General features: G+C 46.7%; 10 non-coding genes across 10 annotated transcripts; all 10 read left to right on the plus strand.

The window, feature by feature from the left end:
* The first annotated feature begins 37,923 nt into the window (after positions 1–37,923).
* TRNAR-UCU (transfer RNA arginine (anticodon UCU)) lies at positions 37,924–37,996 on the plus strand. The gene has a single exon. It is a non-coding gene; the product is annotated as a tRNA-Arg (tRNA).
* A 542-nt stretch (positions 37,997–38,538) lies between these two features.
* On the plus strand, positions 38,539–38,611 carry TRNAR-UCU (transfer RNA arginine (anticodon UCU)). The gene has a single exon. It is a non-coding gene; the product is annotated as a tRNA-Arg (tRNA).
* A 542-nt stretch (positions 38,612–39,153) lies between these two features.
* On the plus strand, positions 39,154–39,226 carry TRNAR-UCU (transfer RNA arginine (anticodon UCU)). Its single transcript has one exon. It is a non-coding gene; the product is annotated as a tRNA-Arg (tRNA).
* A 543-nt stretch (positions 39,227–39,769) lies between these two features.
* Positions 39,770–39,842, plus strand: TRNAR-UCU (transfer RNA arginine (anticodon UCU)). Its single transcript has one exon. It is a non-coding gene; the product is annotated as a tRNA-Arg (tRNA).
* A 541-nt stretch (positions 39,843–40,383) lies between these two features.
* On the plus strand, positions 40,384–40,456 carry TRNAR-UCU (transfer RNA arginine (anticodon UCU)). The gene has a single exon. It is a non-coding gene; the product is annotated as a tRNA-Arg (tRNA).
* A 541-nt stretch (positions 40,457–40,997) lies between these two features.
* TRNAR-UCU (transfer RNA arginine (anticodon UCU)) lies at positions 40,998–41,070 on the plus strand. Its single transcript has one exon. It is a non-coding gene; the product is annotated as a tRNA-Arg (tRNA).
* Positions 41,071–41,611: 541 nt separating this feature from the next.
* On the plus strand, positions 41,612–41,684 carry TRNAR-UCU (transfer RNA arginine (anticodon UCU)). The gene has a single exon. It is a non-coding gene; the product is annotated as a tRNA-Arg (tRNA).
* A 543-nt stretch (positions 41,685–42,227) lies between these two features.
* Positions 42,228–42,300, plus strand: TRNAR-UCU (transfer RNA arginine (anticodon UCU)). The gene has a single exon. It is a non-coding gene; the product is annotated as a tRNA-Arg (tRNA).
* A 5,483-nt stretch (positions 42,301–47,783) lies between these two features.
* TRNAR-UCU (transfer RNA arginine (anticodon UCU)) lies at positions 47,784–47,857 on the plus strand. Its single transcript has one exon. It is a non-coding gene; the product is annotated as a tRNA-Arg (tRNA).
* Positions 47,858–48,374: 517 nt separating this feature from the next.
* Positions 48,375–48,447, plus strand: TRNAR-UCU (transfer RNA arginine (anticodon UCU)). The gene has a single exon. It is a non-coding gene; the product is annotated as a tRNA-Arg (tRNA).
* The last annotated feature ends 23,450 nt before the right edge of the window (positions 48,448–71,897 follow it).

Raw genomic sequence — 71,897 nt, forward strand, 5'->3', positions numbered from 1 at the left:
TGCTATGTGTTCGCTTCCCCCCTTCCTCTCTGCTGCCATGATTATAAAGTGCGCATTAACATCTACAAGCCCTTAGATTTGCGTTTTGCTTTTTGTGGTAGTAAATGACTGACGCACACATTTTTTTTTAATCACAGAGTTTATTGCTACTCGCCGAACGTTGCAGTGTGTGAGGCCCACCATAAATAAACGTTTTTTTTTTGTGTATGCATGGTTCATATAGGCTCTTTGTGCTTGTATCCTCTTTACCTTCCTTATCGAGAAGGTATTGCGTTTCTGAGCACCTGAGCCTTTCATTTCATGAGTAATATTAAATAAGGCGAATAATAATGGGTCCTAAGGGCAAGTGTTTGGCTAGTAAAATAATGTTTTAACACCTTGGCGATGGGCAATGGAAATATACGCAACATACCTTATCTTTTTTCAATTTTGAAGGCTTTCACAAAATAAATGACTCTAATTTGAAGCTCTGCGTATTTTTCAGTTTCATTTGTTGCGCCAAGACTCAGAAAGCGAGTTCCTCAGAAGTAATAAATTAAATGCAGTGGTGTGTCGGTAAGGTCGCAGAGCATGCCCTGCTCAACCGGCTCAAGGTGCACATCGAGACCAATGCCATGTACACCCACAATATGATTGGTTTCAGAGTCGGCTCTCGACACAGGACGCCACGAAACTGATAAAGCATCAGATCATCGACCGGACCGCGGGAGATACCAGAGTCATCCTTGGATAAGACCTGCAGAAGGGCTTCGACAATATCTCACACGAATTCATTCTCCAGTCTATTGCCGGCCTCGGGCTCGGGAAGAGGGCTTACGACTTCGTCCGATCCTTCCTTAGCCAGAGAACTGCCAAGCTCAAGATCGAAGGATAGCTCTCGCAAGAGATCGCCCTGGGTTCACGCGGCACGCCTCAGGGCTCAGTCATCCCTCCAACATTATTTAACATCGCAATGATCGGACTTTCCAAAGAGCTTGCGAAGATTCAAGGAATCAGCCATACCATCTACGCAGATGACACCCCCATCTGGTGCATCGGCTGGAGCGACGGCCGAGTTGAGGCCGCCATTGCAGAGCGCGATCGATGCGACCGAGCGCTTCCTCCGCCCCACTGGGTTCAGATGTTCTCCATCCAAATCTGAACTACTACTCGACAAGAAAACACCCAGAGACGGCGGCCATCGTGATTGGAAACTGGCGTCCGAAAGCGAAATACGGCTTTTCACTGGTGATTGGTCCCCATTGCCCAGAGTGGACTCGCTCCTAATATTGGCAATGTAGATCGAGTCTCAAGGTGCCAATGGAACCGCACTCAGAAAGATCACCGCCAAGACGGAGAGTGCTCTCGCCCTCATCCGGAGGATCGCCAACAGGCACCGGGGAATCAAGGAAGACAATCTCATCCGCATTATATATGCTTTTGTTCTCTGCAACCTTTCATACTAGGCGGCCATGCATAATTGGCATGTTGCAGAGAGGAACAAGCTCAATTCCCTCATCAGAAAGGTCTTTAAGCTTGCCCTCCGCTTACATGCAAGCACCCACACCGAAAACCTGCTCAAGCTCGGAGTCCACAACACGCTGGAAGCGATTATCGAGGCACAAGAGCGCTCACAGCTGCTCAGGCTAACCGGCACCCCATACTTGAGGAGATGTGTCTCAACCCTGTCAACCAGTGCCCCGACGCCGTGCTGATTTCCAGTGACATCAGGTCTGAACTGCACATCGCGCCCCTTCCCCCCAATATGCACACCGCTAACAACATCGGCAGACGTCGGGCCAGGGTTACAGCTCTACTCGAGGATGTCCGCAACAACCACATTGAGGCAAGCTTCGGGGATACCGCGGCATATGTCCAACAAGAGGCATTCGCCGTCTCCATCGTCCACTCCAATTTCAGGCACATTTGCTGCGCTGCGGAACGCACTTCGATGCCCATGGTAACCAACCAGGTTGCAATCGCGCTGACTGTGCTCGATGGTCGCAGAGAGGCAACATATAGCGATTCCAAGGCAGCCATTAAGGCCCAGCAAACCGGGATGGTCTTCCCTCAGGTCCTCCGGATTCTCCAAAGCGCCAAAGTATCACACCACATTCTCTCACTTGCTTTCCAGCTCAGTTGGGGTCGACCGAGGGCTGTCCCCCTAACCTTAAGCAGGCGTGCACGAGGCCGCGCGAGGGCTCACTGACCGCGCCGCCTCTGCGGTCCCCCTGCCCTGCGGGGAACCCTTGCTCACGTTCAATGAGGTTAAGAAACACTACTATCTCTCAAGACGGGTATTCCCCCTCCCGCACCTCGCCTTATGCAGGGCGCGGGCGGTGACCCACCCATTTTTAAAAGCCCATGCGTATCCTAACCTTGCGGTTCTTCATGCAATATACGATGAAAAGTATCCAAGCACCTGCCATGCCTGTGGACGAAGGGCAACATTAGATCATGTGTTGTGGGAGTGCGAAGCCATCGGCTCCTCATTCAGCGAGGATAGGTGGGCTGTGCTCTTGGGCAGCCCCGAACTCAACGACGAGACCCTGGCCGTCCAGAGTGCCCGCGATCGGGCCGTCAAGCTCGGCTTGGCGGTGCCTACGTGGGACTAGCCGGGTGGCACGGAGTCTCCCCTGCGTCTTCTCTGGACCTATTAAAGTTATTTCACTCACTCACTCACTCACTCACTCACTCACTCACTCACTCACTCACTCACTCACTCACTCACTCACTCACTCACTCACTCACTCACTCACTCACTCACTCACTCACTCACTCACTCACTCACTCACTCACTCAGAAGTTTTTGGCACCTATTGCGTGTTCTGGCCATCGTTGTCTGACATCTTGTCTTTTCTGTGGCTAATGTACAGCTCTATACTGCGTTGTCTTTTTATTTCTTCGTGAACTAGTGAATTGAGTGGGGTTGTGAAAATCTATGCGCGCAGTATACAAAAAAAAGGTAGCCAATCAGTCAAGGTGATCGCGATGCCGTCACTGTACCGGCTATTATAGCGTGCTCGCCCGAGGCACCATAAATTTTACGGGGAGTGAAATTCCGAGAGTCGTATGCGACGTGACAGCACTTCAAAACTGTACCCTATTGTAAATGTTCACACGGCCGCGCTGCCTTTATCTCTCGCATAAATAAAAGGGAGGTGTGCCTTGCCGTTGTTTAACCCTTCCTTATATTCAATTCATCTGAGATTGAAAGCATTTTTTGGAGTGGTTATTGCTTTAAATCTGATGCCACCAGCCGTGTGGCACCATGGCGTGAATGCGGGTCGTGATTATACAGAAGCATGTTATATAACCTAAGTGCATTGGTGGCGTGCGTGCAGACAGTTGTGCGATGAGTGATTAGAGACAGTCCCGAATGTAGTCATAAATCTCTTGACTGTACACAGCCGAGTAAAGGCGATTTCGCGCGTACGAAATCACTTCGATGGCAATTAACAGTAAGTTACAATAAAGCTATTGGATATGATCGACGTATAGCAATGTTATTTCTTTTCTGAGCCTTCGGAAATGTGTACAGGAATAAGGCTACAGTATCGCTGCTGGCTGTGTCTCGTTGCATCATAAATTTTTGAATGAGATTCTGAATTTCTTTATGTGAACGATTTACTCGGCCTTGTGCGTTTCTTCTCAATACGCGAACAGCGCAAAAGGCGGACAAAGACGTAACCAGGATGAAAATGAGGGCCAACTTCGTATTGAGGTTTTCTTATTACGAAGAGCAATCGCGGAAACGTTTGAAGTGAGAAAGTATTAATCGGCGATTGTAGAAAAAAGAAGAAAAAGAAGCTAACATGAATAACTCACTAGCCAAATCGCCTACCATGCCTGCGACTGTCCTTTGAGAAAGCATGTTGTTAATTTTATAGAACTACAGCGGCTTTGCTAACACATGTGTCTTTTTATGGAGCCATTTATCCTGTCTGTATGGTTATCCAAATGGCGACTCACATGTGTGCTCCGTCGTCGTCATTGTCTGTCTCACGCTATAATTTTTAGTTCCACATCGGTTCACCCTTTTGTTGAAGTTACCATGGTTAACAAGATATTTTTCATATTTTTCAGGTTATACCTTAAAGCGCTTAAAGGTTGCATGACAAAAGTGTGTCGTGTTGCAGATTAGTTCAGTGCTCTGCTGATGTCAGATGGCCCCGGTATATACATCACTGAACGCCCGTAATCAAGTACACCAAATGCAAATCTGTTGGTGCACTAATTTTCTGGAAATGTTGATTAAGTCATTCATTAGAGAAAGAAGAAATACAGTTCATGCTGTTTATGCTTATGCATACAGGGTGTCTCAACTATCATGCACCAGTATTTAAAGATATGAAAATGCCACGTAGGTGGACAGAACCAAGATAATGTTGTTTGCCGTCACTTGGAAATTTTAAGAGTGTGTTTTTTTCATTCCGACTAATTGCATATTTAGTCTAAAATAATTTATCAACATATGATATTTCAGAAGTTCATAAATTAATCAGGAAAATATTCCAGCGATGGCAAACACTACCTTGGTTCAGTCCTGCAGCTACGTGGCATTTGGATATTTTAAATCTTGGTGCATGATAGTTGGGAGACGCTCTATACAAAATATGCATCTAGCATAGTGTTGTTGGGACGCTTTAAGAGAGTGAAGCCTAAAGCATGGTACAAAGCAATTTTCTTTTAATTCTTAGCATAACCTTTCTTTTACACGTAGGCTTCATTTTCTGGGCAATTATAGCCTAGTTCATCAACTTTCCAAGACGCCTTCTTTGTACTATAGATTGGACACTTCAGAAGCGCAGTATTATGAGCAGAATTATTCTTAACACAAGGTATACCGGATACAGCAAGGGAAAAACAAACATTTCACTGCGTGAGAGTAGCATTTCTTCAACAATGCTAAAGAAAAACGAATTTTTTTATGGTACTACAGGTAAATGTACTAAAAAAATGATTCGCCGCGCACCTTACTAGCGGATCAAGCCACAGTAGCCATGTGAGGTTAATCATGTCATCACTAACAATGCGTTTAGCACTAGAGGGAGAGTCTCGATCCTCCCATGAGGCATCTGCCAGGCGCGTGAATTTTAATTTGCGGCTGGCGCAAGGAAAAAGCAAGGTCAAATACCGTGCGAGCCTTTTTTATTTAGTTCTAACAATGTTCCTTTTTTTGTCAGTTGAATGGACCACGGATTGCTTATGTAGATTAGCTGAATAACGTTTACGTTAATGCTTTCGCGGGAATTCGTAATGACCTGTTCGCTAATTGAAACGATTCACTAATTACACTTTGATATATAACTTTGGCTCACGTATTCCAAATGCGAAATCGAAGCCAGTGATTGTGATAGTGCGGGCGTTTGGGAAACCATTTGGCTAGACGGCAAATGTAACTTGTGACACACTTCAGGGACAGAAATCTAAAAAAGGGTTCTGGTCTTACAATTCCTGCTAAGGAAACATACCTTCGTGGCTTATCAGGCTCAATTTGGCACTTAACACATGTTTTAATGTGACTCATTAAGAAAATTTAAAATTTAAGTAATTTTAAATTAGCGGAACCGAAGCATGTACTCTCTTAATCACGAAACGTGAGCAAGCGTGAATTGGGCACACTTTTTGCACGCTTCTACTACGCATCAGTTTACGTAACGCATAGCAACCACGCTTCCTAGGCATGGCCTGTTGTACATTTTGTTTTGGCGCGTTGTTTAGAACGTGAAAGAAGGGAAGAGCAGAAAAATTTCGAGGACGCTTAAGTTTCGCCTTTAGAGTGGAACGCGATGGCATTCAGAGACCCCTGACTGCTTCTCACGCTTTCCGGCAACTGCAGCTTATGTAACCGTAACTATATTGGGAAACCTCGGTGGCCAAAGCTACGCACTAAGACGAGCTTCCTGGTTGAAAGGTGGCATTTGTGTGGGTCGCGATGCGGCGGAGGCGAGATTTTCAACATCTGGATCTGGAGATGTTGCAAGGAACCGGGCGCGCCGTTTTATGGCCTTCGAGAGTTGCGCGCGCCGGTGCTCGCTAATATCGGACGCCATGGCCGCTCTATGAATGGTGGAAACGCTGGAAAAGTGGACGGTGTTTTGAGTTTCCGCATAACAGAATTATCTTTTCTTGTATATTCAAATTACGATCAGGCGCTCTCATGTCTGTACGTTGAGTGTAAGTCGTAGGTTACTATTTTTCTCGCGTATTTTACCTTGAGAAATTTAATTAGCTCAGTAACTTTTTTGCGCTACACGGAGGGCATGCGTGGATGGGTATGCGTGGTGAGAAATAATTTTTGCCGAAACGACGGTCGAAGCTGGATGCGGGGCGCCGAAGCCAGATTTTCGGCGACATGGGACCCTAAACGCTCTCGTGTTAACAGTTGGTAGTTGATTAAACAGTTGGTGGTTGGCTTCTTCACTAACTCTCCTCAGTGCTTTTTTGTTCAGATTCTAAATCACGCGCGAAAACACCAATGTACAGCAAGCCTACACCAACTTGCAAGTAGTTCTTTGGGAACATCTTCCTATAGGCGTGAATTTAGCTTCCTCTAGAGCTTGGAAAGCGCGACTTGCAGACACTTTTTGCGTGCTTACTTTATGCGTTTGTTTTGCTCGATCAGTTTCATCCCGCTTCCCAAGCGTGAACAGCGTGTCAGGTTACACCTTGAAAAGAACGCAACGAAGGGGACATAACTGCCCTCTCCGCACCGACCGTCTCTTTCTTTTCTTCTTCATTTAGCTGCTCGGACGCGCTCTGATTGGAAACATTCCAAACGACAAACGCGGCATTTTACTTCTTTCACTGCACTCCCCGCAGGGTGTAGTGCCTTTCATATTATTCGGCAGCGTTGTCCTCTCTGCCGGATTCCTGACCCGCGGCGGAGGTGCAGTTTGCCATTAAGGGGCCCACATACACAGCTTCTCTGGTCATCCTTCTTCACAGAGTGAAAGGGCACTGAGTTTTTTTTTTTGCATTTTGTTAGGCGTTTCACCTGAGCGCCTGGCCCTCTTCCTGAATTTCTGTCGGGGAAATCAGAAAGATTTCTTCCTCCGGCTTAACCACGTCTCTGGAGCTAGCTGTTTCATCCTCCTTTTTTTGTGTGTGTTTTGTTGCCACCGAAGGCCGGATTGTGGCCGCGGGGAAGGCTTTTGATAGTATACTAGGTGCTACTGCTCTGTGGCCTCAAGCCACCGATTGCCACATACTCATCTGGTAGGTGTGCTTCACTCTTTAAAGACATACCTTCCTGCCTGTTCTTAACCGTGAGGCTCAGATTATCCGTCAGGGTCTCGTAAAACTACCTTATGCGCATTAAAGCTGCCGGTTGAGTGACGTTATCAGCCCCTGCTTCCCTGACCCACTATGCAAAATTATCTTTCAGGCGACACGCAAACTAGACAAAGCTTTCATTAAGCTTCTTCCTTTCTTCTCGAAATCTCCTCCGAAATTCCTCTGGGGAGAGCCTGCATTTTGGGAGCAAAGTTGACTTCACTGAACTGTACACGCCTGCCTCGGCTAGCGCAGTCGGGCTACGATTCGCAAGACTCCTCCCGGCAGCAACTCAAACAACCACTCCGGCCATGTGGCCTGGTGAAATGATCGCGTCTAACAAATCCGTTCAGAATTAATCAGGTAGAGACCGATATCACCGCCAGTTTCGTATGGCTGAAGCAAACTCATCATTTTCACGCTTTCGGTTTGTGGTGGCACCGCATCCGATCCGCGCGCTAATGTCGCTTGCTCTAGTTTTATTCACGTGAGCTCAATTTCTGCCTGCCTTTGTTCCCTTTCGCGCTCCTTTCATTCCGCTGTTTCTTTCCTCTCGCGACGTATCTTTTTCCAGGCATCCGTGATCTTGTCCTCATCGAAACCCACTACGTGGAAAGAGAGGGCGAGCCAGGCAGGCTCCACATGGCACTTCTGCTTACCACTACTTTGTCACACTAGCAAGAAGAAATACTATTCTATAGTTATTTTTTGCAGTGACCAAGGAAGCCACTTGTAATGTCATGACCGTACGAATAAATATGGATTTAGCTATGTGCTGCAGACGTCCATAGTATACAAAGGGGGCGGATGGCCGCAGTAACTACCAGCCGTTCTGACAAGCACCGGCGGCACTTTTAGATATAATCCACGCACGTCTCGCATAAGTTCGACGCAGTCTCAATGAGTGTACTATTGCACTAACCACGCGATAAACCGCACACATCTGCAGACAAAAACGTAGTCCTGTCTTCATTTCGGACTGACTGTTCACCAGGAAATGCTATTTTATTGTTTATTCTCTTGTTAAAATCATCAAAAAGAGAACACAAAATACTCCCGCGCGTATCACCTGGATTTTCCCCGTCAAAAAATGAGGCACCCTCTATACATCAGCTGAAGAAGGAACCGCGACCTTGAAGACTGCACTCACGTTCCCTTGATCGGCGCTAGCTGTTATCATGCGTGATCAAGAGTGGCGGACGCCGACGCCCAAGCACGAGTTTCGCGATCCACACGCACACTTCTGTAAACCCCGCTAAAGGAAATTTATTGCGGAAACCATATGGAATTTCAAAGCTGAGGTTTGGTCTAATCAACGGCCCTATAACATAAAACTATTCCAAATTGTTTTTATTCCAATATCCTGACGTCAAATTTTCGCAACCGCCGACGCAAGCATGGGGCGGTCACCCGCAAGGTTGTCTGAACATACCAATCAAATGCTCTCCTCGTTCATAGGAGGTCACTTTTGTTTGCTTGAAAAAGGAAGAACATTGGCTACACAGAACGGCTTGTATCATATAATTGGCTGACAAGAGGCGAGGAGCAGGCTCAAGTGGAGAGGGATTCGATGGGGCCGAGCCAGTGCACTGAAAATCGATAACCAGATGAAGAGGGTGGTGCCTGCGTCTGCGATTGATCCTCTTCCCCTTACATGGCTTGTGCGGGCTCGTCGACAATCGCGGCCTCATGCAACAGTAGCTTAAGAACGGATCCTCAGCAAAGAAGAGTTGGCAAAACGAAGTCGTTAGCGTGCCAAAAGAGCTCGAAAATGTTACAGAGCCACGGAAAAATTTTATTATAGCAAATAAACCCATGCTTTCCGGCAGGTGCGAGTAACCAGTGCCTCAGCGGTCGGCAGCATCCATCTTTTATTTCTTTCGGAACGGGGCAGCCTGCGGCTATTTAAAAGAAAATTAAGTTTTTTTCGGCATATTAATGCATCTTTAACACGTACACGCCACTTTGACGCAAGGAGCTTTTCCGGTTTTTGTGACGTCGCGTGACAGGCAGGTGAAGTGGGCGCAGCCCAAAAATTTTGACCAATAGTCGAGGGCTAAGGACGAAAAGGTGTTGAATCAGAAACGACAATTTTTCTTTTGTTCGGCCAAATCATGCATAATCAGTGTATACACGTGATATCATATGCGGAGCTATCGCGGTTTTCGTGACGTCGCGTGAATAGAATAGAATAGAAAAGGTAGAAATAGTTTTGCGTTAGAGCGCTCCAGGGTTATTTTCAAGAAAACACGAACAAATATGTCTATTGCACGTAGATAGAGAGTGTTCTGTGCCTAAATGATGTTTAGGCATTAGTCTAAGCATGACAAAATAAAGGGTGTACCTTTGGTTCTGGAGAGCAAGCGACATTGTATACGGCTCCACGCTACGTAGCAAAAAGGGTACGGCCATTTTCATTTCCCTTCCCGGACCAGCAGTTGCAACCATTGTATATGAACACTACAGTGCATCGTTGTATGTTCCAGCACTCAAAGTAAGCTCCCTCAACTGTCATGATTTCTTTAGGAAGGGCAACAATCACTTCAGAAATGGGAAATGACCAGACCGTGATCATTCGTTGGCTATTTTGTACGTCACCTTTCGGTGACAGTCAAAAAGTGTCTTCATTGATGTCTGGAAAATGTTTAGTTGCTATGTTTTACTTTCTTTTTTCTATGACATAAATAAATAGATTTGGCAACCTGAAAAATGTACTCGTCAAAGTTCAAAGGCGCGCGCGACGGCCGACGTATTAAGTTGTCGAACTCTCACTAATTCCATCTTGCAGAAGAGATTTCAGAGACACGAAAGGAATAGCCCTGTAGAAATTTCAGTCTAATCGGCACAAAACATTATATCAGCGTGCAGGGGCAAGAACCATGACACGCAAAGTATATGTTTACATATAAATAAAGCGTAGACAGTGCAGGTGCACATAGAAAAACAAAAACAAACATTGAACAAAAAATTTATGCGTCAGCCGGCGTCCGGCATTGATATATGCACGATTCGCACGGAAAAAAACCTACAGTCACTGCGTCCTTTATTTAGCTGCTGAAAACATGGCAGTATGTGTCATCAGGAGGAGGCTAAGTAAGGCTAGTGCTGCACACAGAATTCCAGGGATCATCTCGAATGACCTCTTCTAGAGTCACATGAGCCCAGCTCGTATCCGTAATTTCCCAAATTTCGTCACTCCCTCTAATTATCTGCCGTTATTGACTCAACTTGACCTGCCTTGGGTGTCATTTTGTTCCAGTAACAGGACACCCACCATCCTGTCCTTTTTATGGCGACCATTATTTTGTTCACAACGGTTCGTGTACAATGTATCCCTAATTGGAATTGGATGCCGAGCTATCCCTGAGAGAATTCACACCGTATTAATAAAAACTTAGAGCGCTAAAAACACGAAACACGTAGAGAAGCAAACACACACCACACGCGCTTTCTTTCTCTACGTCTATCGTCTTTTTAGCGCTCTAAATTTTTATTAATATGGGTTACGAACTAGCCCACCCATCCATCCTTTTGCAATCCACACCGGTTCTTGTTGTTTTCTTCATGCATGTGAAGTGAACAGGCGACGAAGCCACGCAAAGCATAGATCATACTTTTGATCAAATTTACATGAAGCTATAAATATGAGAAGGTCATATTTGTGTTCAGCTTTTTGTTCCTACTAAGGGAAATAGAAAACCGTGTTTTTCGAGCCACGTTGTTTTTGAAATCCCATCGCGGTTGATCAAAAAGAAAGAACACACACTGCACTGAACTAAAGAATTATCTGTACGTTTATTTTGTGCACCATGTAAAACCAGAACTGTTGTTAAAGTAATGTGGATGACATCAAATTTCTTCAAGTAAATAATTTAAATCATATGTTACTTCAACATATACACCGCAGAAGGCCCTCTATGGCACATGCATAACAAATATCTTGCAGAAGTTAGTAGATTCTGTAAGTAGATTCTCTATTATAGCACAAATCTGAACGGTGTCATTTTCCTGAGGCAGAACGCTGCTCTGTGCAGCTTCTTACGTTGTGACACTTATTATGCGCTTCTCCCTGACCTAAGGGCGAATTCGGAGATTTTTGTTGGCAGGTCCTTTCGTCCATTTGCCGGCAGGCTTCACTAGTAGTATCCGCAACATCGCCATTGGATCATATGTGCTTTTGCATGCGGTTTCAGCATACAGACGTTTTAGCAACTACGGCACTGGATATGACTATCCTGTACTTCATTCTGCTGCATAATGTATTATGCAGTTTCTTGAATCGTCAGTAGTCACTAGCAGGGCGCCTCATTTGTTCCTGGGGTTTCTCAGTGAGAATTAAGAAGCTTTAGCTCGGGGCTAACCCCGATGCAAATTATACAAATACTTGTAAAACGCAAAAACGCTTTTCTAAGATAACTCCTGGTAAGATTTTAATACAATTTGTTGCACTTGAAACATAAAGGTAAATTCTGGTGACTGTTGCAAGCGGAATTTCGATTTAGGGCATAAATTCTGTTGAAAGAATTTTCAAAAATTCGGAAGTTCCAAGAAAATGCAGGTGTGATGTTTACAATCTAATATCTCTCCGTCAAGAACACATATCGCGGTTCGGTAAACGGCATCCATTAGATCATTCAAAGCGAACAGATTCGATATGTCAGATTATATATTACGTGAATTTGTTACGTTGTTTACAAGGGTTCTGCGAAAGCTGTATTTACCCATTAGCAAATTTCTAGGTTTATGTGTAACATATCAATTTTGTCCGCTTTAGGTGTACTATGAGATGCAATTCACAGAATTGTAATATCATTTTTTATTGCTGAGTTGCGGAGTTGTGAAATTGATAGTTTCGTTTGCTGAATATTTGGGATTTTCGCCAATTCTTGCTAAAAATGCACGACCTAAATCAGATATTGGAAACCAACAGTCACTAGATTATAAGTGCTTTCTTTAAATGCAACAAACCTCGTCAAGTTTGGTGCAGTGGTTGACGAGAAAAACGAATTCTCCTTTTACATGTATTAAAGCGAAAATTTTACTAACCGCGTCGAGCCGAATGTCGCCGTCGCCGTCAATTTGACCTTCATGTGACCGCAGCTGCGCCGTAGCCTTGGAAACGCATCACACCGAAGGCGCATGCGCTCTCCGTAGCTGGGTCGCCGCTTGACCACGTGACTTGCCGCGCGCCTGGCTAAGAGGAGCATCGCTTGCTTGCTTGAAAGCCTTTATTCAAAACAAAAAGAGAGGTGGAGTGCTTAAGGGGCTCCGCAATGGGTGGAGTGCCTATTCCGGGACCCCATTGGTACGAGCCGCCAGCTTAGCCTTCTTGACCAAGGCCTTCTGGCCCTGAAGGTCCCAGCAACCGAGCAGCGTCGCCTCCCACTCCTCACGGGTTGGGTTGTTAGCGTCGAGGGAAAGAGCTGAATTTAGCTAACAAGCGCAAATCAGGTGGTAGGTGTCAGCCGCTTCCCCACAGTATTGGCACTTGCCAGTGAAGGAACAATCGAAATGTTTCAAGAGTTCAATAAAGTGTTACTAAAAAGTCGGATCAAGATCGTTCATTAGCCTTGCCAAGCCCTTTTGCAGCAGTTGGATATTGGCGATGCCTATCTTTGTAAAAGGTCGTGATATCTTTGAATGTAACAAGATAGCTGCCTTCGGATTCCAGGTACTCATGGTCTCACTGGGACGCCCGGTAGATGAGTGCTCGGACCGCCGTGTTCGCGGCTTCATTCCCTGCTAGGCCCTGGTGGCTCGCAGTCCAGACCAGGCAATGGGGGGTAGGATCAATTCTCCCGTTGCTATAGTTCTCCAATATTCGTTCCGCTAGTGGGGTGACGCAACCAGCTTCATAATTTCGACAAGCCCCGCTCGAGTCGGTTATGATATATTGAGACCGGGGGTCAGAGGCAGCTAGAGCAATAGCGACTTCTTCTGCATGTGTTGGGCCCGAGGCTTTTAAAGTGAGCCCATCTACTTGCTTTTCCTCGTGGATTACCGCTGCCGTATGCCACCCCCCGCGGCATGGACCGGCCACATCCACGTAGAAGACGCCGCGTTTGTTGTCATAGTGGTGTTACAAGGCGTCCGCCCTCGCCTGGCGACCACCACTCTGGTCTTCCCTATGCATCTTTGTGGGGAGGGGTTGAGCGTGATGGCGCGCCTCCACAGTTCGGGCACTCGGACCCGCTCCTGAATGCGAAAGCTGTGTTTCAAGTGTAGCCGGTCCAGCAAATGCCATCCCGATTTTGTCTGATCTAGACGTGTGTATTGGCTGGTAAGGTGGGCTTCTTTGAGCTCCTGAAAGGTGTTCACTACTCCCAAAGCGAGAAGTCTTGAGTTCGAAGTTGCAACTGGGAGGTCAAGGGCCTTCTTAATCACTTTGCGGAGAATGATCTCGAGTTTGGCTTCATCATGTTACCGCAGATGGAGATAGGGGACCGAATATAGAATTCGGTTCGTTACGAAACCATGAGCTAGCCGCACAGCGTCCCTCCTTCGTAATCCCTCTCTCTTGTTCGAGACACGCCGGACCATTCGGCCCACTTCATCCCCAAGCTTGGGGAGCTTTTTTGGTGTTGTTTCTATTCATCTTTGATTGTGGATAAAGAGTCCGAGAATTCGGAGCTCCTTGGCCTCATGTATGGGACCACTAGCCAAAGAGAGACGTATTTGTGTAGTGTCCTTAGGTGTTGGTCTAAGGTGCACAAATTCTGATTTGTTTGGTTCACACTGGAGTCCACAACGCTCTGCGTAGCGATCCACTACGTGGGCGGCTCCTTGCAGGTTTTCCTCCATATGCCCTATGTTTTCCTCTGTCGCCCAGATGGTGATATCTTCGGCGTACAGCACGTACCGCATGCCTTTAATACCATTTAGGTCGGCCGGGAGATGCACCATCGCAAGGTTAAATAGCAGCGGGGAATGCACAGCGCCTTGTGGCGTCCCCCTCGTACCCATATTGTAAGGTCCATATTCAGTGTCTTGAATTTTGACGAGTGCGGCTTGATCCGTCAAGAAATCCTTGATGTACTTAAATGTGTTTTTGCCACAGTGGGTCTCACTGAGGTGTACTAAGACAGTGCTGTGCTTAACGTTGTCGAAAACTCCCTTTAGATCTAAGGCCAGGACAACTTTGTCGTTGTGAGGGGGCTCCGTTGGCTGTAGTATGTCGTGATTGAGTTGTAATAATATGGCTTGTGTCGACTTGTGTGGGCGGAAGCCGAACATGGTGTCTGCAAAAGTGTTACAATTTTCTAAATATTCTGAGAGCCTATCTCGTACAATCGTCTCCATCAGTTTGCCTACACAGGATGGGAGCGAGATAGGTCTCAGGTTGTCCGTGTTAATTTCGTTTCCTGCTTTAGGAATGAAAGTGACAAGGGATGTTTTCGAATCGAGAAGTATGGGAGTATCCCCTTTCCAAATGGCGGTAATGAAGTCAAGAAGGGCTTTATACGCACGATCCGGGAGGTTGGTCACCAGTTTCACTGTAACCTTGTCCCGACGGGGCTCAGTGCCTGTCTTCATTTTGGCTAAGGCTGCTTTGAGGTCGTAAAGTTTGAACGACTGATCCATCTCTGGATTATCTCTGCCTGCATAGAGATATTCCTGACCTCGAGGGTCCTGTTTGGTGCAAAGATACTTGTCCCTTAAGGTCTCTGCCAGTTGTGGTGTTGTGCCCTGGAAATTGTCTAAAGCACGTTGTAAGTGTTTCTGTGTTTCTCCTCGCGATTGAGCGGGATCAGTCAAGCTGCGGAAGAACTTCCATGTATTCTTCCCTAACGTCTGTTCGGCTGCCGTGTTGCAGCGATCAACCCAGTTGGAATCAGCTAATTGAGAGGCATACTCGGCAGGCTGCTGGGTCAGGTCTGTTATATGTCTTTTCAGCCTTTTGCTGTGTATTTGTCGTTTCTCTTTTCGTGAGACTGTGGCGAGCTTCCCAGAGATGGAGTAAATGATTATCCACCGCTGGACAGTCCTCCGCAATCTTTATGCATATCACATGTTTCTTGAGCGTTGTCTAGAAATTTTGAGTCCACGAGCTGTACCCTTCTTCGAGAAGACTGGCCTGTGGCAGGCACTTACGGAAAGCAGTCCAGTCTGGCAATTTTGCCTGAGTTATTGGCCTTTTTAGGGGCCGGGTATGAATGAAAGTGTTAAGGATGCAGTGATCGCTTCCTAGCGTGTCTTCGGTGTTGTACTACTCAACGTGTCATATATGTTTGGAAAGTGTAAGATCGGGACAAGTGTCCCGAGTCACGAAGTTTCCAACACATGTTGGTTGGGCTGGGTCAGTCTGAAGGGTTATGCCTAGTGTGGAGACGAGCTTCGCTAGCTTCCTACCGCGCACCTCCTCCTTCTTGTAACCCCACACCTTACTGGGAGCATTGAAGCCGCCCACAATAAGTAAGGGGTCCCGAGCCGCTATCTTCAGTGCCTGTGTGAAGATGTCTGCAAAAGTGATTCGTTTTAGCTTGGGCGGACAATATATGTTAAGGATAAGTATTTGCGGGTCAGAGCGTCGCAGACGTAACACTGTGACCATGGTGTACGAATAAGTTGTCTGTAGGTCCAGGTCTACCTCTTGTGCGGTGTACGCTTTGTGTACAAGGATGCAAGTAGATGGAGCAAGGGACGAACGCCCATCGAAATCCACAGGGAAATGCAGCACACGTATGGGGAAAAGTGCCTCATTTTGAGCAGCGTGAGGTGGTGGTGTTGTGAGTTCGCAAAAGGCCGTGATGACTTGCATGGCAATAAGCATTCGGGGAGGCCGCGTACGTCCCTGACTGACGACAGTGGCATGTCAAATTTGGTACTGCGATGGGACAAATTTCTGAACCGGTGTGGGGACTATATGGAAAATTATTGTCAGGAGGGCAGAATAGTACGTATATTTGTAATTACCTCTCTGTACCTTATTGTGGCTAATAAAAACATAGAGGCAAATACTTTCTCATTCGCCCTCCACATATTTACTTCTAGTACCGCTACAAGTATAGCGCTTAACTTCTTTCTTCCCTTCTTAATTACGCAATGAAAGAAGAGATGCTGCATAAGCATTGTAATTGTAACAAATATTTGCACTTAAGCTCATTATTACTATGATAAAGCAAATAGGTTTCTAGAAGCACTCGGTTATCCGCTTACATTGACGATTATCGTCGATGGTTTCTGTATATCTTTTCAGGTGCCCAGAATCTCTTTTCCCTTGTCAAAGGATCCATCACTGCTCGCAAAATACACATTGGCGAGACTTACAGATTTTATATCAAGGACGTTCTTTAGCTATATACTCGCGTTAATTCTGCCATGATTGAATCGGACAGAGTTTGGAGTTGTAGCCTTCCAAACACGCTCATCATAAAGAAATTGGCTACCATCAGTGATATCATCGCTACGTGTCTGCATTTTCATAAAGTCAAATTCATAGAAAGAATTCCTTTTGCAAAAGTCGTTCTATGGCTGATCCAAAGCTCCGTGTGATGATGAATCGGACCATTCTAGGTGAAAAGCTAGTCTATTGACTTCTTATTACCCCTGCTTTCCCCTACTCAAACTTCTGGTGCCTTCTTGAGTGACCTGATCATGGAAGTGTTTGCGTTGGCGTTCATGACTCACACTTTGTATGTGTTGTCTGTCTCGACTCAATGAGTGTTGACTTCGAAGTAAAGTTGACGCCGTTGACAAAGCGACTGACGTGCCGCACGTTTGCTGCTGCTGTCTTTGTGATCAACGATGCGTTCAAAAGCGCACCGAGGTCAGCGACTGCAGACACGAGTGGTAAAGGATGAGCCTGCCTGTTTGGCAAAGGCTCTACGCAGTGGCAATGCGGACAGTATATAGCTAATACTAATCTCTTTTCCTTTTTTTTTTCGCGTGTGTCTATGCTCACGTACAAATCCCGAATTAAAAGCTCAGTCTACCAAAGGAATCCGATGAAAATACTCCTCCTCAAGATTTAAATTCCGCGTGACATTAAAATACGAATTAACTACTTACGCAGTCCATAAAAAAGCACGTTTCACCTCCCATAAAGAGTAACGGAGTTCGACCGGTGACTGCAAATATGTGGCGTAGTTGCATAGGCAAAGACATCGCAGCTGCTGAACTTCGCTGTGTCAACAGTGGTGCAAGAATGTCGCTGCGCTATGGTCAGAGCTCGCCGGTAGACCTTAAGCTCCAATATATTATTCTATCGCATTGATGGCCTCGAATGGCATGGTGAAATTAGAATGCGTATAACGCTTATTTATTTGTAGCAACTGCCATATGACATGAAGAGAACGGTAGACCACGTCTATAGGATAGTTCTTCGTTTCTCGATAGCGAGGACAGAAGCTTAGTCAAGTGAGAGCTTTACGCGTGAACTGCGTTCAGCGAACACTTATGCTGTACAATCGTTTCAAATAGCAATTCTCAAGCATGCACGCTTTATTCGGCGCATTGGGCTCTGGCTGATTGATTTTATAGACCTCTATGTTGCTCTTTTAGCGTCGGGCAGCCTACCGCGACGAAGTTATCACCCTTTGTGTCTTTCGCTTTTAACAGGACGTTTCAGTGTCATCAGGGAAAGACGCAGAAAAATTGTTTTGAGTGTAAATAAAGCCACCTCCACCGAGGAAACTTTCAAAGGAGCGCAAGTGAAAGCGCCATCTATATATGTGCCGATAAAAAAATAAAAACAAGGAAGCCTCGAATGACGTCTTGGAAGTGGCATGAGCAAAACAATACAACCTAGTGCCGATTCGTTTCGATGTGGAAGAGAAACAAGAGGGATCGCAAAAAATCCTGCTGAATGTTTTTTTATAGATCCTGTTCAATAGGACGACGAAAAATATTGTTCTAAGTGCAAAGGCGCACTTGTGTGGAAGGAGATATTCGCTCCCTGTGGACGACGAAGTATACGCCAGTTTAGGCTGGGTTTTATAGCTCTCTTTCTGCAGGATATCACTTACTGGTTTTCGTTGTGCGGGCAGCGAAACATTGAGGGCACCTGGCGCACAGTGAATGCAGTGGTATTTTTGCCTAGAACGCATGGTATTTTCGTATAAAAAGGCGCGCTCTAAATGTAACAGTTCAAGAAGTGGTTTCTCTCGGGTGTTTTACCTTTATTAATGCTACTCAAAGACATTCACACTGTTTCGATTCCGTAAGCTAGCTTGAGTAGAATGATAAACTGTTGACGAAGGCTGGCCATGAGGAGCATGTAATGTAGAAAGACGCTACGGCTACGTTTCAACAGCTATGGTTTTCTCAAGGGAAACAGCATGCTTATATGCGCAAAGACAGTTGAAGTTGGCAAGTCAAATGCGCCGACGCCTTCCAATAAGGAGGCCATGAAAATGGCACAATATTATTAATATTACCTGACGCGCTACTCTATCGATATTTGCTTTGGTGCGATGCATACAACCAACCACTGGCCTCGTCAATGCACGTTGCGAGGAGCGAATGCTCTCTTGCGATAACATGCCCTTGCCTATTGAGGTCAGAAGTTGGATACATGTGCCTGAATGGCAAGGTTAAATTTTCTGACACGAAATCGCAACATGTGCTGCTCCCTCGCTAGGGTGTGTGTTACATACGCCGCTGCTCGCAACCGAAGTTTCACCGCAGGTGGACTGTAGTGTTATTGTACGTAAGAACTTGTAGATGAGGTCACTTGTCCCTTGATTGTATTATCTATCATGTAGTCATAATGTTACCTTACCAACAAGAGCCACATTTCTGCCATCTTAGTGAAGCTACTAGCGAAAGAAGCTGATTTTACAGCGGAGCTGCTATACGCTAGGTTCTGGCGGTGTGTGTGCATGGCAAAAAATATGGCAACCAACCCAGAGCTAACAGAGCTAAAGCATAAAGCAAAAGTGCATCGTCAGGCATACCCCAGCTGCGTTTAATCGCGAGGAGTCTCAAAACGTATTGTGATAAAAATAGCGTAATAAAAAAGTAAAACTGGAATAGACACTGTTTAGTTTGGATTTCGGTTTGACGTTATGGGCTCTACAGGCAAACCACGTAATCTTATCTCAATTCCCTTCCACCCGTGCAGCGGGTAGGCCGCCTGCGGTAAGGATTGCAGAACAGCGCGCCACCGATGAACAACGTCGTGACCAGAAGCGGGAATGTGCGCGGCGACGGCGGGCGGCACGTAATGCGGACAAAGATTGCGACGCAAACGTCAAGCGTATGCACCTTTGGTTGGTTAACCCTCACCAAATCCACTCCCATGGTAATTGTGGGTGACTTCAACATAGACATGTAACGGTAAGACTAAAAGCGGTTCGTGACGTTTCTCTTGGAAAGGTTCGCCATTCAGTGTGACACAAATATCAGTGTGCCCACGACGCGTCATCGGTCGTGTACAGACCTCACATTAGCCAAGAAACTTCCCAATGTCACCACACCTGCCATCGTTGCTTAGCGACTATGATGTTGGGCTGCTAAGCACGGCTTTGCAGCCCAACGGCCACGGCGGCCGCATTTCAATCGGAGCGAAATGTGAAAACACCCGTGTACTTAGATTTACGTCTAGGTTAAAAAACCCCAGCTGATCCAAATTTCCGGAGTATGTCACTACAATGTGCCTCATACTTATAAAGCTGTTTTGGCGTGTAAGAGCGCATAATTTTTCACACTTCCGCCACAGAGCCACTGACAGCATATCATAGCGATCACAAAGCGATCGTCACCTTGGTAACCAAATAATAAATCCAAAAATGCAAACAAAAGAAGGTTAGAAAAAAAAAGTCTTGCCCGAAAGGCGAAACTGCGACATTTTTTTTTAACATCACTACGTGTGAAGGAGTGACAATAGCACGTGCTCAGACGCCAAATACGTTTATTACCTCCTTCATAGAAACCATCGATCCCTCCCGCAATGCCGGGAATGTGCCGTCGCAAGGTCTTCGCAAGTGGCGTTCGGTATAACGTTCGGTGAGAACAATGCACCGCAATTATCACGTAGGGAGAGTTCCACTGCTTCAGTTCCTTGCCGCTGAAAATTTCCGTTATCCATAAGATAAGGCTTCCGAAAGCTGAAGAAAAACGCCTTCTCATTCGTAAGCAGCCTGAATGAGTGATAATATGTATCTGTGTGGTCACAATTTACAGTCCTGAACCTAATTTACCGTGGCTACAAGAACGACGTTCCTATGGCTACAGTTCCGCATCGTAATGACCTTGCTTATATTATTTGCGTGTTTGAGTCGGCAAAAGTTTATATGTGAGCTAACACTAAAAATAAAAGCACCACCGCAATCTACAAACGTTTGCAATGTTTACGGAACCATTAGCAGCCTTCCGTGTTACATTATATTTTGTTCCCTGTCATGAATGTTCAAGACATGCTGTTTCGAAGCACTGTGATTTCCGGACTACTTTACGAATGCGATCTCTGGGGCGAAGTCCACAAAGCGTTCAGCGTGTCAGAAAAAATTATCATTGCTCGTTCCCATAATTGAATTTAATATAAAACATAACTGCAGTGCAAGTGTATAATCGCCGACAACGTTGACAAAATATTGCCGCCAACTGATAATTTGATAATATTTAGAATCCGGTCACTCGCGAAAAGAAAAACAACGCACTATCAGCATAATTGAAACCAAAACAGTAAATAACTGATCGGACCACTTATAACACGGGATAACATGAATTGGAGACCTGAAATCGCTCTGCTAGTGTGTTTCTTAGCATAAAGGAGTTCCAATCGTGCATGGAAGAGTCTCTTTTAATCAACTCGCACGTGAAGTGAATAGTGTTGTACACACTTGAGCGTACCAGTGGTTCGGTAACGCCGCCAGTAATCGCTCTAGAATGTACAATGGTACAGGTGTAAATAGCGAGCGGACTAGATCAACTAGACAGTTCAGCGGACTAGTCAGTTCCGATTTCGACAACCGACGGCTGTGCTCGGCCTTATCGTGCTTCGAGTGTTGTTTCTTAATCTGGGCAAACGTTAGAACAAAAAGGGTTGGACCTTTAGCTCTCAGTATCCCAGCCTTGGATTCTACGTATGTTGACAACACAGCCTGACAATATGTCTGAAATTGAAATCGGTCGCCTTTCGACTTGACGAGCACGCGTGTGGAGCAGGCGTTCAGTACCGCTCGTACAGGGCACATTCCGAATAGAGGTCTTGAACTGCAATTTTACCATTTGCACGCTTTTCAAAAACTACGCCATACATTTACCTCTCTCTCTCTTTTTATTGATTTCGCTCCGGCTACGGACATTGCGTATTGCCCCACCTCAGTCCCTCGAACTCTTTTGGCAATACTGATTGCTGACTATGACCCGTCACTCATCCATTGTTCACTGATGACTAAACAGTGGGTGAGTGCTATTGCTTAGTGCTTAGAAAAAGGTCACACATAGGAGAACATGAGCTAATTTCAGCAATTTCTCGCGCAGTTGACTGATTCACTGCACTGAAATATTATTTAGCATGAAATACTCCATTTCAAAAATATGTTGCTGACGAACCGAATACTTAACCTTTCCTGTGACAAGAAGAAGAGCAGAGCACTACTGAGGGATCACGTAATTACTATAATACACAAAACTTTCTTTTGCTCACCGTCATATATGCAGAAATATAATGGTTCCACTTCAAAATTTGAAATGATCTTCAGAGACATGTTCATTTAAGGTGAGATATGCGAGATGGTGGATGCTGTTGCAGTAAACGACATTGCTCTCTTAAGAGAATGAATAGGCTGATTCTTCTTTTTTCTTGTTCTGTTCCTCGAGCTTATATGTGGATAATTATCGGAGCTAGGTACCCTTTGCGCAGAAGCATGACAATCCCTTTGGACCTAAATGCACGTTCATGAAGTACATCTCTCCCTGTCATGCTGGCATTCACAACACTACTCCCCTACCCTAACCCCCCTCCCCACTCCTTAAACATAAAAAAGCCGTCGTCTTGAATGCAGAGCAATCTGGGGGATTTAAGAGCACCTGTTGATCAATGGGAGTACTGCAACTGCTGAAAACTGTATATTTGCGTTATACAGGTTATTTTTTGAGCATCTGTATGCAATTATTCTGCGCTGCATTTATCGAACATTTTTCGAGCATGCAAGAAGCGTATCCAAATTATGTCTAAATTTCCTTGCTTATTAAAAAAAATTCAACACAGTTCAAAATACCTACAAAAAATTAATTTTCTGTGCCTTTGCTAAAAGAACCTCCACCGAAACAAAAGAAAAAGTGATTTTCATGTCAGAAGGCCTATGAGTCATCAAATTTTCAACGTGCTCTATATTTTTTATTCCCTCAATTCAAGGGCTGAATGAGAAAAATGACAACTATAACCTTGCTGTATAAGGAAGAAAAAGTATGCCTCATGGAACGAAAAGCAAGGACCAGGTGAAAAGGTTCTGGGTGCAAAGATTACTGCTTATGCCAGCTCCAACCCTGTGGTCGTTTAAACGAAAACATAGGCTTTACCCACCCGCATGTGTTTTGTGCGTGTGCAAAGGCTTTTACCAAAGGAAGCACCTCCTTTGGGAAGGGAACAAAAAATGAGGGCGTCTTGTTCGCGAAAAAGAAAACCACAGTTTTTTGTAAAAGGGCTTGAAACTTGCGATGTAGCGAACAAAGCTTTTAAAAAATCAGTAGATGAAACTTGGAAGTCACAATCAATTATGAGCATAGGATTGGGCGTTTTCCTTTCTTTTCTTTTTGGACATAGTCTAAGTAGTTGCTGAGCGACGTGACTGGGCGAAAATTAAATAAGGAGAACTGTGGGAGCATTTCTCCCTGTGATCGGACGATTCTCTCCTCGTGATTTGGCAAACCGCCAATTCCCGCTTCTATATTACATTGTAGTAAGAGTTAAAGCCAAACCGCTCAGCATCGCAGCCACGTACCTGAGAACCTTTTTAATATGACGAATATAGGCTGATATTTATATCATTACACTTATATATCGAAGGCCTTACGGCATCCTTCTTTTCGTTTGTGCAGATCCGTTACTTGCTTACGTATGACAGTGTCGTCACTGTTGCAGTGACACTGACAAAACTTATTAGCGATTATGCGCCGAGACTCAGTGGGCTGCAATAAAGAGTGCGCCGTACGAACAGCTCAAACATCTGATAGTACCAGAAACAAAACAAGTTTCAGTCCGCTTTTTTATATATAATTTTTGTTCCCGGAGCGTTCGAGGAACGCGCTTTTGAGGAGAACGGTAATAGTGGCGCCAATGTACTTCGCAGCGGACTTCGTTGACAGGAATATCTCTATACTCGTTGTATACTCATAGAACTTCTGCTTAACAGGAATAATGTAATCCTCACGTGTCTTCGACTCAGCGGTTTCAGCATGCGCTCTATAACGTAAAAGTGTTATTCGGCTGATTTTTTGCTTAGATAGCTGCTTGAACATTGGGTTCTGGTTATACCTTTGAAATTAAGCCAGCAGAAAAAGCGGCATTACACAATGTAGCCCACTTGCAAAAAAAAAATGTGAACAAATTTTTCAAGTAATTAAACGAGGTATATACCCATCGCCAACACAAAGCTACTGATATTTATTTATTTGTTTATGAAGCGTGTGCGAGGAGGTGGCGCTTCGTGGAGACGCCGGCCACTCGTTTGCTTCAACGGCCGAAGAAAAGAAAAGTAATTTGCGAGAAACAGAGCACTAGCAATACCGAAAATGCCGAAGGGCGAGTTCCATCCAAGCAGTTCGCAAGTCACGACGGAGATGTCGCGTCAATGCACAAGTGCAATGTAGTGTTCGTGAAAATAAAAGAAAAATGGAAAAGCAACAACCTAGAGACGACCACAATAGATCCACACGCAACATGCACTGCATCATGCAGTTCCTAACAATGCTCCAAAATTCACCTTTGATGAAAAATTCTACAATTGCGTGCACTGCCCGTGTGCGTAGTTAGTTACGCTATTGGCCACGCACACAAGAGAGAGAGAGAGAGCAAGGAGAGGAAAGGCAGATAGGTCAACCAGAAGAGTGTCCGGTTTGCTACCCTACATTTTAGATAAGGGAAAGGGGTATACAAACAGAATAAGAGGAAGGGAGTGATTACTGAGTGCACGTGGGAGAATGCACAGGAGCACTAGGAAGTAAGCAGCGCCGGAGCAGAGGAGGAAGTAAGCATTCGTAAAACACCACTCACAGCCACAAGCGCCGCAGCAAGGTCGCTTCGCCGCTGGAAAGCATAGACCGCAGTTGTAGACCTAGCAAGGGGTCAAGCTTACGCAGTCGGCAATTTAAGAAACTTGGGGAACTCCAGGAAGCTTGGGGCTTTTTGCCTGCAAGCAAAGTTCCCTGGCAGCGTTCGTCCTCGTCAAATGTTTTGGACGCCTTTAGTGTTTTTCAGAGACAGTGGTTTTCAATCAAGAATCTGCAGTAGTCGGCACAGTTGTCGGCGGTAGGCATTTGTTACCCTGTGTTACAAACTGTTTTATGAGAGAAGAGTCGTTTATTGGGCTATTTCAGGCATATTGACAATGTGATGGATCCAGCAGGTAGTTACATGAGCGCTTGGAAAAAAGAAATGCGCACGATTTATTGGATTCTTCGGGGGAACAAAGTGGACTATTAGCTTGTGCTATCCTGTGTAGCAAGTATTTTGTTTGTCACCGTATGATTGTTTTTGTAGTGTGGCTGAGCATGATCGACATTTAATTAGGTCTATTGTAACTAATGGTAAAGATTGAGCCCCATTTATAAACGAAGTGCCTGTCGAAATTCGGGCGCAGATTTTGTTAAGAGCGCAGCGGGGTATCCATCTTTAACAAAAAAGTGCATAGAGAAGACCCGTCTTTCTATGTGCCTCACTTGCCAAGGCATCCAAAGTATTATTTGTTGTGATCACACAATTACCACGCTGCCACTAGGGCACTATTCCATTATGCTGTTATTTCACTATGGTGTAGGTTTTCGTACCCCGAATACTTAAGCGTCCTGCACTGTTCAATGTGAAACTTTTCTTTAATAAGATGTACTTATTTCGGTAAACTTCTTATCTAGTTTTTCCTGCCTCCAGAATTTCAATGAGAATTCCTGCATCCTCCTGATCCTGATCCTGATTCCTGCATCCTGATTCCTGCATCCAGAATTTCAATGAGAATTCAATTTTTTTCAAATCCGCGATCTTTTGATTAATGGATTGATTCGAGGTCGGAAATAAAAAGAAAATAATGAAATTATATCGTTTATTTTTTTTCCTTTCTTTGTACCTCAAGAGCTTGAAGAAATAGAGGCGCTTTTCGGAATCCGGCAACGCATACTTTCGCCCATGTTTAAGTAAGACGACCGCGACAGTGCTCTCAGCACCAGCTCCTCTGCTTTATTTCGCCTACGTATATGTAAATAAAATCACCTACAATGCATAGTAAAGAGCGCAATCCAACGCCACCAGTGGAAATTATTAAACAAGAGCTAAGGGACTCATTCAGCTCTGATCGAGATTCTTGTACTGAGTGTAGAAAACACGCAAGGTGAAATTACACCAGCCACACCACCCGCGAGCTGCCATTCTATCCCATCTATTTCGTACGTGGCTTGCCAAGTGAGAAAAGTAACACTGAGCAGCAGAGTCAGGTGTAAAAAGAGCCGCTAGCGAAGCTCTTCATTCTTTCACTGACTACTTTCACGCTCCGTTCTCCGGTCTCATCGGCATTCTTGGCTCGCCTGGCATCGACACACGAGACTGGCGCTTTTCGTGCCGTACACAAATAGCATTTCTTTTCTTTCATACTTTTCCTCCTGCTGTTGTCCTTTGACCCGCGCCCCGTAGTCTCGGAGATGAAGGAAAAGGATGCTTGATTTCCTAGTCACGCTCGACTGCGAACTGCGTGACTGCTTGCAAAACTGGCCCCCTTTGTTCCAAGGCCGAGTTTTAAGCGGGCTTGGCTTTGACCACTGTACTCACGCACTGTCGGTGACAGAGTTTTTAGGTAGAGAATTCAACAATGCATCGCACCGTTCATAATAAATCGGGAATTTGCCACAAATCTGAATCCTCGCGTTCCTACCTGTTTTTTTGCTTTCTTAATACGGGACATCGGGGAGAGAAGGTAGCAAACAGAGTGGAACTCTCGTTAGTTGATGAAATCGCACCAGCTCAATGAAGGCTCAGAATGGCCTTGTGGTGAAATAAAGCCGTCGAACAGCGCAAGAGCAATACAAACTCTGTTTTCGCCTGTAACCCTATATGATTCGAATTATAAAGGACATCTTCACGTGGTTGATTGCCCGCTATCGTCGAAAATAAACCGTTTCACCCTCAACTTGTTGTGCATTACTTGCGGCTACTAAATGAACCACCTATTCTTATATCATGGCAAGATATATATATATATATATATATATATATATATATATATATATATATATATATATATATATATATATATGTGTGTGTGTGGTCATGAGTATGAAAGTTTACACGATGTATCTACAACAGATAAATAGACCGCACCTGAGGATCCCGACAGGCTTTTGCCACTTCGTCTTCACCGTCGCCGATGTTGTCCTCTGTTCCCACCGTGCCACGACCTCTGGCGGAAAAAGAACCGTCGCGGTGCTTCAGACGGGGCCATCGGTAAGGGAATAGTATGGTTTATTAAGCCGTGAGACAGGTACGACGGCAGGTGATGTGGAACCAGGTGGTATGACGAAGGTCATGGGGATCATCTCGTAAGTAACATTGGTCACTTGACGTAGAACGCGGTAAGGGCCTTTGTAGTACGGAAGGAGTTCCTCGGAGAGCCCCACTAGGCGGCAAGGGGACAAAAGTAGTACGAGAGAGCCTGGCGAAAAGTATGTGTCTACGATGGCGGTGATTGTAACCGTGTCATTGAGTTTCCTGCAAGGCCAACAAACGAGTAAGGGAAAACTGGTGTGCATGGACATCGTGAGCTGTCCATGCACGGTCCTCGAATCCCGTACCAAGGGCAGTGAAGTGTCCAAGGATAATAGAGCGTCACGACCGAAGAGCAAGTGAAAGGGGGAATACCCAGCAGTATGGTGGCGTGATGAATTATAGGAGAACATGACATAAGACAGCGCCACATCCCAATTCTTGTGGTCGGCGTAAACGTACTTCGATAGCATGTCAGCAATGGTCCGATTAAGTCGCTCAGTAATGCCGTGGATCTGGGGATGATAGGAGGTAGCCAGTCCGTGCTTGGTAGAACATGAGCTTAGCATATCGGCGATGACTTGGGAGAGGAAAGTGCGGCCCCGGTTGGTAAGGAGCTGTCGCGGGCGCTATGTACTAAAATGATACCCCGGAGTAGGAAATCTGAGACGTCGGTTTCGCAGCTTGCGGCAAGTACCCGAGTGATGGCGCAGTGCGTTGCGTAACCAGTAGCGACAGCGATCTACCTGTTGCCGGAGCTAGACTCGGGGAAATGGCCAAGGAGATCCAAACCTACGCGAATGAATGGCTCAGGCGGAATGTCGATCGGCTGTAAGTACGCGGCAAGAAGCATTGCTGCTTTTTCCGATGTTGACAGGGCTTGCAAGCAGCTACATAGCATCTCGGAGAGGGCTGTGCCTACACAAGGGCCCTCAGGAACGGAGGAAGCCTAATACCAGTCAAGAAGAAAGTAGGAATACGCAAGACTCAATCAAGAATCGGCAAGATGTATGCGTTAAGAGACAAAGCCGGTAATATCATTAGTGATATGGATGAGATAGTTCAAGGGGCCGCGGAGTTCTATATAGATTTTTACAGTACGAGTATCACCCATGACGATAATGGAAGAGAGAATAGTCTAGAGGAATTTGAAATCCCAAAAGTTACGCCGGAAGAATTAAAGAAAGCCTTGGGAGCTATGCAAAAGGGGAAGGCAGCTGGGGAGGATCAGGTAACAGCAGATTTGTTGAAGGATGGCGGGCAGATTGTTCTAGAAAAACTGGCCACCCTGTATACGCAATGCCTCATGACCTGAAGTGCACCGGAATATTGAAAAAACGCTAAAATAATCCTAATCCATAAGAAAGGGGGCGTCAATGGCGTGAAAAATTATAGACCGATCAGCTTACTGTCAGTTGCCTACAAAGTATGTACTAAGGTAATCACAAATAGAATCTGGAACACCTTAGACTTCTGCCAACCAAAGGACAAGGCAGGATTCCGTAAAGGCTACCCAAAAATAGACCATATTCAAACTATCAATCATGTGATAGAGAAATGTGTGGTTTATAATCAACCCATATATATAGCTTTCTTTGATTACGAGAAAGCGTTAGATTCAGCCAAAACCTCAGCAGTCATGCAGCCATTACGTAATCAGGATGTAGACGAACCATATGTAAAAATACTGAAAGATATCTATAGCGGCTCCACAGCTACCATAGTCGTCCGTAAAGAAAGCAACAAAATTCCTATAAGAAAGGCGGCAGGCAGGGAGATACTATCTCTCCAATGCTATTCACAGCGTGTTTACAGGAGGTATTCAGAGACACCTGGATTGGGAAGAATTGGGGATGAGAGTTAATGGAGAGTACCTTATGAACTTGAGATTCGCCAATCATATTGCCTTGCTTAGTAACTCAGGAGACCAATTGCAATCCATGCTCACTGTCCTGGAGAGGGAAAGCAGAAGCGTGGGTCTAAAAATTAATCTGCAGAAAACTAAAGTAATGTTGAACAGTCTCGGAAGAGAGCAGCAGTTTACGATAGGTAGCAGGGCACTGGAAGTGGTAAGGGAATACATTTACTTAGGGCAGATAGTGACCGCGGATCCGGATCATGCGACTGAAATAATTAGAAGAATTAGAATGACCTGGGGTGTGCTTGGCAGGCATTCTGAGATCTTGAGCAGCAGGTTGCCATTATCCCTCAAGAGAAAAGTGTATAACCACCTGTATCTTACTAGTACTCACGTACGCGGCAGAAACCTGGAGGCTTACGAAAAGGCTTCTACTTAAATTGAGGACGACGCAATGAGCTACAGAAAGAAGAATGATGGGTGTGAAGTTAAGGGATAAGAAAATAGCAGATTGGGTAAGGGAACAAACGCGAGTTAATGACATCTAAGTTGAAATCAAGAAAAAGAAATGGGCATGGGCAGGACATGTAATGAGGAAGGAAGATAACCGATGGTCATGGAGGGTTACAGATTGGATTTCGAGGGAAAGGAAGCGTAGCTGGGGCGGCAGAGAGTTAGGCGAGCGGATGAGATTAAGATGTTTGCAGGGACATCATGGCGACAATTAGCACATGACCAGGGTAGTTGGACAAGCATGGGAGATGCCTTTGCCCTGCAGAGGGCGTAACCAGGATGATGATGATGATGATGATGATGATGATGATGATGATGATGATGATGATGACATAGCACCGTGCGGAGCGTGCGAGGCCGGGCCAGCCGAAGCGGCAGCACACGCGGTCCTAGGTGCGAGCAACCCCCAGGTGTCCGGCAACTGGGACGTCATGAAGTTCCTGAAGCGCGGAACGACAAAGAGAAAGGAAGGACCATCAGGATAAAATTGCCCCAGTACAATATACCGTAGTTGACGATGAACCACCGTAACGATGGGTCAGTAGGAGCAGATTCAATTTGGTCAATGAAGTTCCTCAAAGTAGCGTCATGCCGTTGCTCCTTGGGCTTGTCCAAAAGCAGGGAAATGGAAAGAACACTTGCGGAAGCGTCCGTGTCGGTGTTGGCGGGTGTGTGTACAGGGCAACTGGGCAAGCAGTCGGAGTCCTTGTGTAGGCGACCAGAACACCGAATAGGAATATTCTTGGAGCCGCAAAACCCATCATCCAAGCCTCCCTGTGGGCTCTTTTAAGGATGAAAGCCAACAGAGGACGTGGTGGTCTGATAGAATAGAAAAAGGCCTGCATTATAAATAGGGGCGGAAGATCGCTACTGGCCACACAAGGGCCAAACATTCGCTCCCGGTAATAGAGTAATTCCGCTCCGCAGATGACAAAAGACGGCTAGCGTACGCGATGACACGTTCATGGCCATGTTGAACTTGTGCCAAGACAGCACTGATTCCGTGGTCAATGTAATCGGTGCGCAACTCTGTAGGGGCTGAAGCAGCGAAGTGTCCTAGAACCGGTGGAGTGGTGAGCATGGTGGTAAGGTGAATAAAGGCGGCGGCCTCAGAGGCTCCCCTTGAAAACGGCACACATTTCTTCAGGGAATCTCTTAGACGGCGTGCTATGGTGCAAAAATCTTTAACACAGAGGCGGAAGTAAAAGCAAAGGCCCATGAAACTGAAGACATATTTCGCGGACTGTGGAACAGGAAACGCTCATGGCGCGAATTTTCTCCGTGTCTGGTCGGATGCCAGTCGCATTGACAACATGTCCAAGAACAGTAATCGCATGGTGGACGAAGTTGCATTTCTTGAAGTTGAAGTGTGGACTGGCCTTGCGGAAAACGCTGAAAGTACCGCTGAAAGGCGCTCAATGTCTGTGCTGAATATGGGCGAGAACACAATAACATAATCTAGGTAGCATAGACAAGTCGACCACTTCAGTCCTTGGAGTAATGAGTCCATCAAATGGAGTGTTAAGGACCATCAGGCGTTGTAGAGGCGGTCTTTCAATAATCGAGATAATCCAGAGCGATTTGGCAATATCCGGACCGTAGGTCAATTGACGAAAAATACTGTTCCTTGTACAGAAAATCGAGGGCATCATTGATACGAGGTAGTAGGTAGATCTCCTTCTTCGAGATGTGGTTGAGGTGGCAGTAATCGCCGCAGAATCCCCATGCACCGTCCTTTTTTTGACCAGCACGACAGGTGATGCCCAGTGACTTAACGATGGCTCAATGATGTCTTTCGCTAGCCCCTTCTCTACTTCCGTTTTGAGGACGTGGAACTCCGAAGCTGAAGCTAGGTAGAGTCGCCGATGCATGGGTGGATTATCGCTTGTATGTATAGGACATTTGACAAGTGACCTCTGGTCTAAGGGTCGGTTGTTCAGGTCGAATATGTCCTTGTACGAAATCAATAAACTCCACAGCTGTTCAGTCGTCGCAGGTGTGAGATTCGGAGCGATCATTTTCTAAATGTGGTTGTAAGTACAATTGGGAGACCGGAAAGGCTCACAGGAAGCATTGATGGTAAAAATGTCAACGCAGCTAACTTTTAAGGCAGCGATCGTAGCCAGGTTAATATATTTAGGCTGAATTTGCTTAGTGAGCACGAAATTCGCCGCAGGGAGATACGTGCGATGGTGTGTGACCCTCAGTATTTTATGCAGGACAGAAACGTTGTAGGTGAGAACGATTGCAGTTATAGGAGCGGAGATGTAATCACCATCGGAGACTGGCGTAGAATGGGACATATCGAAGTATATTAAGACCTGTGGTGGAACTTAAAGAAAATCAATCGGTCTTAGGCGAATATCGAGTGGTGTCAGGTCAACGTCCAGCAGAGCCAGGTCAAGACGCACAGTACTGAGGAACAATCTACGAGTTTTGAATGGGCAGAGAGGAAGTCTAGGCCTAGTATGACATCATGGGGGCATTGGTCAAGCACAGTGAAAAGGCCGACAGTATATCAGCCGGAAATGCTCACACGTGCAGTACACATTCCGACCACGGTCACCATACTGCCGTCGGCGATTCGCACGAGCCGAGTAAAGGCAGACGTAATAATATTCCTTAAATGGCAGCGTAGACAGCTGGTCATGATCGATATGTGTGCTCCGGTATTTACGGGTGCTGTGACGGGTGTGTCATCAACTTGAATGTCAAAAAGGATGTCTTAGATGTCTCGTAAACAGCGGCAAAGGAGGATTTTGCGGCGAATCCGACATTGCAGCACCACCTCGAGGTGCTGAATTGCCTTGTTTCCTGCTGGGACCGTCCTCTGCAGGTCGGCGAGGGCGAGCAGTGAAGCTGGGGCGGACGCGGCTGGCGACGTTAAGGTAATGGCGACCGAACATAGCAGCGAGTCGAAGTAGTGGCATCGGAAGCATCGTAGAAATGACGACATGAAGAACTTGGGGCGAACTTGAATTCCTGGTGTTTCGAGGTGGGGACGGCCAATGACTCCAGCTGGGATTGAAAACATGTACTTACAAGAGATAGATAAACGGCAACTGAGAATGCGGCGAGGCTGTTGTCAATTTGTCGTCTTCACCGTCGACGACATTGTCCTCTTTTCCTACCGTAACAATCCGTAACAATATGTATATGTGTAAGACCTCGCACTTCCGCCTAAATTTAAAGATATGCAAGAGCCACGTAGCTGCTTAGAACCAATGTAGTGGTGTTAGCCTTCAATTGGAGCAAGTGACGCAATTTTTGGTATTTGCTGTAGCTGTGCACTACAATAATCAAATTCACAAATATTATATTGAGAGCAAAAGTGACAATGAGAAAACTGCGGGCCATATTGAACAATTTCCAATAAAGCTGTCAGTTACTCAATATGTGATAAGTAAAAAATTTTGCCAAACCTAAAAGAAGCGCATTAAGGTTCAAAAACAATACTACGCAACTACTCGCGGCGCAGCACTATTTCCTGTTCAGCCGGCTTTTTTTCAATTGGACACAAGATATATAGATGTAACAAGCACGAATATTCTCACAGATGCCGTAACCGTAATGGCTTGGAAAGCAATAAGGTACGCAAGGAAGGCGGCGAGGGGGGGGGGGCGCTCAGGCACCAAGTAATGGGTACTGGCGGGTGTTGTCTTCCATAGTGTGCAAGCTCCAACTCTCTGTACGCGTACGTATTTCAAATTTCACTGTGAGCCTAAGAACGGGACAGTCGCCCGCATGACTGCGTACGTGCGGTCCCTGTAGCGCAGTCATTCTGCTTCCGGCTCCCGAGCTGAACGGATCGCGGGATCATGGGCTCCAATGGAGCGGCATATGCGGCTGTTAGCCGCGGCAACAGGCTTTCGACGGAAGAAGATAAAGATTACCAAATAATTTTGCCTCGCCTACCTACAGGACGTATTGTTTTGAACACAGTTTTTTTGCACGGCGACGCTCGTGTTCGCCCGTTTCGTGTAGAAGATTTTCGAGACGCGCTTCAAGCTGTTGGTATGCTCTCTGGCGTCGTCGCCCTTGGAGCATACCAAATAAACCATGTATGGGCGGTGACGATGAAGACAGCCGAGGCTGCCGAAAAGGTGGCGGCCCTAAAGGAGCTGCAGGTGAAGGGGCGTCGCTGCCTGGTCATCGACCCCAAGGAACAACAGGTGAAGCTTCGTATCCACTGGCTTCTGCATGGGGTGGACGACGAAGACGTCAAGACCGCGCTGGCCTCCTTCGGCAAGGTGACGGAAGTGACCCGGGAGCGCTGGCGAGTGGATGGCGTTTCCGACAAGGGCTCGACGACCCGAGCAGTGCTGCTGCAGCTGAAGGCAGGAATGAAAGTCGACGACCTGCCCCACCAGATCCGCGTCGCCGGCGAGCTTGCGCTGGTGGTAGCCCCAGGACGTCCCATGCAGTGCCTGCGCTGCCGGGGCTCTGGCCACGTTCGTCGTGAATGCAAGGTTCCCCGTTGCTCGCGGTGCAGGCGTTTTGGACACAACGACGCGGACTGTGTGCGTTCATACGCAGTAGCCGCGGGTTCGGCGGAGAGCGAGCCGTCCACGTTAGACCATGTAATGGACGTGACCGAGGCGGAGGAAGCGGCCACGGGAGCTGGAAACGGCAAAGTGGCGGCAGAAACCGGCGCGACGACCAAGCAAGCCGAAGGAGGAAGGAATATCCCTCCCCCCAAAGAACCAGCAGCTACAGTCGAGAGCGTGAAGACGGCCCCGCAAGAAAATGAGAGCCACCAGCCAGCTACGGATGCAACGCAGGCAGAGGCGGACGACAACGCGACCCCTGCTAGCGCCCGCGTCGAATCCGTCTCGGCACCGGTCAAGAGATCCCTGCAGCACGAGGAGAAAGTCGACGGAAAGGCCGGCGGTGACTCCGAGGCACCACCCGCTAAGACGCTACCTGGAAGGCGCTCCACCCTCAAGCCTAAGCCGAACCTGGAGACTGACCGTAGGCTTACCCCGAAGCCGACCAAAGAGGAACCCGGGCGACGGCCGCCGGATGGCCACGGAGGCGTCTAGCGGTCAGCTAGACGTTAAGGTGAGCACCATGCTCCGGGCCTTCTCCCCTCCGGTTTTCACCAATAATGGCTACCAACCCGTCGCTTAGCCTCGGCACGCTAAACGTTCGAGGTCTGGCCGCCAAAAGGAAACAGAGTCAGGTTTACAGACTACTAGTGGACCACGACCTCGACGTTTTAGCCGTGCAAGAAACCAAGGTAGACGGCGAGGAGGAGACCGGGAGCATGGTGCAAAGGTTCACGTATAACTACTATACGGTAGTGAGCCACGCCTTAGGGACTTCGGCAGGGTGTGTGCTGTTCGTGAGGAAGCTCCCTGGTCTTGTTATAGATGGTTACTTCTCCTGTACTTCTGGTCGACTTGTCTTTTGTGACTTCAGCTATTGTAATGTCCAATGGCGCGTGTTTTGCATTTATGCGCCTAATACTGTGCAAGAGAGGGCAAATTTCTTTTTGAGTTTAAAGCATCATTTACATGTGCAAAAAATGATAGCCTGTGTAGGCGACTTCAACTGCGTATTGAAAGCTGAGGATAGGTCTACGCGTCGCGTGGTTTGTGACAAAAGTAGTGATATCCTGGCGCAGATCACACACGAATTCGAATTAGAAGATATCGCAGAATGTTTTCGCGGTCACGGAGACGTAAGCTACACTCACTTTCAGGGCACAAGTCACGCACGCTTAGACCGTATCTATCTTTCATATGATTTAGTTGAAAAATGCCAGTGCTACACAGTTACGGCCATATCATATTCTGACCACTGCCTGGTAAAATGCACGGTGGGCAGGAAGAAAGAACGAAACAAGTTCGTCTGGGAACTGTGGAAATTGAATGCAGAGCTGTTACGGGATGAAACTTTTAACGAAAATGTAGTGGATGCTCTGAATTCTTTTGGAACAGACAGTTCTACGAAATTTGGTGAGGAATGGGAGTTGCTGAAGCAAAGCATTAAATTGAAGGCAATCGAAAGAAGTAGCGTACTGCGATATGAACAAAAGGCCAGAGAAAAGGATTTAACAACATTGCTAGAAAAATTTGCGAAGCTTGAATGCATGCAACCTGGCGCCTATCAACAAGATATGCGCGCCGTTAAGAAGAAGCTCGAGGTATTCGACGAAGATCGCTTCCGAGGTGCGCTAGTGCGCGCCAGAGCAGAAAGGCTATCATGCGGGGAAACGCCAACGAAAAGAGCACTGGGGTTAGAAAAAAAGCACTCGAGACGTAAGCAGATTGAGGCTATCGAATATGAAGGGGTGGTATTAACGGATAACAATAATATAGGGCGTGCTTTCTTTGAGCATTACAAAGAACTTTTTACATTCAGGCCTGTCAACATGCACGATTTCAAGAAATTATTTTTGCAACGAATCCCACAGCTGTCGAGTGAGGTTAAAGAAACCTTAGAACGACCATTAACAGAACATGAAGTGATGAAAGCCATCGAAGACCTGAATCCTGGGAAGTCGCCAGGTCCAGACGGTCTTTGTGCCGCATGGTACAAATCGTTCAAAAGCCACCTAGCTCCTATCTTAACAGCAGTTTTCAATGAAGCATATGAACTGAATATACTTCCACCATCCTTTGGCCAGTCCCATACAGTACTAATACCGAAAACAGAAGAGACCGAAAAGCTCAAGCAACTTTCCTCCTACAGACCCATAGCGCTTACTAACTGTGACTACAAAATATTGATGAAGGTGTTGGCACGACGTGTCCAGTCAGTTATTCAGGAAGTAGTCGGCCCACACCAGACGTGTGGTATTCGTGGAAGAACCATTTTCACTAACATCCATAAAATGAAGTGTGTGCTGGAGTGTTGTGACGCCATGTGCGATGCAGTAGCCATCCTCCAGCTAGACTTGGAGAAGGCGTTTGATTGTGTTTCTCACGACATATTGCTTACCATCCTTGAACACGTTAATTTTGGCCACATAATCACTGAAGGGGTGACCATGGCGTACCGGAGCTGCTATACCAGACTTATAATTAATCAGATGTTGGGGGCCCCCATTAACGTGAAGCGCTCCGTTCGCCAGGGTTGTCCACTCAGTCCACTCCTGTTTTGTGTCTACATAGAAACGCTATGTCTGGCCATCATTGAAAATGAATGTATTAAGGGGTTTAGTCTTCAATCAGCAGAAGTGAAGCTACTGGCATACGCTGACGATGTGGCTGTGTGCTGTAAGGACAAACAAAGTGTATTGAATACTGTTAATATCGTCAAAAAGTTTGGTAACGTCACTAACAGCTACGTTAACTGGCAGAAATGTTTGGGGTTTTGGCATGGAAGATGGGCGTCTACACCAGACCACTTTTCGAACGTAAACTGGGTCACGACGCCAGTTAAGTACCTTGGAGCACCCCTTGATGCCTACAAGGACAGTAGCGAGTACTGGAAGGAGCGGACAAAACAACTAAAAGAAAAAGCCGACCGATGGAACGCCTGTTACTTGTCAATATTCGCGAGAGCTACAGCGTGCAACATGTTTCTCGTGACAAAGATCTGGTACGTAATGCAGGTACTACAGTGCTCTCGTATTAATGTGCAGAAACTGCACCGCGTGTTCGCTGTATTCGTGTGGGCATCAAGCTGGGAGCGATGTAGCCGAGATAATCTCTTCCGGCGTGTGAAGGATGGTGGTCTGGGGTTGGCGCACCTCTTCTTGCGTCAACTGGTGAATAGATTCTCATTCTTTCGAGATACAAACGACCCATTTCTGCGCACGGTGATCCAAATGAGGCTGTCAAGATCACTTCCCGAATTCGTTGTAGGTACGGAAATAATGCCAGGACCAGTCCGTGGTTTCTTTCGGGAAATAGTTCAGAGTGTTTCCTTTTTGCGTGTTCGTTTTTCAAGTACATATTTGTGGAGTGTAGAACGGAAAAAGTTATATCGTGATTTATGTGACAGTGTTTTGCTGGTACCTATGTACAGAGCCCCGTACAGTGGAGGCCCAGGCCTAGATGTATTGAAAAGGGTGAAGAAGATGCCAGTTCAACCAGCCACTAAATCGTTCTTTTTTAAATTACACACTGGTACTGTACCTGTTAAAATCTTCCTTGAACAACGTGGGTTCTACATGCCATGGGGAACCCACTGCCTTATATGTAAAAAAAAAGAAAGCATAGATCACGTCTTCATCCACTGTTGGGAAGGGGTCTTTTTCTGGGACGTGCTACAAAGGACTCTAAAAAAGGAGCTACCTATAGATCCCCACGGAATCAGGTTTCTGCCAGTATATGACGACGAAGGTTTCCCGTACGACCTGATCATGCTTACGGGCCTCCACAGTTTATGGCGCGCAAGAATGGCGGGTTACCATTGTGACCCGGATGCCCGACCGGCGCGTCTGTACTTTTGTGAATCCATGCAACGGTATGTGGAAGTGATCAAGATGCAACAGCCTGTTCCTGAGTGGCTGTCGAGGGTTGAACCCCTTACAGCACTAAAGGAATTTTAATCCGACAACGTCGTGCCACAGTAGCGGACGGCAGCGAATGTAAATATTACTGTTCCTTGTTCCGTTTGTGTATTCATCCCTTTTCGCTTCTTTGGTCTTTGTTTATATCATTTAGGAATTTGTGTTGTGTTATGTCGAGGACTGGCAATAAAGAAAAAAAAAGTCCCTGTAGCGCAGTGGATAGCGCGTTGGACTTCTAATCCAAAGGTCCCGGGTTCGAACCCCGGCAGGGATGCTGTCTATTTCGTGCAGCGTGAATTTATTCTGTTTTGTAGCTCTGTGTGCCACCAACTGTACAGAGGACTGCATTAGGATGTACTTTTATTATGCGGGGCTTAGCCTGAAGGCGTGTGATGAAACCCCGTCCACGTTGGCCGTGTTTCTATGAGAGCGAGATGCAAGAACGCCCATGTACCCTGCATCAGGTGCACATTAAAGAACATCAGGTAGTCAAAATATAGATGGAGTGTCTAACTACGGTCTATCTAAAGATTATATCATGTTTATGGCGCAGAAGACCACAGAGCAGAAGTGTAACTTTTGCTATGCATTGAATGCAAGGTAAAAGCATAACTTATTATATATCCAGCAAGGTAACCGCATAATAAAAGTACGTAATGAAGAAGGCAGGGCAGGGGGCGCAGTTGCCAAGTAGTTGGTACTGGTGGGTATTGTCTTCTATAGTATGCAAGCAGCAACTCTCTGTACGCGTACGTATTTCAGATTTCACTGTGAGCCTAAGAACGGGACACTCGCCCGCATGACTGCGTACGTGTGGTCCCTGTAGCGCAGTGGATAGCGCGTTGGACTTCTAATCCAAAGGTCCCGGGTTCGAACCCCGGCAGGGATGCTGTCTCTTTCGTGCAGCGTGAATTTGTTCTGTTTTGTAGCTCTGTGTGCCACCACTGTACAGAGGGCTGCATTGGAATGCACTTTTATTTTTTGTGCTGAGCCTGAGGGCTTGAGATCAAACTCCGGCCACGTCAGCCGCTTTTCTATGAGAGCGAAATGCAAGAACGCCTATGTACTCTTTACCGGGTGCAAGATAAAGAACATCAGGTAGTCAAAATCAACATGAATTGCCCAACTACGGTCTATCTAAATATCATATGTTTATGGCTTAGAAGATCACAGAACGGAACTGTAACTTTTACTTTGTATTCAATGCAAGGTAACAGCATAAGTTATTATGTATCCAGCAAGGTAACAGCATAATAAAGGCACGTAAAGAAGGAAGCGGGGGGGGGGGGGTTCCTCAGGTACCAAGTAATTGGTACTGGTGGGTGTTGTCTTCTATAGTTTGCAAGCTGCAGCTCTCTGTACGCGTACGTATTTCAGATTTCGCTGTGAGCCATAGAACGGGAGAGTCGCCTGCATGACTGCGTACGTGTGGTCCCTGCAGCGCAGTGGATAGCGCGTTGGACTTCTAATCCAAAGGTCACGGGTTCGAACCCCGGCAGGGATGCTGCCTCTTTCGTGCAGCGTGAATTTCTTTCTGTTTTGTAGCTCTGTGCACCACCAACTGTACAGAGGGCTGCATTAGAATGTACTTTTATTATGCGGGGCTTAGCCTGAAGGCATGTGATGAAACCCCGTCCACGTTGGCCGTGTTTCTATGAGAGCGAAATGCAAGAACGCCCATGTACCCTGCATCAGGTGCACATTAAAGAACATCAGGTAGTCAAAATATAGATGGAGTGTCTAACTACGGTCTATCTAAAGATTATATCATGTTTATGGCGCAGAGGACCACAGAACAGAATTGTAACTTTTGCTATGCATTGAATGCAAGGTAACAGCATAACTTATTATATATCCAGCAAGGTAACCGCATAATAAAAGTACGTAATGAAGAAGGCAGGGAAGGGGGCGCAGTTGCCAAGTAGTTGGTACTGGTGGGTGTTGTCTTCTATAGTATGCAAGCAGCAACTCTCTGTACGTGTACGTATTTCAGATTTCACTGTGAGTCAAAGAACGGGACACTCGCCCGCATAACTGCGCACGTGTGGTCCCTGTAGCGCAGTGGATAGCGCGTTGCACTTCTAATCCAAAGGTCCCGGATTCGAACCCCGGCAGGGATGCTGTCTCTTTCGTGCAGCGTGAATTTATTCTGTTTTGTAGCTCTGTGTGCCACCACTGTACAGAGGGCTGCATTGGAATGCACTTTTATTTTTTGTGCTGAGCCTGAGGGCGTGAGATCAAACTCCGGCCACGTCAGCCGCTTTTCGATGAGAGCGAAATGGAAGAACGCCTATGTACTCTTTACCGGGTGCAAGATAAAGAACATCAGGTAGTCAAAATTAGCATGAATTGCCCAACTACGGTCTATCTAAATATCATATGTTTATGGCTTAGAAGATCACAGAACAGAACTGTAATTTTTACTTTGTATTCAATTCAAGGTAACAGCATAAGTTAATATGTATCCTGAAAGGTAACACCATAATAAAGGCACGTAAAGTGGGAAGCGGGGGGGGGGGGTTCCTCAGGTGCCAAGTAATTGGTACTGGTGGGTGTTGTCTTCTATAGTGTGCAAGCTGCAGCTCTCTGTACGCGTACGTATTTCACATTTCACTGTGAGCCATAGAACGGGAGAGTCGCCTGCAGGACTGCGTACGTGTGGTCCCTGTAGCGCAGTGGATAGCGCGTTGGACTTCTAATCCAAAGGTCCCGGGTTCGAACCCCGGCAGGGATGCTGCCTCTTTCGTGCAGCATGGATTTCTTTCTGTTTTGTAGCTCTGTGCGCCACCACTGTACACAGGGCTGCATTAGAATACAGTTTTATTACGTGTGCCGAGCCTGAGGGCGTGGGATCAAACCCCGGCCACGTCAGCGGCATTTCAATGAGTGCGAAATGCAAGAACACCCACGTGCCTTGCATCGGGGTGCACGTTAAAGAACATCAGGTAATCAAAATTAACATAGAGTCCAACTGTGGTCTATCTAAAGATCATATCATGTTTATGGCGCAGGAGACCACAGCACGGAATTGTAATTTTTACTTTGCATTGAATTCAACGTAACAGCATAACTTATTATATACCCAGCAAGGTAACACCATAATAAAGGCACGTAAAGAAGGAAGCGGGGGGGGGGTCCTCAGGTGCCAAGTAATTGGTACTTGTGGGTGTTGTCTTCTATAGTGTGCCATGTGCAGCTCTCTGTACGCGTACGTATTTCAGATTTCGCTGTCAGCCATAGAACGGGAGAGTCGCCTGCATGACAGTGTACGTGTGGTCCCTGTAGCGCAGTGGATAGCGCGTTGGACTTCTAATCCAAAAGTCCCGGGTTTGAACCCCGGCAGGGATGCTGTCTCTTTCGTGCAGCGTGAATTTATTCTGTTTTGTAGCTCTGTGTGCCACCACTGTACAGAAGGCTGCATTGGAATGCACTTTTACTTTTTGTGCTGAGCCTGAGGGTGTGAGATCAAACTCCGGCCACGTCATCCGCGTTTCGTTGAGAGCGAAATGCAAGAACGCCTATGTACAGTTTACCGGGTGCAAGATAAAGAACATCAGGTAGCCAAAATTAACATGAATTGCCCAACTACGATCTATCTAAATATCATATGTTTATGGCTTAGAAGATCACAGAACGGAATTGTAACTTTTACTTTGTATTCAATGCAAGGTAACAGCATAAGTTATTATGTATCCATCAAGGTAACACCATAATAAAGGCACACAAAGAAGGAAGCGGGGAGGGGGGGGTCCTCAGGTGCAAAGTAATTGGTACTGTTGGGTGTTGTCTTCTATAGTGTGTGAGCTGCAACTCTCTGTACGCGTACGTATTTCAGATTTCACTGTGATCCTTAGAATGGGACAGTCGCCTGCATGTCGGCGTGCGTGTGGTCCCTGTAGCGCAGTGGATAGCGCGTTGGCCTTCTAATCGAAAGGTGCCGGGTTCGAACCCCGGCAGGGATGCTGCCTCTTTCGTGCAGCGTGGATTTCTTTCTGTTTTGTAGCTCTGTGCACCACCAACTGTACAGAGGGCTGCATTAGAATGTACTTTTATTATGCGGGGCTTAGCCTGAAGGCCTGTGATGAAACCCCGTCCACGTCGGCCGTGTTTCTATGAGAGCGAAATGCAAGAACGCCCGTGTACCCTGCATCAGGTGCACATTAAAGAACATCAGGTAGTCAAAATATAGATGGAGTGTCTAACTATGGTCTATCTAAAGATCATATCATGTTTATGGCGCAGGAGACCACAGAACGGAATTGTAATTTTTACTTTGCATTGAATTCAATGTAACAGCATAACTTATTATATATCCAGCAAGGTAACCGCATAATAAAGGTACGTAATGAAGAAGGCAGGGAAGGGGGCTCAGTTGCCAAGTAGTTGGTACTGGTGGGTGTTGTCTTCTATAGTATGCAAGCAGCAACTCTCTGTACGTGTACGTATTTCAGATTTCACTGTGAGCCTAAGAACGGGACACTCGCCCGCATGACTGCGTACGTGTGGTCCCTGTAGCGCAGTGGATAGCGCGTTGGACTTCTAATCCAAAGGTCCCGCGTTCGAACCCCGGCAGGGATGCTGTCTCTTTCGTGCAGCGTGAATTTATTCTGTTTTGTAGCTCTGTGTGCCACCACTGTACAGAGGGCTGCATTAGAATGCACTTTTATTATTTGTGCTGAGGCTAAGGGCATGGGATCAAACGCCGGCCATGTCGGCCGCGTTTCGATGAGAGCGAAAGTCAAGAGCGCGCATGTACCCTGCATCGGGTGGAAGATAAAAAACATTAGGTAGTCAAAATTTGGATGGAGTGTCGAACTACGGTCTATCTAAATATTACATCATGTTTATGGCGCAGAGGACCACAGAACGGTATTGTAATTTCTACTTTGTATTGAATGCAAGGTAACAGTATAACTTATTATGTACCCGGCAAGGTACCAGCATAATAAAGGTACGTAATGAAGGAGGCAGGGGAGGGGGCACAGTTGCCGAGTAATTGATACCGGTGGGTGTAGTCTTCTGAGTGTGCAAGCTGCAAGTTTCTGTGCGCATGCGTTTTTCAGATTTCACGATGAGTCTAAGAACGGGAAAGTCACCCGCAAGACTGCGTACGTGTGGTCCCTGTAGCGCAGTGACATTCCAGTTTCGGCCACCGAGCGTGATGGACGTGCGCATCATTTGCTCCAACAGAGAGGTATCAGCGGCCCAGTTTGGCCGTGGAAACAGGTTAGCTGTGTCGATTAACCAGGATTATGAAGTTATTTTGCCGCGGCTACCAACAGGTCGAATTACTTTAAATACGCTGTTTTTGCACGCCGACGTCAAAGCAAGGCCCTACAAGGTTGAGGATTTTCGCGATGCGCTGGTTCGTTTGGCACTCCTCCACGAGGTTGTCGCCTTGGGGGCGTGCCAAATGAACCACATCTGGACTATCACGTTCAAGAGTGTTGAAGGAATGAAGAAGCTGCTTTCAGCCCGTGAAGTGACTGGGAAGGAACGATGGTGCAGTGTTATTGATACCGACAACCAGGACGTGAGGATGAAAATCCCGTCGATTTAGTAGAATGTGCAGGACGAAGATGTGCGGACAGCCTTTGCACCCTACGGAACCGTGACCGAGGTCGCCAAGGAACGCTGGCACATTTAGGGAGTTATGGACAAAGGTTCGTCAACGCGTTGTGTGTCTTTAACGTTGAAGCCTGGTGTTACAATTGATGACCTGCCTCACCAGCTAGGCATTACTGGAGAACAGGCCCTCGCTGTGGTTCCTGGAAGATCCCCACTTTGCCTAACGTGCCATACCTCAGGGCGCGTCCGACGTGAATGCGAAGTCCCCCGTTGCAGTCAGTGCTGTCGCTTTGGCCATGACCAACCGCAGCGCATCAAAACGTACGCAAATGTCACAGGGCACAGGAGAGGAGAAGATGACTCCGAACTTATCATGGATGCGGATGAATCCGAGGAGGCAGCTAGAACAGCTGAAAAGAATATGCCGCAGGCAGTGCCTAACGCCGTCAAGGGGGGCGTAGCAGCGACACAGCCTGAAGATCAGACCACTGCGTCGACGCAGGTCACCCTAAGGATGATGCAGCCGAACTAGCAGGAAGGCCGAGTACGGCTACTGAAGATGGAAAACCTAAAGAGGAGGGAGAAGGCATGGACGTCATCCAACCAAGCATGAGTAGTGCTCCAGCAAAGAGGACACACGACAAGGCCTGTGCCGAAGAGGTTCAACATCCTTCTGCAAGTACCGACGAACCACCCCCGAAATCGGAAGGACAGCGCCGGCCGACGTTTTGCCCGAAGCCCAACATCCCGCCGGACAAAAAGCCGGCGAAGACTACACCGACGTAGCAACCATGGCTCCCTTCTGGCTTGACAAAGTACGAGAGGCGACCGACAACGGCACTGCGACGAGCAGCGCGATGAGGCTGCGCCAATGTGCTGCAGACAGCGCCCACGCCTCTTGGGTGTGCTCGAGAACTCTTGAGAAGGGAAAATTGCTGTGCTTGACTTCTCGGTGTATTAAGGCTGAAGGTGAGCCCGAAGCCTTTCGGTCTATTTAATTTGTCGCGCTCATGGCAGGCAGAACAGAATCAGCACTTAAATTTGCCACGTTTAATGTAAGGGGACTGGCAGCGAGGCGGCGTCATTATCGATTAAGTCGTCTCCTGCTTGAAAACGATGTGGACGTAGTGGGAGTGCAAGAGACTAAGGCAGCAAGTGAAGCTCAGATGAGCCGTATGGTTGAGCCTTTTAGAAGCCGGTACAATGTATGGGTGTGTCATTCGGTTCATTCATCGGGAGAGTGTGCCATTTTATTTCGGAAATATTTAGGTGTTATTGAAGAATCTGTTGCCGGTTTCAACACCGGGCGTATTATGACGCGTGATTGTTCATATCTTGATTTACAGTGGAGCATAATGTGTGTGTATGCCTCAATTAAGGAAAATGAGCACAAAGCTTTCTGCGAATTGGTCCTGCCCTATCTGAAGCCTCTTAGATATATTATTTTTATGGGTGACTTCAACTGCGTGTGCATGCCCAAATATAGTGTAACTAACATGACCATTCGAGACCAAAGCCTGTTACTTTGTATGCAATTGTCTCGGAGCCCAATTTGGAAGATGTCGGGAGTGCTCTGTCTGAAGGTGCCCGTCTGCAGTTCACACATTCATACCAGCAAGTGATGTAAGACTTGACAGAGTTTATGTCTGCAGGCGTGATTCCAATGTGCAGTCACTAATTGGTTAAAAACGTTGTGTTCAGCGATCATTGCATGGTAATGTTTACAATAGGAACGAAGACCAAAAGCTGAAAGTTCAACTGGGAACTATGACAATTTAATGTATAGCTTCTTGAGGATTAACGTTTTGTGCTTACAGTAAAAGAAAAAAATGGACTATTTGCAAACGGTTGACCAGGGGGACGTTATTGGAAACTGGGAACATTTTAAAGGAGAAATAAAAATGTTCGCTATAGAAAGAGCGAGTGCTTTGCATCAAAGCGACAAGGCAGACGAAAAAGAATTTCAGAGCCGCTTAGATTTGCTGGCGAGGTTGAAAAGTGCACAGCCAGGCCAGTACGAAAAAGAAATAAAAGGAACAAAAATAGGTTAGAACTGACGGATAAAGAGAAGTATAAAGAAGCGGTCGTACGCGCACGTGCAGAACGGTTGTGGTTTGGCGAGACACCGACAAAACGATCCCTGTGCGACGAAAAATCGATATGCAGTAAAGAACGACATAGAAGAGATAGAGTATAAGGGCGAAGTTGCTCGTGACTGTAACACTATTCACCGTGCGTTTGTTGTTTATTACGAAGGACTACTTGGTCACGAGTCACGTGTAGAAGAAGGACTCGCGCCAGAGTTTTTGGCAGTGATGCCTATCTTAGAGGATGAAGTCAAGCTTGGGCTCGAGGCACCGATTAGTGCAGCAAAGTAAAGCGCACAATTGACGAGTTAAGCTCCGGCAATACACCTGGACCGGACGGGCTAGTCGCAGCTTTTTACAAAGCGCTCAAGTCTGACAGGGCGCCCATTCTACAAAGCGTAATTCAAGAAACATACGAAAACCAGGTGTAGCCTCCGTCCTTCCGATGAAGTCACATCGTGCTGGTTCCGAAGAGTGATGACCCGGTTAAGAGATTGTCTGTCAGAGGGCATCGGCCCATAAGTCTCACGAGTGTGGACTATAAGATATCCATGAAGGTTCTGGGCAGAAGGCTGCAGAATGTAATAAAAACTATCGTAGGCCAGCTCTAAACGTGCGGGATTAAAGGAGGTACGATAACGATAAATATTCACGTAGCACGGAGCATATTAGAATGCTGCGATGCATTTGATAAACGTGTAGCCATGTTGCAACTGGACGTGGAAAAGGCCTTTGACCGCATCAACCACCATGTTCTGTTTTGTATCCTCGAACACGCGAATGTTGGCCGAGTGCTCTTAGAAAGTGACAAAATGGCATATGCTGGTTGTACGGAAAACATTATTATTAATAAGCAACTGAGTGAAAGTATCGCAGTTCATTCTTCCGTGATGTAAGGGTGCACATTGTCTCCATTGTTGTTTGCACTGTATTTCGAACTCTTTTCCCTGAAAATTATATCAAACGAAAAAGTGCTTGGTTTCACGATGTTGTCCACTGAAGCTAAAGTACTTTCGTACACGGATGATATCGCGATTTCTTGCGAAGATAGGGAAAGTCTAACTGAAGCAGTGAAGGACGCGGCTAGGTTTTGCAAAGCCTCCGGAAGTGTGATAAACTGGGAAAGGTGTTTTGGCTTCTGGCACGGCAAATCGGATTATGCGCCTATAATGTTCGAGAGCTTTCAGTGGGCAACGTCACCTCTCAAATACTTGGGAGTACCACTAGACCACTATCGAGAACCTAACAAATATTGAGAAGCGGAAACTTAGCGCACACGGAAATGTACGCACAAATGGGGTGGCCGTGAACTTTCAATTTTTGCTCGGGCCACAGTATGCAGCTATATATAGGTCAAGGTATGGTGTGTGCTCCAGGCACTGTGTATATCACGGACCAGTGTCCAGAGATTGCAGCGAGTTTTCGCAGTGTTCATTAGGGGGTCGAGTTGAGAGAGGACAAGTCGCACAAATCTCTTTCTGTCCGTGGGAAAGGGTCACCTAGGTTTCGCACATTTGTTTCTTAGGCGACTTGTGGCAAGATTAGTGCTTCTCTGTGACTAAAAAGATGCATTCCTGCGTGCGGTAATGCAAATTTGGCTGAAAGAGGCACTGCTGAATACGTTGTATCAGCCAGCACGGTGAAACACGTGCGAGTGAGGGGCTTTCTTTGGGAGGTTGCGCGCGCTTCTCAGTGTTTGAAAGTTCACTTTTCTGCGCAATATCTTACTGATGTTACAAGGAAACAACATTGAAAAAGACCTCATTGACACTTGTAGCCTATAGCTTTGTACCGTTCCATATACTGTGGTTGCTCTGAAAGGAATGTACTGAAGAGAGTGAAAAAGATGTCGGTGCGGCCCTCAGTGAAATCATTTTTTTTTCAGCTGCACACTGGCGCACTGCCCGCGAAGCCATGATTTCAAGAGAAAGGAATATTTGTCCCATGGTCCACAAACTGTCCAATCTGTAAGAAACCTGAGACACTAGATCACATGTTCCTTCTCTGCACAGACGCTGTATTTCACAGGAACGTCTTGGAACAAACTTTTAAAAAGCAGCTTCCAATATCACCTTACGGCATATGATTTCTATCGGTAGATAGCGGAGACGAAGTGCCGTGGACATGTTTATGCTTATCAGCTTACACAGTACATGGAAAAATAGAATGGCATTTAGCCATGCAGGTGAAAGTATTCTCTCTATACGAGAGTATTTATTGAACGCGTGTCTTATATAAGAGATGTGTTTAAGGCTCAAGAAAAACAGCCAGAGTGGCTCTTGCTCAACTGAAACGCTTTTAGTCTTTTGGTGTGAGCTGGCCACTGCACCACTCGCATCTTTTACTTGTAAAGTGATATAAGTGTTTCATTGTGGTATGTGCCAAGAGGGTATTAAGAAAGAAAATGTCCCTGTAGCGCAGTGGATAGCGCGTTGGATTTCTGATTGCAAAGGTCGCGGGTTCGAACCCCGGCAGAGATGCTGCCTCTTTCGTGCAGTGTGAATTTCTTCTGTTTTGTAGCCCTGTGCGGTACCATTGTACAGAGGGCTGCATAGAATGTACATTTCTCATGTGTGCTGAGCCTGAGGGCGTGGTATGACACCCCAGCCACGTCAGCCGCATTTCGATGAGACCGAAATGCAAGAACGCCCATGTACCGTGCACCAAGTAGTCAAAATTACCTTTGAGTTTCCAACTACGGTGTGTCTAAAGATTATATCGTGTTTTTGGCGCAGAAGACCACGGAACGGAATTGTAATTTTTATTATGTATTCAATACAATGTAACAGTATAATTTATTATGTATCCAGTAAGGCAACAGCATAATAAAGGTACGTAATGAAGGAGGCAGGGGAGAGGGCGCAGTTGCCAAGTAGTTGGTACCGGTGGGTGTAGTCTTCTGTAGTGTGCAAGCTGCAAGTCTCTGTGCGCATGCGTTTTTCAGATTTCAGATGAGCCTAAAAACGGGACAGTCCCCCACAAGACTGCGTACGTGTGGTCCCTGTAGCGCAGTGGATAGCGCGTTGGACTTCTAATCCAAAGGTCCCGGGTTCGAACCCCGGCAGGGATGCTGCCTCTTTTGTGCAGCGTGAATTTATTCTGTTTTGTAGCTCTGTGCGGTACCATTGTACAGAGGGCTGCATAGAATGTACATTTATTATGTGTGCTGAACCTGAGGGCGTCGGATGACACCCCAGCCACGTAGGCCGCCTTTTTATGAGAGTGAAATGCAAGAACGCCCTTGTACTGTGCATCGCATGCACGTTAAAGAACATCAGGTAGTCAAACTTAACTTGGAGTCTCCAACTACGTTGTACCTAAAAATCTTATCGTGTTTTTTGGCGCAGTAGGCCACAGAACGTAATTGTAATTTTTAATATGGATTCAATGCAAGGTAACAGCATAATAAAGGCACGTAAGGAAGGAGGCAGGATGTGGGGCGTCTGTGCCAAGTAATTGGTACTGGTGGATGTTCTCTCCTATAGCGTGCAAGCTGCATCTCCATGTATGCTTACGTTTTTCAGATTTCACTGTGAGCCTAAGAACAGGATCGTGTGCCGCATGTCATCGTACGTGTGGTCACTGTAGTGCACGATTCCACTGCCGGCCACCGCAGTGAACGGTCGCGGAATGTCTTACTTCTCAGGAGCAGTTACAGCGGCCCTTGGCCATGGTTCCCGGTCAACGGAAAATTCTTCTCCGGTCTACCAGATGGTTCTACCACAACTGCCTTCATGTGCTAGTGTTTTGAACACTATTTTTATCCATGTTGAAGCTAAAGCGCGGCCTTACCGTGTTGAGCACTTCACAGACGCGCTTTCAAGACTGATGCTGCTGCCGGAAGTGAAGGCCCTCGGGGCTTATCAGATGAATCATGTGTGGGCCGTAACTTTCTCGAACGAGGCGGGAAAGAAGATGACACTTGACGCTGAAGCATATTTTGTGAAAGAACATCGATGAGTGGTCATTGACCCTTGCAATTAGGGTGTCAGACTCAAACTCTTCTGGCTGCTGCACGGTTTTCTTGACGAAGACGTCTGAACAGTGTTGGCACCGTTAGGGAGAGGGACCAAACTGACGAGGGAGAAGGGGAAAGTACAGGGCTGCAACAAAAAAGAAACCACGACAAGGTCTGTATTCCTGAAACTCAAACCCGGAATGACAGCGGACGACCTACCACATCAGCTTCGGTTCCCGGAAGACCTGGCTCTGGTTATTGTCCCCGGCAGAGCACCCTTCTGTCTCCGGTGCCGTGGCACGGGACACATTAGACGAGAATGCCGGGTTTTCACGCTGTGGGCTGTGTCTTCTCTTCGGCCATGACGAGAACCAGTGCGTGAGAACGTCCGCCAACGGTGCTGGTCCTGGAAGAAGGGAGGACGCATAGGAGCTCCTTATGGATCAAGAGAATCCAGAGGAGGCTGCTAAAGAAGCCGCTGAAGGGGCGGATGCTCAGCATCTCTGGAAAGAAAGACTGTATATGTGAACTTGAAGGGGACTGATAGGGGCAACGTGGCTGATTCTGCGCCTCCACCCACCAAGGTTCAAGTCGAGGAAAGAGGTGTTAAGGCGACGTGTGCGTCTTCAACTATCAAGGCACCTTGAAGCACCGCGGTTGATGAGACAGTCAGCATCTGTGAGAGCATGGGCATGACTTCCGACGCTAAGTGCGCTGGAAAGCGGTAGGGCGACGATGTTGAGGACCACATTCGAGACACCGATGGCGCGGATACCGAAAGACCGGCACAGAAAACCCAGACAGACCGACGATTGACGTTGAAAGCGAAACCCAACGTGCCGCCAAATAGGCGGCCGTCACACGCGCCACCTCCACCTTAGCGGAGGTAGTGTCCCGCAAAGAAGTTACAACACCCGATCTTTGATTGGGAATGGGCCTGCGAGGACGTGGGTTGGAAGACGTCGCTTACCATCACTGCATACCAGAGTCCGTATGTTTGCTAAGAAATATTGTGCGTGGTCGTACCTTAATTATAACTAAAACAATGGTAAACACTAATAACCTCACCATTCAGCTTCGTTGGCGACATTAAATGTCAGAGGGTTGTCGCAGAGGCGAAGACAGTGTCAGATAAGTCGCACGTTACAAGAAAAAGTCATTCATTTGATGGCTGTCGAAGAAACGAAAATTGAATCTGAAGAAAACATGGCTTGATTGGTTGAAATTTTCAGAAATACTTACAACGTATGCTTTTCCCAAGCGAGTGGTACTTCTCGTGGCCGCCTTTTGTTTATTAGAAACAGTATTGGGATAACGGAGTAACAAGTTACATCATGTGAGAGAGGGGGGGGGGGCGTTTTGCTTATTCGTGATTTTTCTTTTTCTGAATTACTTTGGCCTGCGGTTTGTGTATACGCTCCTAATAACGCTCGCCAACGTTAACCATTTTTTGTTTATCTGAGATCTTTCTTGCGGTGTGAAACACATGTTCTAATGTTTGGCGAATTTTGTGTGTACCGGCCGATAGATCGATCGAAAAAGCCATTGAGCCAAGATAAAAGTGCAGCAGCGCTGCACAAGATTTTGTGTGAAGTTGATGTAGAGGATGTTGGGAGTGCTCTTGGTTCTTACAGTGATGTGCAATATACGCATTTTCAAGGAGACAGGCACTCGAGGTTAGACCGCATCTATGTTCCTATTCACTTAGTTCCGCTACTTTCTGACTACGGTGTAGAATGTATCAGTTTCAGTGATCATTGTTTGGTAATGGTTACGATAGGTATGAAACAGAAAAGGCAGAAATTTTATTGGCACTTATGAAAACCTAATGACAACCTTATGCAGGATGAAGTCTTTCTTAAAAGAATAAAGGAGAAATTGGACTCTGTTCTCCTTGGCGATGCAAGAAATGTTGTAGAAGCTTGGGAGCTGTTCAAAACAGAAGGGAAAGCAATTGCTTTGGAGAGAGCATGCGTGTAGCGGGCCGAAACTAAAGCAGGAAGAAAAGCAAGAGCAATGCAGGTTAGCATACCTATTGAACAGGGGAAGTGACGCCGCTGGCATTTTGCAAATCATATCAGAGAACTTAAAGTGAAACTTGAAGTGATTGATGAAGAAAGATATCGTGGCGCAGTTTTAAGAGCATGCGCCGAACGTATAAGGTTGGATGAAACGCCCACCAAGAAAGCTTTAAGTGAAGAGAAGAGACACGCTATGACCACGGAAGTAAAATAAATTGTTTATCAAGGGAAGCTTACAAATGACGCAGAAATGATAGAAAGTGCTTTAGTTGACTGTCAGTTGCTAATTCAACGAACTCTCACTGAAAGAAAGCAATATTCTCATGAGACACCCATCCACATTTTAGCCGTGTGTTTCTGCTGCAGCGATGCATTGACGTTCGTGCAATGTTGTTCTCAATCCCAAAACTGACACACCAGCCAACTTTTCTAACAGTTCGCGCTGAACGCCATACGTGCATTTACATTTATGCCAAACGCCTTATCAGTTTTCCTGTGGTTGCATCCTTGAAAGCGTGAGATGGAAGCCCCCCAGTATACCCGCCATCACGAAAACTGATCTTCCCTTGCCGGCAGCTCCCTCATGTGACTTGATCCAGACATCTCACAATACATCGGTGGGTTGACTGCGAGACACGCTATTTAGGCTTTTGCTTATGTCTCTTGAAACCAGGTGCTCAAGCTTGTACCTATCGCAGTGTAGAAAGTTTGGGAATGTGCATTGCAAACGATCAAACAAATAATTTTAAAGAAAACTCGCATTCTGCAGCAACGTTTGAGGGGATAAAATGTGTTTAAGAACAATAAATAACAAAGGCATAGTAGTTAATATTTACGACAAAGGAGTACAGCTGATATATGCAAGCGAAAGCAGTGCAGACGTTTGTATGCGTAGTGCAGGGGAGAGCACCACTTTAGCCATTTTAATGGCATTCAAATGCTTTCTTATCTACATGATAAGGAATGCTAAATGCTGCATGATAAGATGCCGCTGAACCCTTTGTATGTGGCACTCTAAGAAAAGCAGAAGGAGACACAAAAAATGCTGCCGCGATCCTGTAAAACACCCGGGGTGTGGTAATATTCACAGGTCCAAGGGGCCTCTTCTCCAAGTTTGCCCATCACCAAACTCAAGTATTTGCTTTGCTTATTCAACGGCCTCCCGGTGGGATTGCTTGCCTTGCGCGCGGAAGCCGGAAGCGCCATCAAAAGTATATTCAGGAGCCCGGCCTGCACAGGTACACATGCTAGAACGGGAGAAGGTAGCCGTGGGGTTATCGTCAAGCGCTAGAGAACAATATCAGGTATCGATTCTTCGGCTAGGCCACAAAGGTAACGTGGGATTGAGCCCTTTAGTGAACTTAGAACGTAGCAGCCGGGTACTCAGCACACTGCAGCAGGCTTCTGATAGAAGACCACCGTGTATTTTCGTAAGGAGAATCCTCGACTTCTGTGATCCTGCAGCTATACATAATTAGAACGAATGTCTTGGAGCTTGCGTTCATTCATTTTGCTATTCTCACTTTCCTCATTTGGCCCCGAACTTTACCTCATAGGGGTTGTTGACGTGTATCCATTACACGGTCCGGTGGCATGTTGCTGTGCTCCACGAGGGGTCTCGTACTCTGATATGATATTGTGGTAACGCGCTTCAGGACTAAGAAAGTTTACACCTCTCGGCCCCAGCGTCCTTCCTACATCTCACGTAAGAGTCGCTATTTCGCATAGCAGCCAGGTTGCCCACCGTATCATCACACACAGCTGCGCACAACAGCGGGTACTCCTAGTTGCACGAATCGCAAACGCCTCAACCAACAGCCGTCTTCATCGCTTGTTTTCCGTGGCAAACGCTCACAAGAGGCCACATTTTTCGACGTTTATTATTTTTAGTTTAAACCGACGCGCCCCATTTAACCGAAACAACATATCTTGTTACACCTGTAAGATAATTTCTTGATGGAGGCAGTGCTTGCGGCGCAAAAACAAAATGCAAAATCACGCCACAAGAAACCTTTACTACACGCATTAACCTATACTCGGATTTACGCTGCCCATTGCAACAAGCAAAACGAACTAAGCACTGTCGGGAACATGAAGGCATAGCAGGCTGATTCACGCAAAAATGTAATTTGAGTCGGCGTGCTTTCCCCTCCAGAAGCGCCGTGCGCAGAATATATTTCCGCATTTGTTGTTGTGACGTGCTCTCATCGGACATAGGGTCGTCCCGATGCGGCCAAAACATGGAAAGTGAACGCGGTGTTTTTTTTAAACTCAAGCACGGTTTCAACTGTTAACCTTGCCTGCATAAAAAATATTGTGTTAAAAAAAGAAAACAGACCGGCACAGATCGCAACCACCAGCCCTTACATTGGTGCTTGCTAATGTACGTCCGGCATTTCTGGAGTAACGAATTTTCATTGGCTTATTTTTTATGGTTCTGTCATTCAACGTGATAGAACAACAGACCACAAGTAATAGTACTATCACTTACAAGGCAGACCACATTGTTGTTTTAGAGTCTTTAGAAACGAACATGTATAATTAAAGTAGGTGTTATTATGCTGCATTTTATATGCTGGCTTATGCAAAAAGCGAATGATGATTACCTTTGAGCATTATTGCGAACGTAGGATAGCGCTGCACACCATTACACCAAACGAGACTGGTTACACTATAACGTAAAACTATTCCAATGTGTTTTTATTCCAGTCTCCTGACTTGAAATTTGCGTAACCGCTATTGCAAGCATCGGGCGGTCACCCGCAGCGTTGTCTGAACGGAACAATCAAACGCTCTCGTCGTTCATAGGAGGTCCCTTTTGTTTGCTTGAAAAACGAATAACATTGCCTACGCTGAGCGGCTTGTCTTATGTAACTGGCTGACAAAAGGCGAGGAACACTCGCAAGTGGAGAGGGATTCGACGGGGCCGAGTCACTGCACTGAAAATCGATAAGCGGACGAAGAGGGTGGTGCCGGCGTCTGCGATTGGTCCGCTTTCCCTTAGCTTGCGGTGGCTGGCCCAAAATCGCGGCAGCATGCAACGGAAGCTTAAGAATGACACTACAATGGATCCTCCACAAAGAAGCGTTGGCAGAACGAGGTCGTAACGTGCCGAAAGTGCTCAAAAACGTTACACGATGACGCAGAAAGCTTTATTATAGGCAAATAAACCCATGCTTTCTGGCAGGTGTGAGCAGCCAGTGCCTGAGTGATTGGCGGCAGCCATCTTCAATTCCTTTCGGAACGGGGCAACCTGCGGCTATTCAAAAGAACATTCAGTTTTGTTCAGCATAATAATGCATCTTTAACGCGTACACGTCACTTTGACGCAGTGAGTTTTCGCGGTTTTGGGTCGTCGCATGACAGACAGATGAAGTGGGTGCAGCCCGAAAACTCTTGACCAATAGCCGAGGGATAATGTTGAAAAGGCGTCCAAACAGAAATAATAATTTTTCTTTTGTTCGGTCCAATCATGCATAATCAGTGTGTACACGTCATATCAGATGGGGAGCTATCACAGTTTTCGTGACGTCGCGTGACAGACAGGTGAAGTGGGGGTGGTTCGAAAAAGTTTTCGACCAATCGCGTAGGGCTGATTGCAGAATTGGAATACAAAAGTTTAGAATACTTTTACTTTATAGCTCCCCTGCGGCGCTATAACCGGATAAAGAGGGTGTTGCCTACGTCTTCGATCTGTCCGCTTTCCCATTACTTAGCTTGCCGTGGCTGGTCGGAAATCGGGGCGGCAGGCAACGAAAGGTTAAGAATGCCGCTAAAACAGATCCTCAACAAAGAAGAGTTGGCAGAACGAAGTCGTAAACGCGCCGAAAGTGCTGGAAAATGTTATGTTGCCTCGCAAGAAGTTTTATTGTGCGCAAATAAACCCAAGCTCCCTGGCAAATTCGAGTAGCCAGTGCCTGAGCAATCGGCGGCAGCCATCTTCTATTCCTTTCGGAAAGGGGCAGCCTGAGGCTATTCATCAGAAAATTCAGCTTTGTTTGGCATGTTAATGCATCTTTAACGCGTACACGTCACTTTGACGCGGTGAGTTTTCGCGGTTTTGTGTCGTAGCGGAACAGGCAGGTGAAGTGGGCGCAGCCTGAAAAATTTTAACCAATAGCCAAGGGCTAATGGCAAAAAGGCGTCGAATGAGAAATAAGTATTTTTCCTTTGTTTGGTCCAATCATGAATAATCAATGAGTACACGTCATATCAGATGGGGAGCTATCACGGTTGTCGTGACGTCGCATGGCAGAAAGGTGAAGTGGGGGTGGTCCAAAGAAGATTTTTACCAATCGCTGAGAGCAGATTGCAGAATTTCAATGGCAAAGTTTAGAATACTTTTACGTTATAGGCGCCGCCGATTTTTACTTCGCTACCGTGTAAGCACGCAAATGTAGATTCGAAAGGGAGGTTCACGAACTTTTTAATCTTGGTCACGTGGTTCAGTCTCTTTTAGCTTTGCAACGAAATACAATTCAAACTGAGAAATTGAGCTGGATTAGTCTGGGATAGAAAGAAACTCCCATGCAATCAGGTGCTCACACAGCCTTGCAGAGTACACATACACGCATATGCACGCATAATACAACACACAAATAGACCCGTATAGCTGAAGCAGCAATCACAACCTCTTGTTTCTGGAGAAAGATTGAAACTTCAAGGGAAAGATGGAGTGAGCAGATCCTTAGCGTGAGAAAAGTTTCTAGTATACGCAAGGTTTTGGCGGATTACGTGTCAAGGAAGTCGAATGAGTAGCATCGACTTAGTCGAAGCAAGCAACTTCTTTTCTTTTTTTTGCTCAAGCATGCCCAGCTACTCGTGCTCCAAATGATATATTTTTTCAGGGGCACATTGGAGCTTCCAGCGCAGTTACACCGGTAAACAGCTAGTAGTGACAAGCTGTTTGCACTGCTTACAGCGTTACAAAGGCTTGAACTGAGAGGAACGCACGTGCACCGACACGATCATGTACCTAGAACTGAGCTACCTTGGTGATGCCCAATGTACTTGTCGCGTGGCTGTCATAATGTTGTGTTGCACACCCGCAGTAAAAAAATAAAATCCCTGGTACGGCGCTATGTGGCAGTCACGTGGGCCATTCCGTTGTCATTCTTTTTTCTCAAGAGAATGTCATGCTATGTTGTAATGAAATATGATAAGCAGAACATCTTCACGCGAATCTCTCGCATGCACTCCTAGACTTGCTCATGCAAATTTACGCACAAACCAAAACTGACGAGAGCACTTCTATTGTTCCCAACGGCAAGCTTGGACTGCAGACCTCAATGTCAAGTTATATTCATACGCGGAGAAGAAAATTGGCTTTAACGCTGAGTACGAAGTCCGTACACTTTTGCTCAGGAATGTACACAACGCATAATTGCGCCTGCAACTATAGCCTCGACACGTAAAACGCAACAAATAATTGTGATTGCATTCGAGAGCTTGGAATTTTACTTAATTTTTTTTTGTTTCCCATCACGGCTTTTCGCACGAAGGCTCCAGTAAAACTGCACTTATTCTATTACGATTCAAAACTCAAGTGTAGTTCACTGGCTTTCGAAGAATGGAGAACTATTGTTGTGTCTCCTTGAATATGACTGCGCGGTCACCCTTTGCCATGGCATAACCAAATTCTGCGGCCTTGCTGTGCTGTGCTAGTGAATAATTAAATGGTGGCTTCAAAGTGCAAGTATTTCTTTACTGCAGGGGTTTTTCCTTTGCCCACTGCTCACCTTGCTTGGTGCCAATCGACGCTCTGCAGATAACTATAAAGTGGGCTACAAAACGTACAAGCACAAGCACTTCAGGTTTGTCTCGACCTTACCCGACGTACGTCTACAGTCGCAATGATCGCCATTGCACAAGAAGATCCGTTGTCCGCACAATTAGCCATTTAAGCATCATTATTTCACATGCGCCACTTATCCTGCATCCAACCTCTCCACTTAGCTTCTCAGCCAACGCGAAGACCATGCGCTGAATTTTCACTACTCGGGCTGCACTCCGTGCTTCCTTTAATCAGACTTCACGCCCGCCACTCGACCATCGACTGCCTTGTGGTGCCTCTTGCAACCCCTGTAAATTTTAACGTTTGCATTATTAGGGTAGTTCACGCGCTCTCCAGCGGCTATCTACGTTTGTATGTTGCAATTTTTTCGGCTACCTGGGTCACTCGGTAGTCCGTGGTCGAATGCGTAGCGCAACGGGGTGTTGCGCGAGAACAGGGTTCGAAATCAACTGTCGGACCAACTTGGATAACTGTGTATGTGCTAGTATGTGTGTGTCAGCCTTCAGTGAACGTCTTTGACTTCAACTTGGGTACCTAGGTATGTGCTACTGTGTATTTGCCGCGCTTCAATGAACCTCCCACCAACTTGGGTCAATGAGTACGTGCCACTGGGTATGCGGTAAGCGAGGGAATAATTCTCAGCGTTTGGAGGTACCGACGCTCCATGCTTCTTCCCTTGAATGCCATACGCAGACTTCTCGGCAGCGTCCCTAGATGGCACGGCGTGTCCAGAAAGATGCGCGAGAGAGAGCCCCGTTGCCGCATGACGCATTTCTAAGTGTTCGCAGGCATCGGCGCATCATGCATTTCGGGGGCCACGCGCAGGTTTCTCGGCGACGGCACTAGATGGAGCCGAGTGTCCTTAGACAAGCGCGAAGGAGGACTCCCGCTGCAGTACACGCCACATGGATAACTCATTTCAACGGTGGCAATACGTTGTGTCACTATATTGGTTGAATGCTAAACGCACTACCGCCGACAGTCATTGTGAGGTGGGTTCTGTCAATTTTTTTTTATATTCCTGGAATTCGAACGGAATGTTCTGAAACAAGACATGCTATGACTGAGTGCATGTGTATACAAATAACTCGGTTACTGCAAACAGCTTGTCCGGTGCGGTTGCTATGCCATCAATATAAGCGTCGGATCATATTGAAGTTTTCCCATACCACAACACCAAGGGAATTTGAACGTACTGTTCTCAGATTCGCTTTCACTACATATATCAACCGCTACATAACCAGGGGCCATTCAAGGCTGACCTCTAAACTCATCCCTCAGGCCTACTTCATGGCCTTCATGAAGAGCTGGTATCTGAAATGAGAAAATATAATCATCTCGCTTTTGAAAACGAGCACATAATAATATTTCAGTGGCTGCAGGGTCATTGCTGCCTCATCGCAATGAAAAAGGCGACGAAGCAGCGCGTACCGTCAACGAACAACTAAAGCGTCTGCCTTTGTCATTGCAAGGCCTGGTGAAGCGAGGAATCTTTGCCTACGTTCTCATCGCAGGGTTTCAGAACTTTAGAATGGATCGGAATGTGCAAACTAAGGACTTCATTTCCCTAACCCTTCATTGTGTCTTCAACTACCGCCTGATGTATCTCGATGCGATGCAACTTCACTATATTGCTTGCGGCTGAGCGTCGCTTTCATGAAGGCCTACAGCGTCTGTATTGACATGATTAACAGTGATTGAGGCAGCATTTGCGATTGCGATAAATCCATATAAGACGATCCTACCCACCGCTCCTCCTTTAACAATGAAACAAAGATTTTGCGCTCCGCTTTAAGTCGAGTGGACGATGGGGCGTCCCGAGAGGAAGGAATTAATAGCAAACACTCCAGTGTTAAGGGCCCCATGTCGCAGAAAATCCGCTGTCGGCGTCCGCCGCCGGCGTCCCTAGCACCAAAAGTTTCCGTGTATATCTAGGTACTTATATAAGCCACGCCTTGCTATATGACATTCGGTATATGCGGGTCATATTGCTGCAACATTTTATCACTAAAGTTGCTCATGCCTTGTCTTACATTATTGACAATGTTATTCCTCTTAATTTTGAGAATGACAGCCCACAAAAATATGTTATGAAGCAAAACACTGACACCGCATGCCTTTCATGTGAAATATTCTCAGACTAAAATATTAAAAATGTGAAATAATAACAGAAGCCCGGAAATGATGTTGTTGTTTTTCTTTTTTGGCGCGGCTGGCCATTACCTTGGAGATCGGCCGACGCATGACGCGGCGTGTCCGCCAGGAAGCTCTCCTTCGTGCATAGCGTTCACCGCCAGCGTTTCCCGGTAAACATTAAGGTTGCATAAGCTGAATTTGCCGGGAAGCATGAGAAAGAGTCAGGGATCTTCGAATGCTATAACGTTCCACTCTGAAAAGCAAAGCTCAAGCGTCATCCAAGTTTTGAAACCGTCCTCAATGCGGGCCTGACGAGAACTGTGCGCTTTTCGAAGACGACTGAGCTCTGTGGCCGCCTCTGATGGCGAGGTGAATGCTGTTGTGCTTGCGCGTGAATCACTTGTCCTTCTTTTCCTTCTCTCCTTCCATTTTCCTTTTCTCTCCCCTTCCCCTACCCCACTGCAGGGTGGCAAACCAGGTGCTCCCTGGTGAACCTCCCTGCCATTCATTTTCTCTTTGTCTCTTTATATACACATAAGTGGTTACTATATAAAAGTATAATTTCATCAATTACAGTGACGCATGATACATACATGCAATATTTGACGTCATCTATATTTATAAAGAAAGAGAGAAATCGAAAGAAATATGTTTTTGCAAGAAAAAAACGGGAGAACTGCTTGGCGGGTGGAAGCGTCGTTTTGCCTGAATATAATAATGTAATCCAAGAAGTTCTGACACTTTCAGGCTTCAGAAACCATGTAATGCGCATATAGAGCCGAAAGGGAAGGCTTTGTGTGTTTGTTTCATTATATGATCACTTACATGATGCGAAGCGAGGCTTTGCGCGATTTGGGAGGATTTCGCTCTGTGGCCGACCCCAATTAGTGGCGTCCACAGCTTCTCAAGTTGCGCTCATTTGATGGCCCGAAATCCGGCCTGTATTACAGATTGTCAAGGTGACGTGAGCGTAGCTCCATGGCTTTTGAAAGCTGCGCAATGTAATTAACTTTGCTCCACGCGTCTGTTTACGCTGACTGACTATCTGACTGACTGAGTCCTCGTGCTTGATAATTAAAGCGCGCTTCGAGGAGTAGGGATTTAAGAATATCTCCCATGCTATAGCCGTGCCTAACGCACTCATGAATTAGCAATCGCGTCAAGAAGCATACGATGGACAGTTTTCACGCAAGAGGTTAAATGGCACAGTGATCTTGTGCCGAAAGTAACCGAGCTATTAAACTCATCATCAACCAGCGTTTCATGATGGCGACGAGAACTGATATGACAAGAATATATTTTGCCTGAAAAAGTTTGCAGGTCCTACGCACTTGGGGAATTGATGTCAGCGAAGCTTTCTGCACAGTTTTTTTCTTATTGACGATAATTAGCGGTGATGTTGAGGCGAATGTTTAATTTATTGAACGTTTAGTCCAACACGATATGGGTGAGTTGATGTTAAACGTTACCTTGCGCGCACGACTGCTGTATGTGTGCGTCAGTCTGGAAAACTCCAGAGAAGGTGTGCCATTTTTAGGGCAAGCAGACGAAGTTCTCAGGCAGCAGTCGTTTTTGGAAAAGGTATTGGAGGCTCGGCGTGTCTTCGTGGGAAGACGGGGCAGCTTTAGTCAGCAAAATCGTTGCCGACGGTGCAGCAGTATAATGTAAAATGATGTCGTGCCCTGTTGTCAGAGTATTATCGTGTATTTTTATAACTACGGATACCATCTGCTTGTATGTTTTGTAACTTAAGCCAGATAGGAGAAGTGAGCTATCTTGTGAATAAGTTAACCAGTACGAAGGGGGCCACAGGCTGAGTCAAGGATGACGACATGGATAATAATATGTTGTATCGGAGCTTGCAACAACTACATCCTTAGGTGATATCAATCATAAAAATTACTGCGAAATTCACGAAATAAGAAAACGATTCCTTGAAGATTTACGAGAAGCAACAATAGATGAGCATGCAAAAATCCAGAGACTCAAACTGGGAGGCTCAGAAGCATGCATTAGATGCGCAACGAAAACGCCGGTAATGAAGCTATATCACCGTAAACGGGGTAGGTAGAGGTTTACTGGTGTAAAGGCACAAAATAAACCTACCTGAAACTGTGACGCCTCGTAGAAATAGGACACAACCAGAATAATAAAAAGAATTCGGAACTATTTCATTTCTTAACCAAGGTAGCTTACCGCAGAAGCTGCGGCAGCTGAGTGGCCCAGAAATGCTAAATACAGCTAAAATGTGTTTGCAAGTATATTGCATTGAAATGTGCATACCTTTTTGAAGAGTAAATTTTGAGAGCATGGATAAGGGGGCAACAAAGTATTTAATTAGGCCCACAAGTGTTGATTATTTTTTATTGACCAAGGCTTAAGAACTCTGGAACTATCCGGTGAATTATCTGCCTCTTTTCTGCAATTGTTTTTATATGTGCAAAGTAAATAAATAAAAAATTCATACGCCTGCGCGGAACAGGCAGCCCAGTCAGAGCGTCAGCTTGAGGAGCCGCTCGATATATCTTCAATTTCGGCACCACGCACTACAGGGCCTCTACAGCGAAGTCTTTTCGCGTCGTTTTCACGAGAACCATCTGAAATCTCCGCCCGGCGTCGACAGCGAGCTGCGGCTTGTGCTGCACTCTGTAAAGCGGTCTGCTGAACCCTACGTTGCCTAGTTGCAGCCGCATGCGTAGCTCTATGATTCGCTTCTTCAGCAACGGTTCGTACATTGAGAGGAGGTGCCATACCGTTTACCGAAGAATAAACACAGAGACTTTCTTGGAGCGCATGTCACATCCCTTGACCAGTGGCACGGTACGTTGTTGTTGTTGATGATGTCGAATATGATGGTTTATTGGCGTTCCCTTCAAAACGGGGCGTTGACAAAAAGTCACCTAGCCTGTTCGAGTTAACCAGGTCCAGCTACCAGGTACGCATGTGGGATGCGTTAAAGAGTCATGAAATATTTATATGATCAATTTGATGCGGCCGAGCCTTAATGCATGAGCGAGGGAAGCATATATATTGGTGTTTATAAGCGTGAATTGCTGGGCTAGTTGGTTTATGTCTTAAGCGAAAAGTAACCAGCGAGAACAAGGACGCTGGACCAGAAGGAGGCACACTCACACTGTCGCCGGCGACTGTATGTGTGTTTGCCTCCTTCTGGCCCAGAGTCTTGGTTTTCGCTGGTTACTTTTGATATATACTGGCGTAAGGTGCCTGAAGCAACACCAGCTAATGGACCTGGCAAGTATAGCTGTCAGTGACAGCATCTGTCTCCGCGCGGCGTGCTTTGCTGTGTTCTTCCATAGCGGTTACAGGTGGTGCTATACCGTTCCATTGCAGTGACATCGCGAATGGCCTGTGTAACAATTGGCAACGCCTTCATCCCTTCACATCGAAAAGTAATCTCAGCAAAACCACCAAGATAACGACAAAATTCTAATTAGAGCTGGGCAATTACTGTCTACAACACCATTTAGCTCCCCAGAAGGGTACAAATCGGTTAGAAACACCTACTCGTTTGGACTGAAGCAAGCAGCCTAGAGAGGTGCCGGTATGTCGAGCGATGACGTAATGGTCATTGTATCCGTGAAACGCAAGCCTGCGAAATAATAATAATAATATTTGGGGTTTTACGTGCCAAAACCACTTTCTGATTATGAGGCACGCCGTAGTGGAGGACTCCGGAAATTTTGACCACCTGGGGTTCTTTAACGTGCACCTAAATCTAAGCACACGGGTGTTTTCGCATTTCGCCCCCATCGAAATGCGGCCGCCGTGGCCGGGATTCGATCCCGCGACCTCGTGCTCAGCAGCCCAACACCATAGCCACTGAGCAACCACGGCGGGTTGCCTACGAAAGACCCGCACGAGAAGTCCTTCTGTGTGTCAAACAACAGACAGGCAGAAAAAAAAAGTTATGCAGATCCAAAGCCCACTTACGAATCAATGTGCAGCGAAGCTTATTTAACTGGGCCTCCCTTAAATTATCTACAACTAACGGCTATGCATATAATGATATGTACTTTAATCTAATGGAGCAAAGCAACCTCATGTCATATTTGAGTTTATCCACCCCAAAGGTCCCAACTTTGATCCCATGCGATTTTCTTTTTATTTATAACACCACTAAGATATGCCGAAATGAAACATCAAGTCCGGTTCATGCGCTGTGTGAGATGCCTACGCTGTAACGTCACAAGGACGAAGGCGATCTGCAATGCTCTCATAGGGAAGATTGGTAATGACAAGTTTATTCACAGAAAACTCTCGCCAACAAGAATTCTATAGTTGAGTTATGGCATTCACCCATGCCTATTCTGGAGGACTGGGGCCCTATAACGTGAAACTATTCCAATATGTTTTTATTCCAATCTCCTGACGTCAAATTTGCGTAAACACCCATGCAAGCACCGGGCTGTCACGCACAGAGTTGTCTGAATAGACCAATCAAAAGCTCTCTTCGTTCATAGGAGGTCACTTTCGTTTGCTTGATAAACGAATAACATTACCTAAACAGAGCCGCTTGTCTTATCTAATTGGCTGACAAGAGGCGAGGTGCATTCTCAAGTGGAGAGGGATTCGATGGGGCCGAGCGACTGCCCTGAAAATCAATAACCGGGTAAGAGGGTGGTGCCGGCGTCTGTGATTGTTCAGCTTTCCCTTACTTAGCTTACGGTGGTTCGTCGACAATCGCGGCGGCATGCAACGGAAGCCTAAAAATGACGCTAAAACGGATCCTCGGCAAAGAATAGTTGGCAGAACGAGGTCGTAAACGTGCCGAAATTGCTCGAAAACGTTACACGGCCATGCAAGAAGCTTTATTATAGGCAAATAAACCCATGCTCTCCGGCAGGTGCGAGTAGCCAGCGCTTGAGCGATCAGCGACAGTCTTCCTTTATTCCTTTCGGAACTGGGGAGCCTACGGCTATTCAGAAAATAATTCAGTTTTGTTCGGCATATTAATCCATCTTTATTGCGTACACGTCATTTTGACGCGGTGAGTTTTCGCGGTTTGGTGACGTCGCGTGACACGCTGGTGAAGTGGGTGTAGCCCGAGAACTTTTGACCATAGCCGGAGACTAATGGCGAAATGGCGTCGAATCAGAAATAACTGTTTTTCTTTTTGTGGTCAGATCATGCATATAGACTGTGTACACATTGCGACGGCCAACCAAGATAGCGACACTGTGCAAACGAAGAGAGCAGCGCAGCTATAAATACGTTCCCTTCTTATCAATAAGGCATTCTTCTTGTAGCCACGACCATGTGCATTACGCTCGGTACATGGTGTCAGGAGTGGGATCGCTCACGGGACCATGACCGACCTGCGCCGGCCTGAGCCACTGCAAGTGGGCGACAACGCAGTGGCGCCCTGGCAGACATTCAAGCAACGCATCAAGCTGTACCTGATAGCAACTGAGCCCACGAAGGCACGCAGTAAGGAGCAGAAAGCTGGAATTTTTTTGCATGTTGCGGGTCACGAAGCAATTGACGTGTTTAATACTCTGAACCTATCACCGGAGGAAGCTAAAGACTACGACGTTTTCGTTAAAACATTTGAAAACTACTGCTTGCCTAAGTGTAATGAAACTTATGAGCGGTATGTGTTTCGCTCTCGTCGTCAGACACACGGAGAGCCATTCGAACAGTTCTTTCGGGAACTGCAACTAAAAGCAAGAAAGGGCAACTTCGGGGCTTTACGAAATTCCATGCTGCAGGGTCAAATCGTCTATGGCATTTGCAGCTCTTCCGCGTGAGAAAAACTTCTTCGGAAGAAGGACCTCACTCTAGCCACAGCAGTGGAATGCTGCAAAGCTGAGGAACTTGCCGAATCGCAAAATAGGGCGTGGACGGTGGAAAACAAGATTAAACCTGTCTTACGAACGCAAGCTAACCACGGACGCCAAAAATGCCGGTATTGCAACTTCTCGCATGTGCCAAAGAAGTGTCCGGCGTACCGCAAAACATGTAACAAGTTCACGAAGCCTAATCACTCTTCCGCCTGCTGTACGAGGAAGCGAGCAGCCGTTGATGACGTGGTCGAAGGAGCGGAGAGTGACAATGACTTCGACGTTCTGGAGATCAGGACGACGGAAAGTAAGCGTGGCCCCGAAAGTCGCGACTGGATTGTAACAACGAGCATTGAGGGAACTGATCTGCAGCTGAAGGTCGACACGGGAGCACAGGCTAACTTGTTGACGCGTTCGCTGTTCAAAAGGCTCGGAACTAGACAGCAGCCGTACCCCACGAGGAGCATCCTGCGCCATTACGGGGGCGGTGAAATACCGCACAGTGGAAAGGTTCGCCTCGCCGTGCAGTTAGACAAACGGCGTGTACTGCTTTATTTCTTCATAGAAAAGAATAAACAATCCATTCTGGGCCTCAGGGCAAGTGAGCAACTTGGTCTGGTCAACAGAGTGAACTCGGTGGACAGCAGCGAGACATACGGAAGCTTAAAGCAGGCATTCCCAAGGCTATTCACGGGCATTGGCAGGACGCGGTGCGAGTACAAAATGGTGCTCCGGAAGGGCGCTGTCCCTGTGGTACAGCAAAGCCGGCGTGTGCCTTACGCCCTCAAGAAGCCGCTTAAGAAAGAACTTGACTGGATGACTGCCGTGAACATCATCGAGAAGGCGCAAGAACCGTCAGACTGGGTAAGTCCGTTGGCTATCGTGAGGAAGAAAAATTGAGACTTAAGAGTATGCATGGACCATCGGGCAATTAATAGGGTGGTGAAGAGAGAGCACTTTCAGTTGCCTTGCCGGGAAGAAATCGAAGGTGATCTGGCACATGCAAAGTATTTCAGCAGACTCGATGCAAACAGTGGGTTCCATCAAATTCCTCTGGAGAAAAAAAACATCAGAAATCTGCACATTCAGTTCGCCGTTCGGTCTGTATCGGTATCTCAGACTGACATTCGGTATTGCATCTGCAGCTGCACTTTTCCAGCGTACAGTGAGCCAGATATTCGACGACCTCCTGGGAACACGCGTGTTCATTGACGATGTGCTAGTGTGGGGTTCTACGCGGAAGGAGCACGATGAACGCCTGTACAAAGCGCTGGAAAGGGCACAGGCAGGGGGCCTAACTTTGAATGCAGAAAAGTGCATTTTTGGACGTACTGAAATCAGCTTCTTGGGTGATAAGATTAGTTCGAAAGGCATTGAGCCAAATACCGACCTGATAAAGTGCCTTTAAAACTACCCTCCGCCAACGACCAAGAAAGACATTCAACGCTTGCTTGGCACCGTGTACTATTTCGGGAAATACTTGCCATTGTTGTCAGCCCACACTGAGGCCCTGCGCAGCCTTATTAGAAACGACACATTTTTCGAGTAGGCGCATGTTCACGAGCGTGAGTGGGTGCTGTTCAAAAAGATGCTGACGAAAGCACCCGTCCTGGCTATCTTTAATCCCGAGCTTACCCCCCACCCTCCCCAGCTCCAACGAGCGATGGGAGACCTTGTTGTCCAGCCCCGACCTACCGACCCAGCTCGCGCTGGCGGCTAGGGGCCAGGAACTGCTGGACGCATATGGGACCTGAGAATAAGGTTCCACCCCATCTGGTGCCAGCGCGCACCAACCGTCACTAAGGGCTCAGTTCAAAAGTTGATTCTCTCTCTCTCTCTCCACGAAACTGTCGACGGATGCGTCAGTATTTTCACTCGGAGCAGTGCTTTTCCAACAACATGGAAAAGACTGGCGCCCGGTAGGCTAGGCATCGCGAGCACTCACAGAAACTGAGCGAAGGTACACCCAAATAGAAAAAAGAGGCCCTGGGCATAACATTCGGCTGTGAAAAGTTTAATGATTACATTATTGGAAGAAATGTCGTTATCGAAACGGACCACCAACCCATTATTGGCTATCTCAAAGAAAGAAATAGGCGACATGCCACCCCGTCTGGAACGACTATTTCTTCGACTGCTGAAATGCGAGTTTGAGTTGCAGTATCTTCCAGGCAGCAAATTGGTTGTTGCCGACACCCTGTCACGAATCCTATCACAGAAACAACCAGAAAAAGGCTCAACGGACGTTGAAGTTCATGCCGTGGGCGTCCTGACTGCCGTTGTTGAACCAGCCACCCTATCTCGTCTGCAGGCAGCAACGGCCAGTGATGCAACGGCGGAAGACGTCATCTCCAGCCTGTAGTCGTCAATACCTGTAGAGGGTGAGCTAAAGTCCTTCTCATAAGAACTTTCCGTTGTCAACGGAGTACTCGTCAAGGGAACTAAAGTAGTCGTACCTGCAAGCATGCGAACAGAGATGCTGCGACGAGTGCACCAAGGGCATCTCGGCTTAGGAAAATGCAAATCGAGGGCTCGCAAGTTGATGTATTGGCCAGGAATGTCAACAGATAATGCCCATTTCATCGACAGGTGTGACGTTTGCAAGAAGTTTGCTTATCGACAGCCTGACGAGCTCCTGTGCCAACGCACCGTTCCAGACATTCTATGGGTGAAGGCTGGTACCGATCTTTTTGAACACGCCGGAAATCATTTTTTAGTTGTCTATTGTATCGACCGGGTCCCGGTCGAAGAAACCAACAGCATGCGTGTCAAGACAACAGTGAACCCTTATGTTTATTGCGCTGGGCATCTTATACAGAGCGAGGGAAAGGGGGTAGTGGAAATAGAGGGCAAGGAAAGGCACGTGTCGTTCCTGCGTGCCAAGCTAACTTGCGCTCGTTGAACTGATACGATACATCTTCCCCTTCAACGCCGTTGGTTTGTCTGCTGGAAGTTTTGATCGTATTCCAGACGTTCAGGAGGACGGGTGTGACGCAGCGACCTTCGTTGTGGCAGAACTTGTTGCGAAGGTGGCTGCGTACAACTTGCCACTGGCGCACTTGAGTCGGATGTGCGAGATTCTAGAGAAGCCGGAACCTGGCCTGCATGGCAATACTCTTCGTCTGTAGTGTCTGTCCTTAAAAGGTTCGCTCGTTGGCAAGAGGAGCTGCCGATTACGGCGGAAGGTGTTACGCTCTTGCGTTTCCATATAGAAGGAACGTGGTCAGACTGAGCCAAGCACTTTGGCTTTTCGTGCCCATGCCGTCCCCTTTATGCGAACGACGTCGTTGCTCTTGAGGCCAGGAAGTATGCGCCTGTTGTGCTTGCCCTGCTTGAGTTTTCTGACTCGCGTGGCAGCAAGGGGTCCGAAGTCCGGTAAGGGCGTACGCAGAGGTATTCCTTGCAGCAGCTCCCCTGGTGAGCGGCCACCCTCTAGTGGACTTGCTCTGTAATTCAGGACGCCAAGCCAGAAGTTTTCATTCGCATCCTTTGTCTTTTTTAGAATGTGCTTTATTATCTTTACACCTTTCTCGGGAAGATCGTTTGACTGAGGGTACTCTGGGCTGGATGTGAAATGTTTGAAATCGTAGTGCTGAGCAAATAGCGCAAATTCATGGCTGGCAAACTGTGGGTCATTATCTGTGCAAACTTCGGTCGGTATACCATAAGGAGAAAATTTGGCCCCCAATTTTTGTATCACAGAACTGGCTGTGCTGTTAGGCAACAGTTCCACGTCTGGGAAGTTCGACATTGAGTCATAGGCGCACAGGTAATGTTGGCCGCTCGTAACGCGTTTCTCAGCCTGTCGTCATGTTCTTCTCTGCTAGCGCCCCGAATGAGCACATCATCCACATATACACGCACACCTGGCAGGCCATCGAATATCTCATTTAGTGCCTTCTGAAACACTTCGCTTGCCGATGAAATGTCAAAAGGCAGTCGAAGAAACCGATAACGGCCAAATGGAGTTGCAAAAGTGCATATTCTCGAAGTCTGCTCATCCAGAAGGATCTGATGAAACCCGGCGTTAGCGTCAAGGCGTGAAAACATATTCGCGCCTGTAAGCTCCACTTCTATGTCTTCTCGGCGGGGCATATGATAATGCTCCCTCTGAAGGGATTCATTAATTATTCTTGGGTCCATGCATACCCGCAACTTGTCTTTTTTAAGCACGATGACCAGTGGGCTTACTCAATCTGTCGGGCTGCTGACTTTTTGAATGATGCCCTCCGCTTCCATTCGCTGCAGTTCCACCCGGAGCGCCTAGTTCTCGGAGCTCCAAAGGCACTCGTCTGGCTGGCTGGATGACGGGCACAGCATCTTCGCGAAGGGTGATCCTGTACTCGCGCTGTACACGGCCTGCTCCCCTAAAGAGCTGCGGAAATCCTTCGACGACCGCTGAGCTGCTGCTCGTTGTTGCAGCATCAACATTCCGATTGATAAGCCCACGTCCTCTGAGGCTTTTAGACCAGGAAGGGCGCTGTGGTCTTTCTTAACAACGGAAAAGTCAGTGTATATCTTACGGTCACCAATCGTAACGTGCGTCGAAAATCTGCCGAGCTGTTTGATGACGCTGCCGCTTTACTACGTCAGAACTGCGTAACTTGTCTTCAGCGAACCGGCTTTCAATTTTCGAAAAAGCGACAGAGGTATAAGGTTTGCTTGAGACCCTGTGTTGATCTTGAAGTTGATGTCCTTGCCTTCAATATTTGCCGTCATGATCCAGTCCCGGTCACTGATAACATTACCGATGGCGACGTCCAACACATTGAAATCGTCGTTTTGGTATTGAGTCTTAAAATCATGCTGTACCTCACGGATGGTTTCTCTTGTTTCGCAGCATGTCGCGAAATGGTTACGCCCCTTGCACAAGTAGCATGTTTTCCCGTAGGCTGGACAGCGTCGTGCTGCATGTGTTCGGCTGCAGCGGAAACATTTAAAGACTTGCCGTGGTCCTTGCACAGCGCTTCGGCTCGACGATGCTGCAAGCACGTGAAGTTCCCCGTCTGTCTTCTGCCACAGCGCGTTCTCGCGTGCTGACGTTTCAGCCGCCTTGCATAGAGCAACAGCTTTATCCAGGGTAAGCAACTTGTCCATTAGCATCTTCTCGCGGAGCTTCTGGGAGTTAGTACCAAATACAATTCGGTCCCGCACTATCTCATCCATCATCGTTCCGAAGTTGCAGAACTGTGCTTGTCTCTTCAGCGCACGAAGGAACTGTTCAAAAGGTTCAGCTTCGTTCTGGAGCCGAGAGCGGAAGACGTAACGCTCGTGAGTTATGTTTCGTTGCTCGACGTAGTATTCCTCAAATTTACCTATGACAGTCGCATAGTTTTGCTTGTCCTCGCCTTCGCTGAACGTGAAGTTATTTTAAACTTCGAGGGCCTCCTCCCAAGTTTTTGACCAATCGGGAAGGGCTGATAGCAGAATTGGAATAGAAAAGTTTGGAATAGTTGTACGTTATAGCGCCCCTGGTTAAATCAGTAAAATTGGTAAGTCAAAGAATTTGCTGATTATGATGAGCTATTTCATTAGGCTTTCGGTGTGCTTCAGATATGTTTATGAGCATGGATATATATATATGGATACATATATATCCATGGACATATATATATATATATATATATATATATATATATATATATATATATATATATATATATATATATATCCATGTGTAATAATTCGAAAATACACCCGCTGAGACACGCCCCGACACAACAGCAGCCGCTCCAAACCAGGGAGAGTAGGCAAAATATTATTCGCTGCACTAATCAAATTAGATACTGGCGAAGTTTCAGTCATTTATTATGGGTGGCAGTTCCTGGGCCGCGACCATTTCAGCTGCGCTCCACGGGAACCCTGTCACGTCGATCTGCAGTATTGATTTGTATATATATGCTTCACATCTGGTCTTGCCTGCCGATCTTGCTATGAAATGCGCATAACACAAAAAAATCAAGACGCGCTAAAAGGGGAATCCCCATTAGACCACCCTACCATCCGCCCAGAAATTCAGGACATATACGTGTACATTTCTGAGAGAACACATCCTGTGTATCTGCTTATATACTCATCGTAGTAAGCACACTATGACCTAAAATGTTGCAGCGATCAGACCAGAAGAACGCTTAAACCTTTTCTTGGTAGTCCTTATTCCCGCTGGACAGGTGTCTTTAACACACATAGTAACGCAAGACAGTACAACGCAGGTGCTACTGGCTCTGCTAGTGGCTGAAGTGAATACGACTGCATTTGACACGCAGTCGCACAGTTGCTGTTTCAGATGATAGCTTTCTCGGAGTCATTGTATCTAACAAAAAAGCGCCACAAATGTGGAGCATCCGGTAGCATGAGAAACCACGTTTACTTCGACCTATGTCCGAACTTTCCTATTCTCAGTTGTATATTACGATCCCGTCTTTGACAGATGGCTCCAAGAAATGGCGATGGTCAGAAAGAAGATACCTTGCATACCACTGAGCGCCACTCGACGTTACTCGAAGTTGCCCCGATTCCGTTTGGATCGATCTTCTTTCTTCATTTAGTCATGGTTTGGGACGGCATGGAAGACTACTTCGATTCTCCTCTCCCACCAACAAAGCCTTCTCGCGCAGCCTCAACAGGCGCAGAAGATGAATGCTGCGATTAGCGAGCTCTCCTCCACAGTACGTGCGTCTCAAGAGCTGTAACAGTTGGTATTCGGAAAAGACTGCAGCTCACAATGAGGTTTTACGAGACCACACGCCCTTCTCAGCGGCAGTGAAAGTCCGACCACCGCCGATCGTCCCGAAAACGGGCGAAAGACCC

Source organism: Dermacentor variabilis, chromosome 4 (genome assembly GCF_050947875.1).
Source record: "Dermacentor variabilis isolate Ectoservices chromosome 4, ASM5094787v1, whole genome shotgun sequence".
In the NCBI taxonomy this organism is placed as follows: Eukaryota; Metazoa; Arthropoda; class Arachnida; order Ixodida; family Ixodidae; genus Dermacentor; species Dermacentor variabilis.